At 42.5% G+C, this 72089-nt stretch overlaps 1 protein-coding gene across 1 annotated transcript; it reads left to right on the top strand.

The window, feature by feature from the left end:
* Window positions 1-44202: 44202 nt before the first annotated feature.
* On the top strand, window positions 44203-65230 carry slc7a11 (solute carrier family 7 member 11). Its single transcript, XM_069669553.1, has 12 exons — window positions 44203-44474; window positions 45680-45806; window positions 49310-49425; window positions 50381-50506; window positions 52713-52812; window positions 52954-52998; window positions 55483-55606; window positions 61538-61641; window positions 62112-62208; window positions 64294-64443; window positions 64607-64784; window positions 64914-65230. Exons 1-12 carry the CDS (start codon window positions 44237-44239, stop codon window positions 64967-64969), a joined length of 1461 nt encoding a protein of 486 aa, XP_069525654.1. The 5' UTR covers window positions 44203-44236; the 3' UTR covers window positions 64970-65230.
* The last annotated feature ends 6859 nt before the right edge of the window (window positions 65231-72089 follow it).

Genomic DNA, 72089 nt, shown 5'->3' with positions numbered 1-72089 from the left:
AAAGCAAAGGCTATACTGGTCCCATCGGCATACATCTGACGACGATTTGGCTTGTGCTTTATCTCTATAAAGTAAGTGCAGCTAAGACTCTTGTGCTTGACTCCATGTTGTGAAAGCCGTTCAGTGTTTAGATTTCCCGACTTCCCTGAATGCATCAGAGATGATGGCTCCGCCCTCTGTTCAACAAACTTGTCATGTTAAAGTAGTTTTTTTCTCCTCTTGAGGACAGACCTGACAAAGCTTCATGTTGACTTGTTACTAATCTGCATCATGATGTTATTTCAGTAAACTTAAGAGCCGTTAATTAAAGTCAGTCACATGAAAATCTGTTTCTGTTTGGGCTTCATCCCGCTGAAGTAAGCCAGAGTGCAGCCTCTGTGTAACTTACTGTTTACAGTGTAACTGAGACTCAGCACAGACAGATGAACGGGCGCTCCTCCGGGGGATGGGATGAACCAAGAGATGACAGCGTTTATTTAGCAGACATATCTGGAGGGAGAATTTCACTTCACTTTGATCTGAACACACGGTCGCTTCTCAAGCTGCTAACTGGACTGTAAACAATGCAGCGCACGGAGAAGGAAGATTTGCCTGGAAGTTGTTTATCACTAACCGCTGGCTACACTCGAATGCCCAAAATGTTCACCATAACTCCCAGAGGATATATTGTTGTCAGATGATGTTCCGAGGTTGTACAGACTGTAATGTGTTCATCACATCCCCCAAATCTGAACATTTGAAAAAAGACATACTTATAATGGAGAGAATTCTTAACTGCTTGTGGACTTCCAAGTTAAAAATGTTAAAATATAGCTACCTACCAAGTGACGAGAGTAAAGAGAGTTGACCACAGCCAGGAAAGATCCAGTGTTGACCGTCAAGATGATAGCAGGGGATCTAACGTTTAACATCTCTGTGACTGACAGTAGATGGAAACAGACCACACCTCCTGACCGCCACAGAAAAACAGAACAGTCCAACAGAAAGTCAGGACGGCAGAATAATTAGCTGGTCCGTGTTCTCTCCCAGTGTTCTCTCCACAGTACCCCCGAGGCGGGCGCTGCCATCTTTAGCTGGTGAAATTATTTGGAGCCAGAAACTGAGTAGAGATCGCCCGTTGGAGCCACGGTAACAAAGTCCCGGCCCTTCTGCTGACCAAAACACATACATAACCTAAAAAATGGCAGATTTTCACGGTTATGGAAAGTTCAATGGCTGTAGTGTTAGTGTTAGTTACGTCTCCCCTCGCCGTTCATCCTCTACTCTGCTACTCAGGAACAGAACGCTGCAGGAGCCCAATTTGTCCACAGAGCTGTCAATCATGAGGTCACACCCCCTTTTTACAGCATCAAATAACTAATTAAAAGTAAACTTGTCAGGAAAATGAACACTTGGACATAAATTAGCAGGATAAGAACTAACTATAATGACAGAGACCATGTTTGAGAAAAATGTATTTGACGTGTATTTCCAAGCATCAAATCAAGTACCTCCAAATGACAGACTTTGCTGAATGCATCATTGCACATGAAAACATCACAGTCCAGCTACACAACCGTGATCAAGTTTGACATTTGCATGTGAGCAGGTTTCCTCTGTGAAAGAAGTGATTTCCCACCCGGAGAGGAAATGCCAAGAAAACACACTTCTTTCTTTTGATAACCGTCTCGGAGCTGGAGCAGCGCACGCTGTGAAAATGTCAAAAAATAAATGGGTATCACCTGAGAGAAATCGATGGCTTTGTCTCTTTGGAGCTGCAGCCTCATCCTGTGTGGTGTCCTGTTTGCTACAGCGGCTTTTTAATGGATGACTATTAATTTGATTTGTAAATAAATGAGCTTGAAATACTATTGGATCCCTCGAATGATTGATCCTGTGAAATGCTCTCGCTCTCTGAAAGATTGATCTCGCCTGGCCGGCACAATGGAAGTAATTGAATTGAAACAGAAGCACACACACATACGTCTAATCTGACGTGCACACACACACACACACACAGACACACACACACACTGGGAGGTAGCAGGGTGAGATGCTGGTGATGTAAACAGCTCCCGTTGCTGGGGATATTTATTATCCTCCTGTGAAAAGATGCTGACATTCAGCTTACTGAAGGTTCCAGGTGTGTGTGTGTGTGTGTGTGTGTGTGTGTGTGTGTGTGTGAGAGAGTACAAGAGGTTGTTAAATAATGTGTATGTGTGGCTTTGTTGTGCGCCTCTGCAGCAATATGTGTGTTTGTGCTTTATTAGAAAGGTCCTGGTGTCACTTGGACTGCATCATGTCACATGCAGTTCTTATTTTGGCCACTTGGGGGCACTTAAACACCAGAAACAGGACGTCAAGCTAACGCACAGCATGTAACTGCTACTGTGTGGAGAATCAGTCCACATAGTCACACTAGTTGGCACGCCACACACATAGACACACAGTAGACACTGGGAAGGACACCTTTTTTATTGTGTGTGTAGTGTGTGCATGTGTGTGTGTGTGTTTGTTAATGTCCAATAAAGCAGCCAGGAACAAAGGAAGTGCAGCTGAATGAGCAAAAGGAAGAAAGATTAAGATCCTGGAGTGAAAGAAATCAGGTTGGCTTCCTGTGATGGAGATTATATTTGTATCTTTGTATGGGTGAATTCTGTACACACACACACCCACACACACACACACACACACACACACACACACACACACACACACACACACACACACACACTTCCTGCTGACTGATTTTCCAGGAGAATTCACATGACCTCTGCATGTCAGCTGTCACTCAATAATACAGCAGAAAACAGGCTGCAACATCTTTTATATATTCACACACACACACACACGCGCGCGCACACACACACACACACAGCAACACTAACTTCTTGGGATCCATTGAGAGGTGGTGACGTGTAAACTGCAGATGTTAATGGTCTCCACACGACCTCTGAGTTAATTTATTTCTGCTCTATTAAACTGAACTTCGGGATGAAGTGTGATTACAGTAGAAGCTGCAGGTCGTCAGTCCAGGTCAAAGTTCATGAAGTTCATGTCCAAAAATTCTACTTTGTAACTTCTTTCTTTCATAACTGTTGTGTGTTTCCTTCTGTTTTTTTTAGCTGGTTAGCTCAGTTAGCACCCGGACTGGAGGCTTGGAGCACTGTGGGAATGTTCACATTTACAATGGCAGCACAGAAGCTTTGGAACCTCCCAGAGACCAGGACCGAGGCTGGTTTGAAGACTGGGACCAGGCAGGTGTACAGATAGGACCCAAGGGGGACTTGAGCCCCTGCCCCTGTGCCCCCAGAGTTGATAACTGCCCTCAATTAAAAAAAAAAATCTAATATTCGATCAAATATAAAGACGGAAATGAGTTGTATCCACGAAAAATATGCCTTATCAATGAAGTAAGTACTCTGCATTCCTAACCCCTCCCCTCCCAAATGATTTTGTCTCAGTCAATTAGGGAGCTTTCACATTAGGGCCCGGGCCCAGATCTAAGTACACTTGACCCCAAAGTCCGATTCGTTTGATTAGTGTGAACACTGTGTACTGGTTCATGTGTACTCGGGTACGGTGCGCATCAGGTGTGAAAGCGTAACAAAATTACTAAAGTGAAAGCTGACCGGTGGGAGGGGGGGGCAGGCAACCGTACTCAGGCACGATAACGAAGCAATCGTACCTAATGTGAAAACGCCATAGAGCACATACACCTACAGGATCAAGGGCGTAGAATTGGGTAGGGATGGTAGGGACGTGTCTGAATTGTCCCTACCAATAAATCTGTCCAAAAGATATGATACGCGTAACTGTTGCACTTTCAACCTGTGGAGGAGTCGTGCATTTGAGACTCTGTCTGTCACTGTAAACAAGGACTCCAGTTCTTACACTTCACTAAAGTGAAATTTAAATAGCAGAACAACACGTCTCATGCTCAAATGAACACTTTTTGAGCCGTGTCCGTTCTGTCCATATGCATGCTCTCTCTCTCTCTCTCTCTCTGTGAGGTAGTGCAGTTTGTTTAAATGTTATACTAACATTAATTAATATTGCTGCTCGAATTTCTTTCTTGTATTACTGAGGTGATGATAAAGACATAGAAATAGGAGTTCATATACTAAATAATTACTAATTCCTTCATAAGGCAGGGAGAGAGCAGATGAAGCAGATAAATAATTCTGTCCTCACCCTCTAAGACTACTGGGAGATATAAAGACGAATAATCATGTGTTAAATAATGCTAGAAAAAATTTAAATAAAACAAGTTGTTGTCCCCACCAATGTTACAATGAAAACTACGCCCTCGTACAGGATATTTGCAGAGCTCAGATAGTACACGTCACCCAGCAGCAAACCAAACAGACTCACAACACTTTCGGAAAAGATCAAGAACTGCTCCATCCTTACATTTGTGTTTACATTTAAAAGTGAGTGGGTGTGTGTGTTGTAAGAGCAAACTCGAATCCAGGTTGACGTGCTCTCATTGATTTGTGTGGAAAAGGCAGCAGAGGGATAAGAGGCGCGATGCTGTTGGCATAAACAAATAAAAAGCCGCTGTCAGCCAGTGGTACGCACTGAGGATTGAGATGTAGAGTAAAGACCAGCGCTTTTAACCAGCCGGCACCTGCACACAAATCAATACACTCTCACTGTGACGGCCGAGTCCAAACACGACATGCACGCACACAAATATACATTTTACATGGGCAGCTCAACCCAGCTCCCCAGCTGTCAACAGTAATCCAGAGCGTCAGGGATGAATATCTGAGATGCTACCGATGTGACAGAGTCTCATCAGGGACCTGGGCCGAGGCACAACAACCAGTCGCACGAGAAGCAGACGTCCTCACAAAGATAGAAAAAAATAAGATTCACTGTAAAATTCACTTTATTTCTGATCTTGGTAAAAGTGCTTGTCAGGTTGGAAGAGTTCAAATATCAGCAACACCTCCTGCTGTATGACGACCGAATCTACACCGTGTTTACGAAGGTGTTGTTTAAGTGCAGTACAACACATGCTTCATTAAAGTGTCAGTGTTACTCATTCACACACATTGATGTTACACAGTCTCAAAGCAATACCTGAAATATTCCTGAAAATATAATAATATAAAATAATTAATAAAAGTAATTCTTGACTCCATCACAAAAAAAGATTTAGGAAGCCAGGTGACGAGTTTAGAGCCAGAGAGTCCACCGGGGTTTAAGGCAGGAGATATACTGCTTTTTATCCTTCACGTCCACAGCCGTCTGCGTCATGAACGTAATTGTTCACATTCTTGTCTGTGCACTACATGTGTTACTGGAGGATACCTCTAGAGAACTCAGGCTGTATGCAACCACTGTATGTGCGGGACGTAAACAACAGACACAGAGACACTCGAGGAGGTTACTGTTATGTGCGTTCTGAGATCACGGCAGAAAAACACACCGTCTGCACCGCCCCACTCCGTCTCTCCAACATGTTCCGGTCCCGGACGTAATGGTCCCGGACTTGTTTCCATTTAGTTTTGCAGGTTTCCACGTCGACTTCTAAAATGGAAATGATCTGTCTGCGGTTGTTTGACAGGCATGTTTTCCTCTGTGCAGTGGCAACGACACATCGTACAGATGTGGATCATTGTGGACTTTGACCTCAGCTTGTCTTCAGAACTTTCTGCCATTGTTGTCCCTGCTGCTGAGTTGACCCACAGACTGTATAAAAAGATGGATGGAAACCCCCTCTATCGCCCCCTGCTGACTGGCTGCAGTATAGGTCATAAAGCCCGCCTCCTCCATGTTAACAAATCCAATCAATCCAATCCACTTTATTTATATAGCACATTTTAAAAACAACAAGGTTACCAAAGTGCTGCCCAACAGATAAAAACAGTAAGTAAGTAAAATTCAAATGTTAAAATAAATATATAAAAAGTAAAAGATTAAAAAAAACTCAATAAAATAAAAGCATATAAAAACACTAAAATATACATAAAACACAAAACAACAACCAATGGGACATGAGTCAAACTATAAAATCAAATACATTTTTCTCAAACATGGTTTCTGTCATTATAGTTAGCTCTTATCATGCTGACTGACGTCCAAGTGTTCATTTTTCTGACAAGTTTATTTCTAATTAGTTATTTGATGCTGTCAAAATGATGATTGACAGCTCTGTTGACAAATATGGCTCCTGCAGCGTTCTGTTCCTGAGCAGCAGAGTAGAGGAGGAACGGCGAGAAGAGACCTAACTAAAACAATCACGACAGTCATTGAAGTTTCCATACCTGTGAACGTTAACCTCAGACCTACACAAGAATCTGTTCTGCTGTTAAACACGCCGGTGTGCGGGATCCTTGCTGTTTTCTCGGTAAGTTAAGTGTGTGTTTTGGTTAGCGGAAGTGGCTACGGTGGCGCCACCCACCGATCTCTACTGCATGGTCTCTGGCTCCATATGACGTCACCATCGCAAGATGACACAGGGGGTATTTTGGCATCATTTCTGTACAATGAGAGCAGATGGAGACGCGTCGTCCATCTATATATACAGTCATTGTGTTGACGCCGTTTCATCCCCTCTGCATCTACACTGCCCCTACCTACCTCATGTACGTATAGCTTAAACATTATCAGGACATGTACAGCCGACACTCCAAATGACAAAGAACGTGGGGCAGTAACATAACCAAGTAGTTTTGATTTCTGAACCAACCAAACTGTGTGTGTGTTTTTGAAAGGTTGAGGCACCAGAACTACTTGGTTAGGTTTATGAAAAGATCAAGGTTTCAGCTTCAATAAAACATCTCGTGACTTTTGGTTTCTCTTTGAACTAGGGCTGTCAATCGAATAAAATATTTAATCGCTTTTAATTGCATGGTTGTCCGTAGTTAACCCGTGATTAATCGCAAATTAAACGCACATTTTTTACCTGTTGTAAATGTATCTTAAAGAGATATTTTTTAAAAGTTTTTCATCCTCTTATCAACATAGTAATGGACAAATATGCTTCCTTTATGCAAATGTATGTTTATTATTACTGCAAAAAAAATATTCTACAGAATAATCTCAAAGGTACTGCACGCTCAAAAAATATGCTGAAAGCATAACATGGCAATCATCGCATATATCAATGATTCCTGTGAGCAGCACATCACATGTAGACCAACTATTTTAATCTGATCACTTTGCTTTGCTTCAGTCCCCCAACACACCTGCACCTCTGCTCTCTGCATAGCTTCTGGCATAGCTATTAATGATGTAGCGATCAAAACGAATGATCGTTACTGAATGACATCTGCACCTTTTATAAGCTTGATAAACAGCGACAATCAATGCATTTACAATAGGGACATACGGAGATACACAGTAGGAATGTTTACATTGCGTTACAGAACTGCATATGATTGTGTGTGGACAGAGAGCGTCCTGATGTCCTGTGACTCCTGTCACTGTTTCACCGTTTATTTGCACAGAAATCTGAAGCAGCGGCGGCGGCGCGGCCAAATGTATGTAACGGAAACAGTGCCGGTGGTAACTCCGTTCACATCGACAGTAAAAACAAATAACTTTTGTCTTGTCCAGAGAACCATCGAGCAGGGCTTTGAGGCTGAATTTGTCATTTAAAAGACCCTTTTCTTTATCCATTTCTGCTCACGGAGGTTTGTTTCTGCATGCTATCCACAACATTGTGGCTGCATAGCTTCCTGATTTCTCACGCACGTGCGTTAATCGCGCGTTAAGATAATTAGTGGCGTTATTAACGCGTTAACTTTGACAGCCCTACTTTGGACACAGGCAGTGTTTCCTGAATAAAAGGGAAAGAATGCTCCAGCAGAAAGACAAATGATGTGTTAGAACGAAGAAATGAAGGGAGTTTCCATGTACAAGATCCTATATGAACATATTCTTGACTATTTAAGTGTTATGAGACTTTGTCGGATGACAACTTGTAAAGAAAATAAGTGTTATCACGGTAATGTCTTTGGGTGTGTGTAGGTGACTACAGGCGGTCCAAATGTATTGTAAGCAGTGTTGTGACCAAGTCATCTTTGCTCAAGTCCAAAGTAAATCTCAAGTAACTTGGTCCAAGTCTCAAGCAAGTCTCGAGTCATTTTTTCTTGGGCAAGTCAAATTGAGTCACAGGTTATGTCACGTCAAGTCAAGTCGAGTCACTTTTTTCCACCCAAGCTCCAGCACTCTTACCTGTAGTATCCGGTCTTTATAAAGAGAAAAGACAAGGTGTTAGCAGCTCGTCTAATAATGATATTATTGGACAATTTATATAACCTGTTCAAAAAGTATGACAGTGAATTGTATCTGTATTATCTTGGCACAGACGCAGCCATGATGCTGGTCTGCTCTGAGACCGTATTGAGTGGTAACAAGTACGACTGATGAGGCTTCTCTTTGGGGGCTGATTCCCAGTTTGCAGCTGAGCTGCAGACATACTTGATAGTTAGACAGAAACTTGACAACATTGAATTTTATCATTTTATATGTAACAGCTAACATTCAAACTTATGAACACACTCAAGTCATCCTAGTCATCATGCCTCAATTCCAAAGTCAATAACTTACAAGTCCAAGTCGAGTCTCAAGTCATTAAAACAGTGAATCGAGTCGACTTGAGTCCACGTCTCTGATTGTAGGTAGTATTAATAACTAGTCATGAGCCTCCATAACACTTGAACTTAATTTACTATAAATCACATCTATAATGTTTTTGGCTGATGATACAGCGCACTATAAGCAGGGTTGTTACCAACTGTTCTGAAGAATAATATTGAAGATGACTGCGGTGGTGGCAGCATGCATCATATAAAGGAAGATCCAGTTGGTTCACTGTCTGAATGAGGGAAGGAAAAAGAAAAAAAAGCATATTTAAATTTTAATGGATTAAATCATACGATAACTTTTCACTTTAGATTCTAAAATATGTTTCTATCTAAGTTTATTTCATTAATAACAGCTGTACATAATGATGATAGTTATAATCAAATAACACCCAACACCGGTTGTAAATCTGCCTGAAGCAGACCATGCACTGGGTGTCATCCTGAGGAAGCTACAGCGGGGTGAATGATGTGTGGCAGAAACACTTAACCTGTGCAAACAAGATCTGCTATTTCTTTAAGCACATGCTAAGGTGCTTCAGAGTGCTGCAGAGCAAACAGTGTCTCTGAGCTCTGGCTGCTAGTGTGTATTTAAAGTAACAATCTTGAGGATTTTCATTTACATAAATGTCTGTTAGGTCACTATCTATCGCTGAATGAGGTAACACTATGGTGATTGAGCCTATGGCCCACTGATGAAAGCCTTTGCATTTGCAGTATTACAGACTGGGTGTCTGTGTCGACATTCGTGGAATAAATCACAAGCGGCGCCCAGTTAGTGACGCGTTTTCCATCAGCCAGCAGTGGTTGGTCTGCCAGAGAGGGTAGGCGGAGCTAAGCGGCTGCTTTTCCGGTCTCTGAACAAACGAAGAAAAGATGGATGACTACAGATACAACTTCAAAAATAAGTGAAAATCCAAAGAAAGAGAAACAAACTCGACGCTCAGATGAAGGCAAACAGTCTGAAAAGGAAAGCGACCGTCAGTGAGGAAAATCAAGAGTTACAACTGTGACAAAGGGAGCCAGCCGTAGACGTCTGGTTTAATTGGGAAGTGTCCTCGTGCAATTATTGTATATCACCATTAGGTGGCGTCCAAGAGTTTAAATGAGTCATTATGCAGACATTTGGGACAAATTTGGCCCCTTTCTATGCAAAACGTCCTCGTGGCAAAAAGGATCTAATTCACAAACAGCAGCACTAGGAATATTACCGTCTGCAGAGAGCTGGTGGTAACTACGGTGCATTATTACGAGGGCTGCTACGCTCTGAGTTTACAGTTTGCAACCCATTCTGAGTGAATCCCCCCCTCAGACTTTACTTGGCCGGGCCGCCCATGATATTCGTAATCACTTCCATTTTAGCCTGTTATATTTTATATCCAGGTGAAACATCCCCCATCAGTGATCCATTATTTAATATACGCCCACATACAAATAACCATTACAATTACTCAGGGCCCAAATACATTTTGAGCATCCTTTCATTCTCCTTAATTTACAAGGAGTTTATCAAAGAAAATGTAATTCGTCCGCTGCTGCAGCTTCACAGTCGCATACTGTTCCTCCATTTCATTAATGAGTCCTTCGCAATTCTGCAAACCTGGAGAAGAGTGAAGTAAACTCTACATCAAAAATGCAAAAACAGTCTCAATGTAACAGCATGAAACAATCAGAGTGATAGTTTAACAAGTATAAAGATATTGTAAATGCAGCAGACACAGAGAAAGAAACAAGACAAGTGTGTGCATGTGTGAAAAAGAAAGGAGTCCAATGAGCAGCAAAAGAAGTCAAATTTATGGAGACAGAGAAAAGTAGAGCTGAAGTTGGAGGTAGATGTACAACAGACGTCAGTGTGTGCAGAGACACTGAAAGAGAGTGAAAGACCAAGAGCTGTTAGAGGACACGAGGGATTTTTATTATCGCATCCTTTCACCTCCTCCCTCGTTTCCTTTGGCTTGACCTGTCACTGCACTGCACCTCCCGGGACCAGCCGAAATCAAACACACAGGAAGAGACAAAGATGGACACACAGAGATAGAATCCACGGAGCTACAGGGCAGAGAGTCTGATCTGTGAGGGACAAAATAGGACCTCAAATATCAAACTATATGTGAAAGTGGAAATGAAAATAGAACTCAATGAACTGAAACTCAAATTGACAAACCTTTTGGCCCAAAGCTCCAAACACCTGCCTGTGCAAATGCCAAGAGGACAAATCTCTGTCTGCGCTCACCTGTGATTCCACATCAGTGTGAGGATCGTCCACGGTTCCCTGCGTGGCCTTCGATGGACATGGATTAGTTGTCGCAGTTGCAGGAGCAGACAGGAAAACTCGCCTAGAGCACCAACAACACTGACCGTCATTTATTTGATCAATGTAATCAATGGAAAGCTGTTCTGAGGACAGTAAGCGGTGAGACACAATGGAACAGATTGCTGGGCTTCAAAAAGCGCTACATCTTCATTATCCAGATTGAATTTGGACTGTTAGAGGAGGTCGATAGCCGAGATGAAGGGAGAAGGCCTGAACGCTGGAGATGACAGGAAATCCACAGCGTGACTGATGGAGGAGGAGATCACCTTCTTCAAGGAGAAATCCATCCTCCGCTGGCGCCTCGATGCAGCGATGCTGGTCCTGCTTATCTGTTTTTTGGATATGGATCTCTGCAAACCTGTCATCACCCTGTGGGTTTACCTCAGCCTGTTGTGTAAAGTGGGATAATGGTTCAAACCCTGCCTATCTCTCCTCATAAAGCCTCTCCAGTCGCTGCAGGTGGGCATGATTGTTATATTGTTTGATTATAATAGAAGCAGACCCCCTGATTTCACCCTCAGATGAAATATAGATGCCCCCTCTCTAAGCTTTTCTCCCCACCTTTGGCTGTGACAGTCCAACTACTCATAAGACCTTCCTCATTTTGTGTACATTAAAACTCTTGACTGCCACTGAAGTGACCAAAAACACAGTGGATATAAGACTTTTGCTGTGTTCGGGCTAAAAGCGAAAGTAATTCTCACCTTGCATGTGTGACAGCGGGATCATTTGTGCTCGTGTCGGTTAAATCCCATGACTATTGTACGGTGGCTGACAAGGGAAATTCAATGCAACAGCCCCAACAGTTTCCAGTAGAAGGAACAGGCAGCAAATTCCGAAACAGTGTACATTCATGCAAAAGTAAAAAAAAAAAAATACAACGACAGAAACTCGCTGCAAAAAAAAGAACATGCTGCAAAAAGCTGAAACAAATACATTAACATCAAACACACAAATACAGAAAATACATGCATGAGAAAAACGCTTCAAATCCAGTCCATGCAACAGAGGTGCTCCAGGCCTGTAGGGGGAGTGTAACAGCTGATGCTGCTGACTCTGCATCATTTCAGTATTTGCAGCACATTTTTTTGTTAATGCCTTTGTTTTTTCGGGATTTTGCAGCATGTTTTTTTTATTTGTTTCCGTTGTTGGACTTGTGCATGTGTTTTCAAATCTGCAGTCTGTTTCTACAAAAGGAAACCATTTGGGCCGCTGCAGCGCGATATAGCCCTCGTCAGCCACCGTACTACTGGCCTACATGTGCGCAAGTCCAAACCCTGTCATGGCTGAGTTCCCAACGTAATTTGGAGTCTCATGGCTCGGTTAATCTGCCCTCCTCCTCCAGGAATTGTGTCTGGATGAACTCTCCTGCTGCTTCCAGCTCCTTGAGGCCGACCAGCGGCCAGTGTGATGAGCTTTTAGCTCGGATCAGGATTTCTCTGATGGACATCATCTACCAGCGTTCTGTTTCAGCTGTGGAGCGCCTGTCCATCTGTCTCCGCTGAGTGACAGTTTCACTGTATCCAACAAGTCACACGTGGGCTGAAATCCGTCCCACTACAGCGCTATGAAGCCAAAATAAACAGATGTTACTGAGATTTAATGACAATAAACTGCTCGTAAGGATGAAAAATGATCAACATCATGATGCAGATTTGTAAATGTGAAAATTCTTCCTCAACGCTGAAAGCCTATCACGACACAGCCTGACTTATTAGAAGACATATTAGTAGGAATCTTTGCTTCACTTTTGGTTTGAACACACACACGAGTTCCTGCTCACAAGTTGAATTAAAAAAAAAGTTAAATGTTTGAAGCGGGCACCCCCCTTCTTCTTTATTTAACCCTCCATCAAAACACACATGAATCATTGATTCACATTCAGTTTAAACACTTTCACTTTCAGCAGCGACGATGATTTCACTTGCGAACATTTTGCTCTTTCTCACTTTTGCACATGTCGCTCATGACTGACAGGAAGCTGGAAGTTAACAGTTTGGATATGTAGGCTGAGTAATTATTTATGTATACAAATGTGCCTGTCTGTTTGTGTGAGGCAGCCTGCGCTGACATGGGAGTAAATGGATGTGCTGTGAGCTATAATAGATGTCTATAAGAGGAGGAGGGCTGTGCATGTGAATCAACACTGGGCTCCCTGGCTCTCTGAGCCTCTGTAGGAGCCACTCTGCTGGGCTTGACACTCAATCTGCTGCAGATGTTTTATTCATGTCCTGTCCTTCTCTATATCTACCTCACTGGCAACACTCTTTCACTCCTACTTACTCTTTGCAGCTCAATCTTTAGCTATCTCATTTAAACATTTTTCTCTAGACACTGGGCTTCCGCTGATACGCAGCTCTGCAGAAAGTTTCAGGCTCCTGAAAGCTTCGATTTTTGGCAGTTTTCATGGAGAAACAAAAATAAATAAAAAACGTTACCATCTAAAACCTTCCTTCACGCCTTTTCTTGGCAATCCAGGAGCCACATCACCAATCGACTATAACGTCCTTATCATAAAAAACAAGAATAATGATCCTCAGGGTGTAACAGTAAAAGTCCTCCAACAATTAATTTTCATTATGACATTATCCAAGCTAGGAAGCGGTTGAATGCTAACTTTAGTGGTTGCCTAACAGAAGCTAATGGGTTGTTTTGTGTTGTTTAACTTGAAACATGGCCTGGCGTCCCTCTGGATGTTCGCAATCGATTGCCTGTTCAGTGGCTGATCAATCAGGAAACACTGTCCGTATAACAACAATATACCAGCATTTGAGCCTCATACCTCGGCGTGATGTCAGAGGAAAATGGCCGCCAATGTATTTAACTCTATGATGCTCTTTGCATGTGTTTATAACAGTAATAAGTGAGCTTGAACGCATCCTGACAGAACCTGTGTGAAGACAACAAGACTGAGGAACTACAAACACTTAGCAGATACAGACTGAAGAATTATCTGTAAATAAAACTTAAACTACCTCATAATTACAAACAGACATCGATCATTGTAAAGCAGTCATCTCCTCAGTGCAGTGACATGTGCTCTATAAACACATGCTGTCACATACATTCATGTGGTCCTTCTGCAGGGAAGGTGTCGATAGAGGATGTGATGTGGGGAGCGATGACAGCTCAGCTGCTCTGCTGATAACGACCCCACAGCCTCGGCTCCAGTGGAGCAGCTCAACACTGCATTTCTTTATCTGAAAGGACAAACGTGTGTCCGTGGACGCTTTAATGCCTCTCTTTAGGCGTCTGGATTCATTGAAAGCCGGCTGTCCATCGCCAAAGCCAGCGCTGCACACACTGAATGATGCATTATGAGCTTTATTCAGGGGAGATATTCAGATGAATGTGTCTACAGCAGCTCATTATGTTGTTCAGTTATTTGCAGTCCATGTCCTTTAGCTGCATTTCTACAACATCTAAATATTACTTAGTGGAAAACAAACTAAAATAAAGTTCAATCCGCTCTGAGTGACTTCCATTTCACGTTGATTTCAGCGCCTCCTGTGGACAAAAAATGGCACCTCTGGTCATAAAGTCAAATTTAATTTAAAAACAACTCAAGTTGACCAAAGTGCTGTACAACCAAGAGTACCCACATACTGTACATAGAACTGAAATAGTACATAAATAATATATAAGAATTAAACAGATAAGAGCTGAGATTAAACCATAAACAGAATAGTAATAAAGAAGTGCTGGATGGTATAAGATAAACAGGGAGAGTCCAGCTCAACTTGAATTGAAGGGCATCGAGAAGAGATGGCCTTTAGCAGTGACTTGAAATATACAAGCAACTAAGCAGTTTGTGTTTGGATAGATAAACTGTTCCATAGCTAAGGAGCAGCCACCGCGAAGGCACAACCCCCTCTATTTTTTAGACTTGATCTTGGGACTTCTTAGAGCAACTGGTTGGTCAAAGTGCTCTTACTGGAGTACGATACTGCAGGACATCAACGAAAGAAGACGGAGCCCTTACCTTTTAAAACAATTGACAACATTTTTAAACCCATCCTGAAACGGACAGGGAGCCAGTGAAGAGAGGCCAAAATTGGTGTCATGCTTTTTTCTCCCAGAGACGCCGCATACAGAGAATTACAGTAGTCAAACTGGGATGTGATGAAGGCATGGATTACTCTCTCAAAGACATTTGGACAGAGATAAGGCTTTACATGTCAGTGACAACAGGGGCCTATACTACGAAGCGAGTTCAACAGACCCAGGCTCTCTTTTCCTGATCTGGCTTCACTTAACCTGACACAGGAGATCACGCTGAGCGGTCACACAGCGCTGGTTATCAACTCGATAAGTCAACCCAGGGTTTCTATGAGCGCGCTCACATTAAAGGGGCGTGTTTGGAGCAAGTGACCGATCTAAACACGGACAAGTCTGCCGTCAGCTGATCGACATATTTTACTCAGAGCAAACTCTGATTTTAGAAAGAGATGAAGAGTTTACACATAATCCAGACTGAAGTCTGCTCAGCTGCAGCTGCTGAATGCAGGAAGGACAAACAGCAACAAAACACAGACTGTGTAAATGTGCAAATGTAATAATATCACTGCTCCATCATTAGAGCTCCATGTATTTATTATAACACCTGTGTGTTACATGAGATTAATACGCTGCACAGATGTATTTTTGTTGCATTAGTGACAGATTTAGTCTTATTCTCTCAGCCGTGTCAAACTATGGAGCAAATAAAAATACATATAAATCCACAGTTCAAAGCAGAGTGAGTACAAAAGTACTTCAGGCTTCATTGTTTTTATCAGTCTCTGTTGTAGATGTATATCAGTAAAGCTTGATGAATACTTTCATGAATATATTTCATATAAAAATGATACAGTAAAGCAGAAGTGTTTTACCGCTCTCTCTCTCTCCCTCCTCCCTCTCACCATCAGCTCACAGAGCTCCTGAATCAAGAGACCTGATTGGTCAGCAGGTGGTGATGAGTTCAGGTTTAATTTAAGAGAATTCAGATGACAGAATGTGGTCCGATTGACTGATGATGCTTTTGGCTTTTCTGGACTCCAGCAATCTTTGAGCACACTTCAACAATATGGTAAAACTGTCCATCACAGACACCCCACTAAACCAGCAGAGAAAAGAAAAGGTTAAAAGACTTAGAAAAGATAAAAGCGACATGAAATGACAATGACAATAAAGAGCTGCGGGGAGAGGTCTCAGCCCTGAGGGGACCCCGTATTTGAGGTGATGTCATTGGACATGTGACCATTCACAAGGACCTGCAGATTTCTGTCAGTTAAAAGGTTTAAAAGCAACAATAAGACATGACCGGGCAAAAATCTGCAAATTAAAGTCTTGCATGGGATTTGGGTTTTTCTAGGCGCTTGAATAAGCTGTCTGAAATAAAAAGCTTGGGGTCATCAACGCCCTCCCCAGCTTGATAGGCAACCTGCAATGGATCAAGTTTGCCATCAAATAAAGAGACAACTTTATCGTTTAAAATGTTCTCAAAGTTTTTCATTACAAGGGATGTAAGTGTGATTGGTGTAAATGAGTTCAGATCTCTTGCATTGTTAGATTTAGGCACAGGTTTTATAGCGGATGTTTTCCATACAGTAGGAATCTGCCCGCTGTCGCCACACATCTGGAAAAGAGTTGTGAACGCTTCACTGAGCTGGTCAGCAAAGTTACGCCGCGTGCGTCCACAGATGGAGTCAGGGCCAGCTGCTTTCCTAATGTTTACACTCTTAAATAGAGTTGTAACACTAACCTGAGAAATCACTACATCACTTTGAGGAGACTGTGTTAGCATGGAAACTTTAGTACAGAAATCAGAGAAAAATAGGTCAGCATCATCCACACTGTTTACACTAATGGGACGTTTGGTCTCACAGGTGGACTGATTAATTGCTGCCATGGATTTTATCCCTCGCCAGGCCGCTCTCGTTGCTATTAAGTGATTTGTTTATCAAATTTAAAAGAACGGGAGCTAAAGATTCAAGATCAGGCTAACATTCATCTTTTACATGACGATGGAGAAACTTTGTTTGACACCGTTCATACACCAGTGTACAGCTCAAATACTGGGTCGCTCTGTAAGAGTAAAAAAGACTGTATGGAAGTGCAGAAAGCGTGGTGTGGCACTGTGCCTGATTTTGGACAGGAACAGCTTTGCAGACTGGCATGACTCTCGACATGTAACATGTAAATAGTTCAGAAAATGTTTGTAGTGATTGAAAAATGTAAATAGTTAATAATGTGTAACATATGGGCACTTGTAAAAGTGTTGTATATATAGATTGCACCTTTTTTAATAATCAAAAAAAAATCTAAGAAATTAATTTTTGTTTTTTTTCCTATTATGACATGATAAATGTTTTATACTGCACACAAAACATTTCTCCGTACTTCTAGCCATTGTTGTGCTGTTTCCATAGAGGTGCAGGACTTATATATTGCAGTGAAAAATGAGCCCACAGTGACTACACATTTGAGCAAAAAACGCCCAGAAACTGCTGAGGTTCAGAGGGTTAATACTGCCTGTGTACCATGCCAATATCACTGCATAAAGCAGCACAGGAATGCAAACATAGAAAAGCATGAAGCATCATGAACACTAAGAGCAAACTTCACCACATATGCGACGAACAAACATAAAACACAACAAAGCAACGCCTCATCAAACATGTTTCAATTCACAATCAAAAGACTGCACAGCGCTCTATGCCCGATAGATGTTAACTTATCATTATGAGTGAAAATAACCAAAAACAATAAAACAAGGAAATCTATCACGTCTCTGTGGTCTTCTCTTGAACTGACTGTTAAAGAAGATTGTCTCTCACCTGGCTAAAGTCTGTAAATTAAGTGAATAATATGCAAACACAGCTCAGCCCCGCCCTCCTGCGCGTCAGACCGTAACTCACTCCACTATAGACCACCTACAAAGAGAGCAACAGGTAAGTAACCAAAGAGCAAATTCAAAATTGGAACAGAGAATAAATAAACTAACCTTTGAATTTGTCTTAACAGAGGGCGTTTTCCTTGAAAGTTATATCAGTGTTTAGCACACTTTCCTCACCATGGGCACCGTGTTAGCATCTTCAGAAACCGTGCTCAGAAAACAACAAATGTCTGAGCAGCAGGTTTTATCAAAAAGCCACAATGCGACGACGTCTCAGCGCTTTTTGATAGAGCTGTCATATCCAGCAAACATGTCCACATTTTATCACGGCTTTCAACATTAAATTTACCCCTGTTCCCTTTAGAGCCGGTTTTATCATCCAGCCTTACGGTGGATTTTAAAACAGAAAAGCTCCCTCACAGTTTCTCATCGTACCAACAGCAGCTCGCAGGCGGACTCGCTCTTTGTCTCCTGCTGAGCTGTGTGTGTGGCTGCAGTCTCCAGGTCGGCCTCTCTTATCACCAGCACCAGCAGGAGGACGCACACCCTATGGGGCCGTGGATGCTGGTGTGACACCCAGCCAACTTTAACAAACCTGTGGTTGTGCGTTTGTGAGGATACAGTGTTTGCTGATCCGTCTCACACACACACACACACACACACACACACACACACACACACAGAGCCATAACTTTACTCTCCAATCTTGGAAACACGCACACACCGCTGGCACATAAGCACTGTTGCACAAAGAACTAGTAAAACACAGGAACAGATGAATGAAAGTTATATTCAGTAATATAATGGAGAGGGACAGAAAGGAAAACAACTGTAGGAAGAGAGACGTGTGTGTGTGTGTGTGTGTGTGTGTGTGTGTGTGTGTGTGTGTGTGTGTGTGTGTGTGTGCAGGAGGTAAGCCAGGGGTCAGCTGAAAATGATGTGGCTTTGGACGTCACAATTTCAGCTCCATTCAGCTCTGATCACTGGCTCAATATTCTCTGTGTTGTAATCTGGGCAGGTTGAGTATTGGAGAATCCATCGCCACAGTATCTTGTCTGCACAGCATGGCTTCGCCTCTTACTCTCCACAGAGCTGAAATAAACTCCGTAAAAACAACTGTCCCAGGAGCAGGATGAATCAAACCGTGTGCAGGAGTTCGCTTTTATCACGTTCTCACTCCCACTTGGTCGGGAGCCTTATGCTTTAAAGACACTTTCTGTACCCGTCTGACTATAGATTTGAATGTGCAAAATAAGTCAGGTAAGCAACACCTGGTAAGACTTTCAAAATAAAGTTTAAATAGAGTTTTTGATGACAATAATTAGAAGCCTAATCCCCCCCGGAGCAGGCGCTGCCATCCTGCTCATTTGTATCCAGAGTGTGTGCAGGAGAGGTCGGCTGGTGGAGCCGCAGTATTGACGTCCCGCCCCTTCCTCTACATTGACCTTGTGGCCTTGCCGTGTTGGAGCCCTCAGGTGGGCTCAGTCTGCAGCAGCATGATAAGAACTAACTTTAATGACAGAAAACATGTCTGAGAAAAATAGAGGAGAGAGAAGTGAGAGAAGACGAAGAGGGAGAAGTGCCGTTTGTTGTGTTGGAGTAAAGAAAGCGTTGCTCAGTGCTATCTAAAGGATTGTCAGATTTTATCTGATTTTTATGATTCACTCCTCTCTCCTTCTTCCTGCAACAACTACAAGATTTGAGCAAGATTTCAGCGCGAGACTTCTCCGTGAGCGAGATTTGGTTACAGACAACAACATAGAGCATAAGGTAAATCAGCATGGCTGCCACAGTGTTGTCAGACACTTATTATAACGATCTGAGACCTGAGTCAGGTCGGGCAGAATTTTTGAAAAATTGTAGGGGGCGCCAAATGCAGTTTAATTTGTTTCAAACATGGCAACCCCCTCAAAAATGCAATTCAGAAGTGATGAAACAATTATAATAATAATGATCCTTTCAAGCACAATAGGGTCCACGCACCTGTCGGTGCTCGGGCCCTAATTAAAATGACAATAAGCATGACACTTCTAAAGTAGCTGGATGAAACAACATTTCAGGATAATTTGACAATTTGAATGTGTTGTGTATTTTTGATTGGGGAGTAACTGGCAGAGAATTTGCTGCTTAATTTAAAATGTGTACTTGTGCAGTTTTTCACTTTGTGCCTTTAAGAGAATAGAACGCTTTATTGCCAATATATTTATTACATTTTTTTTTGTGATTTGTTCACATTTTCTCTCTTTTTCTCTGTGATTTATTTTAGAAGAAGAAGTGGCCGTGTTTGTCAGTGTTTCCTGTGCTGCCGTGTGCTGTTTGATGTGACAGTGAATGCTGGTGAGAAGTTCTCCGTGGAAGATGACGAACAGCTTCAAACATTTTGATCTAAAACCTGAATAAAAACTGATCATCAAAAAGAACAAGGCAGGAAGCCAATGAGGAAAACAAACTCTATTATTTGTCTTTTTGTTATTAATGCAAAACGATATTGAGGAACTGGAATTAGTATTACTACATTTAGATATGGTATCAATAGAAACATGACAAGTACTTCCTTCTTGTTAGGAAGTACATTTGAAATAGCGGTGAATGTAAGGGAGCCATTACAGTATTTAAGCGCTCTTACAGCTCAGGCTGATACAACACCATTGTGTATAGATAATTGTTAAGTAGGAGGTTCAGAATTAAATGTTTACCATCATTTTGGGAATCCAACCAGACTGCATTAAATACAGCCAGGAAACTTCAATCCTCTGAGCGTAGGTTTATTCTCCGTTAATTAAAGGAAATGCATTCATACAACAAACACATTCAAGCTGATAACAAGTCAAACAGGAGTCCAGCTAATATAAATATGCTTAAAAGTATAACGGACGATAAACACCGGGTACCATAACTGAACTGTGAAGGTCAGAGGTCAATAAGGCCAATGAGGTTGACAAAGAATGGGAATAAGAGCCAACCAATGATGGGAAGGAGGTGATACTTAACTTCAGCTGCCCCTCACAAAAAAGACCATTTCCTGGACCTCGACAGAAAACGTCATGTGGTCAAGGAAAGTGTGAGGAGAATTCAGAAGGAGTAAAGAAAAGACAACCGCGGTGCTCAAAGGATCTGACTGCTCTTACACTGGGCAGATGTGACTGAAAAACTACAATCTATCCATGATGGACTACAAAGAGCGCATCTATCGCCCGGTGCTTTCTCACCGTGTTGGAGAACATGGAGAACTCGGTGATGTGACCTCATTAAGATGTTTACAGTGTGTGCAGCAGCACGACCGTCAGGACGAGGCAGCTTTTAGCAGCATCAGTCTGAGCACCTGAGATCACCTGAAGAGTTCATGTGTCTAAACGTGACTTCAAACTTCTGCAGCCTGTTTTTTCTGTTACGTGTACGATGATCTTATTCTATCTTCTATCTTTTACCTTGTTTGTATTAATATGTTTGTATTAATATCACTGCACACTTGTTCTGTCTCACTATGAGCTCGTAATGTGTGAAACACAAAGCTGCAGTCTAACACAGTCCACCGTCACAGATGATTATTTATTTATCATATTTATGACGAGCAAAACAACGGTCGTGTTTGAGATATAAGCTTCATCAACGTCATTAAACAGAAGAAATAACACTTCATAGAGGCACGCAGGTTTGAGCTTTAAAAAGCACTAATCTATATTAACTTAAAGTAGAGATACGTTAGATTGATTGATTGATTGATTGATTGATTGATTGGAGGTGGGGATTAAATAAAAAAGGAAAATAAGTTACCAAAGGTGAAGTGAAATGTTGTCATATTTAGAACATTTCTCACCTCCTCTTGTATTGATCCACATGAAGCATCAGTTTGAGTGTTTGAAAATAATTTGTTTATTTCATCAAGTTGGCATTTAAATCTAAATTCATCTTCTGTCATGTTGATGCGTGTTTCCATGACCGCCGAAAGGTGCATCACTTTAAATGTTGCTGCCGCAAGGAATTATGGGTCATTATTTTCTCCTCTCCTTTGGTAAAGGATGCTCCAGTGTTTCCTAAAGGAGACAATAAAGGAAGCAATGAAGCTCCTTTCCTTATCATTCACAGAATGAACCGCTCTGATCACACTTTAACACTATTCTACCGCAGCCCAGACCTTGATTAAAGGGTGTCTTCCAGTTCTGTTCTGTTTGTCTGTTTTTACGTCTTCTCCGACTCCACCAGTGTCCTTGTTGTGTCCAAAAGCGCATCTGCAGACTCGTCTTGTGTTTTTAGATTGGCTTTTGGTCCATAAATGAACATCATGGTATATTGAAGAGTACCTAAACTAAGAAGAAGAAGAAGAAGAAGAAGAAGGTATACTTTATTAATCCCCGAGAGGAAATTCAATGTTTTCACTCTGTTATTAGAAACATGCTACACAAACAGGCCCGAAATACACACATGCACAAACAGGACTCCATAGACATGCATCAATGGAGAGATGTCAGAGTGAGCGGGCTGCACATGGACATGCACCCCGAGCAGTGGGGGATTCAGTGCCTTGCTCAAGGGCACCTTGATAGCACCCAGGAAATGACACGGCACCTCTCCAGCTAACAGCCCCAACTCCAGACCTGGTCCGCATCGGTTCCTAAGCCAAGTCCCTGCAGACTGAACTACCGTCTCCCCCCATTGAGAGATGGAGACCATAAACTCATTAGGAAAATGTTTTCTGAGGGAAGAAATCAAGAGAGAAGAAGGACCATTTTCTCTTCTATACAATCACACTGTTTTTTTTACAACCAGTGGAATTTGTGCGCTTTTGTGGGCAATGTGTTACAAGGACTGTCCTTATGAGGCCGATGACAACAGGTGAGGACAGCGGACGAGCAGCCCCGCCTACTCCCCGAACAAAGTATCCAGAGCCATATAGACATAGAGTCGCGTCAGTGGAGGTCCAATATGCTCCATGATCCACCACTGCGATGTCGCAACTCTCTACGCCTGAGAAAGTAGTCACTCACTCAGTTAGTCAGTCAGTCAGTCACATACAGACCCATGTGTAGGGCTGACCCCAGCGGTCAGCCAAAAATACTGAGAAGATTATTGATCCAGTTTTTGATTTTGACTGTCGGAATTTAAAAGCTAATATTTACAATTTTCGATTTTGACACTCTTACCCGATCTTTCTGCTCATGAAAATATGTATTGACCTTATGAAAATAAGAAGTGAATTCCAGAACATAAAGGTTTTATGAAGGCAATCAGACCAATAACCAAGCCCACCACGTATAAGTATCCGTCAGCAGAACACACTTAAATGAAAGTGCTACAGCCGATGATGTCCTAATACACTCCACGCCAGAGGCCTCTGCAATTACTGAAACCAGCAGAGAAAGAATGGAAACAGTGGAAGAAAGCACAACAGAGAATGATAAGTGAGTGTGGTCGCTCTGCCACTAATGAGATGCTCACAAAATTAGATTTGCACTTTCCCTCCGAATGCAGCGGCGGTGGAGTCGGAGCCGTGGGCTTAATAAATGACCTTGGTGTTAATGCATCTGTGACTCTCCTCAGCTCCCGCACATCCTCTGAGAATTGACTTCTTCCTTCACTGTGTTTATTTGACTCTCATTATCTTGATATTTCACAGAGGCTCATCTTGGCTTATTGAAATCCTTTGCCGCTGTGACTCGTGGAGTCGAGCTCAGAGCGAGGAGGAATCTTCTGCGAAGGGAAGAAAACGCTGCGAGACGCCTCCGGACTTCAGCAGCCCTGATACTGAATTACAGTATTTAGCCTGAAAAAGCTGTCTGTAGCTTTGCAGTGTGATATGAACCACTCCATCATTGCAGGAAATGTCAGATAGCAATGATTTGTTAATAGTTTTTATTTCATATCCATGTTTCAGCACAGCAGCGGAGCGGAGCTGTCCTTAAAAGATGGTCCACTTACAACGAAATCACAGACTTGTTGTGTTGGTTTTTTATAGTGTCGAGGTTTTGCACAGTTGTCAGTGAGCGCCCTCAGAAACAATACAGCTGGGTCTCCATAGATGTAGGCTGTTTGAGGGTTTTATAACCAACACAGACTCCCTGCTTAGTGGTTTAGGATGACCTTAAAAGTAGCGTACCGTCCACATGAGCATGCTAACAGAGATGAAGTGTGCAGAAAGAAGCAGTAGTGGGTGTTTGAAATTGATCCACATATTTTGGAGCGTAACAAAATTTAGGTTTCATTTGAGATTCGTTTAGAGATGCATCAGAGTTCTGTGTTTAACGAGGGACAGAAGGACAGTACTGCCACTGAGGACAGAACATGTAAATGGACAGAATCAAATTTTAATTAAACACAAGATACTTGAGTCCTAATGATAAAGATAATCGCTCAGTGAAGAAACCCCTCCCCTTGTGTCCTCATCCCAATACTTATAATTAACCCACCACATGACCCTTAGTCGTCACCACGACCCAAGCAGCATTGCCACCTTCAACAGACCCAGGCTCCGTTCATGTGAGCTCCAGGTATTGACAACGCTGATACTACCTGCCCTAGCACATGGCTCCTAACAGCGCCCACAACTCAACTACAATGACCTGTTTTTACCTCCAACTGACAATATTTGTCCTCATCTTAATCCTCTGACTGTCTTGTATTGCTGGTGAAACTCAGGGCCGGCTCTGGCCATTTTGGCGGCCTAGGTGAGTTTAGATTTTTTCTCCACTGCAAATGGAAAAATATATATTTTTTTCTGCCACCAATATCATTTATTTTGCATTTTGCCAGTGTGCATGACAGTTGTCCAGAAGAGACCTGTTAGAGGTGATATTGCGATAAAGATCGATCATTCTTACTGCAAAGTGTTGGGATACGAGGACATTGTGGGGACTTAGAGCCCAGCAGCGGGGTCTAAGGGATTCTGCTCAGGAATTTATTTTAGAAAAAGCTCTATTTAGATGCAATTTTATGCACTCTTTATTTACATTCAAAGTAATCTCTGAAAGTGTAAAAATTTGCACCTGAACTGCTATCATTTAACATTTATTGAATAGAGTTGGAAAATTGTTACCATTAGTTTAAGATAAGAGATACGATTAGATAAGATAAGATAGACTTTATTGATCCTCCATTGGTGGAAGTTCACTTGTTACAACAGCTCAAAGTCAAGGACAGACAATAAAATACAGTTATAATATTAATAATAAATGACTTATTGTGGATGGTTAACAAAAAAAATGCACCAAGTCAAAAATACACACGGTGTGTATCATGGTGATATGGTTGATGATAAGTAAAGTCACATATTGCAGAATAAATAACGACTGCACTTGAGAAGTGAGTGCACAGACATAATTGCACGTATGATGAGGTAAAAAAAAAGCAGAAGTAAAGTTGACTGTTTCTTCATTCATTGGCACTCACAATAAACTTTTTAAGGTCGAGTTTCTTTGTCTCTTTTCATCACATGCTGCTGTCTCTCTTCCCCTCCCTTTCTATTATATGTTGTCTGTCTGTCTGTCTGTCTGTCCATCTGTCTCACATGTGGGATTAAACTAGTAGGGCGAGCTAATTAAACAACAGAACCAGAACGTATGTTATATGTACGAGTAAACCTCCTACCCTCCCCTCTATTATATATATATATATATATATATATATATATATATATATATATATACATATATATATATATATATATATATGTATATATATGTATATACAGTATATCTTTATTATATCAGACACATAGGTCCATGTCCGAACACAATACATACAATACAAGACAGAGATGACAACAACAAAAACAGGAATAAAATCATTACAGGTAATTTAAGTTTCTATGACATAAGTCCCCATCAGCATAAAAAAGCATAGTAAATAGACAAACATTAAAATATTGAGTATTTCCAACTGGACCTGAATGCATCTCTCCTCTCCTTTTGTTGTAACTGGTGTCAGGAAGGGCAAGCATGCTCAAGGAAGTTAGAGATAGAGAGCGGCAGAGTGACGGTTAATGCGAGCGGAGCAGAGAGAAAGGTTGGAGTGAAGGTGTCAGTCCTGCAGTAGACTTGAGTTTAACATCGGGGCTTCATTAAAATGTTTGAGACTCAAGTCAGCGCCCCCCAGAACGTGGCACCCTTGGCGACCGGCCTATATCGCCTGTGCCTTGAGCCGGCCCTGGGTGAACCTGCTGCACAGGAAAAGTGTGCTTGTTTTGTCTCTTTGTCTTGTCTCTATCTAAGATTGTGAGGGATTTTTGTCGAGGTTAGAAGTGTATGTTGTTTGGGTTGAAGATTAAAATTAAGTGTGACACTTTGGTGGTGTTCAGACAGCAGGACGACCACAAGCTTTTTCTAAACTTCACCAAGCCTTCACCAAAGAGGTCACAGATCTTCTCTGAACCTGATGGATGTGATGAGTCTGTCTCTCAGTGTTTCTCTTACAAAGTCGTCAGCAGTTTCCAATAAGAGATCAATTGTAAAAGGTGTTCACGGGTCAGGTTTTGATCTAATCCTGCTCATCCTCAGACTTCACTCTCCTCTCTGTCTCTCTGTCTGTCTCTGTCTGTTCTCTGACTTTAACTGCACCTCCCCCGTGGACGTATCTGTCTATCATATCTATCAGTTTAGTCGAGAGCACAATCCTGCACACGTTATGTTATTATAAGATGAGTGTTGGTGAGAGAGAGGCAGAGAGTCAGGGAGAGGCTCACAGGTGCGTCATGTTGTTGACTGTGGAGTTCTTAAAGGGGTCGTGAGGTTAAATTTGTGAAAAGTTGGACGTCGACGTAAAGTTGGTCCACATCCAGGTTGTTCCTGCTGTCCGTCAGAATCAGAAAACAGTACTGTCAGTTAGCCTCTCTGCTCTTGATCAGCTCTTTCTGAGTCCTCTGCTCGATGGTTTCCTGATCCGCAGACACGGTGAAGGGTTGTGTTGTTCACAGTGTCTGGTGAGAGTTTAAGACGAGTCTCCATTAAGTCTTTCATCTTTGTCTCATGGTTGTGGAGGTTTGGGAACGCAGAGAAGATGAGACGAATGTGCATGCTTCAGGACTGTAAGTCTATAACATTGCGTCTTTTCTCTCCTTGCTTTCTTTTGTGACAGCTTTCATCTGTTTAGTTAAAGTTAACCGATGACTGTAGTGTGTTTTTTGCTTTATCATTGCATGAGCTGTGGTTGTGTTTGTTCTTTTGCTTTCTCCTGAAGTGAAACAAGGTCACATTTATCAAAAGTAATTTAATTACCGCTATCAGATTAGAGCAAATCTTGGAAAATGGTTTGTTCACAAGGAAAAATCTGAAATCTGATTTGATCATGAACTCTATTTTTGACTTTGGTCTTGAACAAACTGTTGTGTCAAAAAGGTCCGGCCATAAGGGCCAGATTAAAGCCAGGACCCCCTGCCACAACGTGATTACGGCATTCTTAAAAACATAGTCAAAGACAAGCAGACAAGCAGGCAATGGAGACTGGCAGAATCTGATGCAAAGAGAGTTTATTCCTGTACAGGCATTTTATACAAGCAACAAACTCACTCTGGAAAATTACCAACTACACAGTTTAAAACTTGGGTCTTTACACCCTGTGAAGCTCCCCCTATCTTGACTCGGTCCTCCATCCCTTTTAGAACTCTAAACCTGGAATCATTGGTTTGGATTGTGTTTGTCTCAAATTTCAACTACTTCTTCATGTGCATAATGCTGACTCAGCAGTTCTTAGGAAGACATCAGTTCCTCGGGGCTTTCCAAGGCCACCTTATCGTCACATGGCCTTGTGAGGTGCTACACGTGATATCGGGCACAGTTACAAGGCTGCCCTCTCTTGCAGGTGCAACACTTGGCGTCAGGAAACATATCATCAGATTTCAGTGTTCTGTTTCCATTTTAGAATTAAAGCATTTGATCCTTAAACACATCACACATTTTTCACACAGAATATGATTTACTTCACTTGATTATGAAGTTTCAAAAATTTCCAACAAAACCTGCAGAAGGTGTTCAAAACGTCTGAGTCGGATCGGGAAAACTGATCCAAACAATCAGTGCTATCCCGATCTCAGCAGAAGGATGAACATGGTGGTGGATTTCAGAAACGGGGCATATGGAGAGCACTGAAATAGGCCCGCACAGGGAGAAACTTTAGTTTCATTCAAATGTTACACATTTTATTTGGCATTGACTACAATTGATGGCTTTATTGGAGCGCTCATAGCTCACAGTGGATGTGGCATGTGTTGCACATAAAAAAAATCCAGACAAAACAACTTGCATTGCAACCTTTTTTCTACTGTGAAATCAGGACAGGCTGCAACAATCATAGAAGAAGCAGTGAAACCCAGAAAGGACCGATTTATACAGGCAAAAGTATTCTTACAATCGCATGGTCTGACCTGAGACTCGACTTGGGACATGTGCAGGTGCATGTTTTGTTTTGGTCAGTTGGAGCTGCAGTTTTTTTTTTTGTTTTCACTGACTGAACATCTTCTTGTTCTGTCAAGAACTCAAACCAGAGAAAGGAGGACTCAACTGCACGGCTCGACTCAGGAGCAGGTTTAAACTAGGTTTAATAACAGGTCCAAATCCTGAGTCAAGAGGCAAGTCAGAAAACAAACGAGGTTGAGGCTTAGGTGAATCAGAATGCTGTGAGAATGCTGGAACGTGACAAGAAGGTACAGCAAACTGGCGACAAGACACAGGGATACATGAGGTTTAAATGCAAGAGGTAATGAGGAGTGATTAGACACAGCTGAGGGAGAGACAAGCAGGAACAGGTGAGCACACGACGGGGGAAGGGACAGGAAACAGACCTGAAACTGAGACAAGGGTGCAGACATGACATGTCTCGCCAGGCAGCTGAACAGCTTAAAGCAACCCAGCACACAGATAACATCTAAGAAAGATGTTCTAAAAGTTGTATCAAATGTCAAGCGGCTCATTTACAAGGTTTATGACATTATACTACTGGAAGCATTGGATGAAAGTAAATGCACAGATTTATTTAAAGATTAGTTGCAGTCACCTCTTCATTATCACCACCTCTTCTTTAATCATCATTTCATCTGTAATAAGACTATCGGACGCAGTGATAAGGCAACACCTGCACCCACTGGTCCTGTTAGGAGACAAAGGATGAGCGAGTGAGACACAGAGAAATGAAATAAAGTGGCTGCTTTAATTAAAGTGGGATCAGGACCGCCGTGTCAGTCAGCCTTCCACAGGATTAGTGCTTCACTCCTCTGTCACCAGGCTGTCTGTCTGTGTATCTCCTGCATGCATTCACTGTTTCTTTCCTCAGTCAGGTTTCACAGAATCACTTCAGGTGACAAAACTGTGTGAGAACAGCTGATTTCCATCATCATTCTTCTGTTTAAAGAGAAACCAGGACAACTGTGTGTTTGAGTTCTGCATGTAAGCATCAGTGATGAAGTGGTGTCTGCTCCTTCCTCTATTTGCTGCTGGCTTTAAGCCATTTAATACTCCATGTAACGTGATGTAAGAATGTCAGCAGGAAATGTGTGACCTGGTGACAGTAGAGACGCAAGTCTTAGCTCTCAGATGCAAAACAGGACTAGGTCAAATTCTAGTATGTGGCTGACTGCATCAGGTCAGTGTGCGCTTTTGTGGGCAATGTGTCACAAGGTCTGTCCTTATGAGGCCGATGGCAACGTGTTTGAATGCAGGTGCGCGCTGCGGGCGTAGGTGAGGACAGCGGATGAGCAGTGGAGGAGCAGCCCCGCCTACTCCCCGAATAAAGTATCCAGAGCCGTATAGACAGAGAGTCGCGTCAGTGGAGGTCCAATATGCTCCATGATCCACCATTGCAATGCCACAACTCTCTCTCTCTACGGCTCTGGAAGTACCGTCACTCACTCAGTGACTCAGTCAGTCACATACAGACCCATGTGTAGGGCTGCCCCATGTAACATAGATCAGCAGCCGCCTCCTCTTATTTTCTCTTATTTCATCCACGAGGAGACAAAAATCCAAAATCGTGGCTTTGAGCTGCAAAGAATAAATTCTCTCACTATTTTGTTAACTTCGATTAAAACAGAGTCACGTAAAACGGAGCCTCTCCTCGTGTTTTCAAAGGGTTAACTGTCAGAGTATGTCAGTTGTCTCTCACTTCGTTCGTTCCGTGGGAACGTAATGTTGGGTTTTTTGTCTAAGCCTGTTTCTCTCTGTTGGCTGAACACCGTGTTGCTTCAGTCCTAACCACAGCCATCGTCCTCCCTTCTTGGCCGTGCAGCCGCTGTGTGACGCCTGCGACAGTGATCTATATTTCATAGGCCTCTGCATGAATAGGTGAAAGTTTGGTGTTGCCAGCAGGTCTTGCCTCAGGACTAACCACACTCTTGATAGAGAAAGCTAGATGAAAGACAAATAATAAAGCAAGAGCCTGATGCTGGAAGCCAACAAGCCGAGACTCGCTTCTTTTTCTCTTCTGCGGTTTGCTGAAGCAGCAGGTTAATAAATGGAGGTCAAATGCTGCGAGCAGCGCTGAGCGGCTGTACGTACGCGCGCTGCCACCTGTACCACCATGTGCTGTGTTCTTTGTGAAAGACTGTGAACTATGGACCAGTACATATGGTTCTGTACTGGCTTCACATAACAATCAGGCAGTGCTTCGAGGTATACAGAGAACCCTCACGTCAGTAGTTCTCAAAGTGGGGTCCTTGGACCCCTGGGGGTCAAGGACAGAATAAACTAGGGCTGAAGTGGTCTGCCTGCTTCCTTAGAAATTCCATTGAATAAGTGTTTGGGAGAATGTTTGGGCTTAAATCTGGGCTGGTTTTACGTTGATTGTGTGCGTATGTGTGTGTCTGTGTGTGTGTGTGTGTGTGTGCCTGGGGGGGGCTGGAGTCTATCCCAGCATGCATTAGCCGAGAGAAAAAGTCCTTGTTTTATTTCTTTTGGCTGCTTTTCTGCTGACCTCAGCTGCTGGATACATTTATACGAACCAGCCCCGAGTGCTACATTTAATTAAGAAAAGAGAAGATGACGGCCCAAACTGTGTGCAACAAGCAATTAAACACAGCATTACATCATTATTGATTTAAAAGGGCATCGTGCGCAATAAATGCTGCTCCACACGCACTGTGATGTCTGCAGCCTGGACCCGCATGTTTTCATCCTGCATGAGGAGGTTTTGATTCCTTTATCTAACAATTATGAGGCCTAAAAACCTCTACACAGAACCCCTATGGGTCATAAAATGTAAGAAAATATTCACAGATAAAACACAACATGTTTTACATAACAACATAAAAATGTCTCACGTTATAACAATAAGCTTTTCTTGTTACCACAATTTATCCTCTACTGATAACATGTTTGAATGAGGAGACATAATGCGGAGAACATGAAAGGAAATGTCTCAATAACACTTTGATGAAGTTATTAAACCCTGTGGATGATACTATGATAACTATGTCAACGCAAACAGGGACATAAAATTACACGGGGCTTTACAGAAGCAGAATGAGTCCAATCACCTGGAGGTAGTGTGCGGTCTCATTGGTCAGCTGCCTGACCTGTACTGAGCATGTGCAACAAAGCGAGAGGTCTTACTCTTTTTCTCTCTGAGAGTCGCTTTGTTGATCGACGTGAAAGCTTTATGTGATAACAGTCTAAGTTTTCACTTTATGACAATAAACTTTTCACATTGATAATAATCGGTTATTTTCTTACTTTCACTGGGTGGACGTATACGACGATCAGCCATAACTTTATGACCACCTGCCCAATATTATGTAGATGCTCTGACTCAGTCATCTAGCCATCACAGTTGTCAAAGTCGCTCACATTCTTACATTTTTCCTGCTTCCAACACGTCATCTTCAAGGACAAAATGTTCACTTGCTGCCTCACATATCCCATCTACTGACAGAGGCCATTGTAACGAGATAATCAATGTTATTCACTTCATCTGTCAGTGCTCATAATGTTACAGCTGATCGGCAGTGTTGTGACCAAGCCATCTTTGCGCAAGTCCCAAGTAAGTCAAGTCATTTGGTCCAAGTCTCAAGCAAGTCTCGAGTCATTTTTTCTTTGACAAGTCAAGTCAAGTCAAGTCGAGTCCTTAGTTGAGGCAATTTAAGTCCCGAGTCAAGTCACTTTTTTTCCACCAAAGATCCAGCACTCTTACCTGTAGTATCTGGTCTTTATAAAGAGAAAACACAAGGTGTTAGGAGCTCGTCTAATAATGATATTATTGGCCAATTTATATAACCTGTTCAAAAAGTGTGACAGTGTGTGACAATTGTATCTGTGTTATCTTGGCACAGACGCAGCCAGGATGACGGTCTGCTCTGAGACCGTATTGAGTAGTAACAAGTACGACTGATGAGGCTTCTCTTTGGGGGCTTTGACGTTGCGTGATGCAATAGCGAGGAGTTTGACTGACAGCCAGTCATCCAATCATGACAATCACATACGGGGGAGCTTTTTGAGTCGTCCAATCATGATTACCAGTTTGCGCTGCGTACAGACTTGATAGTTAGAAACTTGACAACATTGAAGTTAATCATTTTATATTTAACAGCTAACATTCAAACTTATGAACACACGCAAGTCATCCGAGTCATCATGCCTCAAGTCAAGTCTCAAGTCATTTATTTTTTGTCAAGTCAAGTCGCAAGTCATCAAAATATGACTCGAGTCAACTCGAGTCAAGTCACCAAGTCTCAAGTGCACATCTCCGCTGATCGGTATAGTACAAGTACTTGATGAGTACGCCAGTTCAGTAGGATCGGGTCAGGGGTCACTTTCACCAAATATTTTCCATCCATTTAAAGAAAACCTGAAGGCCGTCACAATTGTGACGAATTAAACTTAAATTAATTTGCTACTTTCCTCCTCCTGCCTTTGAGCTCTTAAAGGCTCACATGTGTGAGCTCATTGTCTAGCAGGCTTTAGCATGGAGAGCTAACATAAAATGTAACAGCAGCTGAGGTTCAGATGTTTATTTAAAAAGCCCAGTAATTGTGACGTGTGATTGGATTGTGATGACGTTATATTGATGTTTATCGTCCAGCAGTAGCTCATGATACAGAGCTAGCAAGTGGAGGTAAGGAGGTCAGTGAGAGATCTGTGTTTCTGTCCGACAGTTCTCCCTGATAAACGCATGAGCCAAGTCTGTAAATTAAATCTTATTGTTGTTGTAAAGTAAAGAGTAAAACTTCATTACTCTATTGACCCTTACACACACACAGAGAGAGAGACTGTAGGAGTAAAACCTGTGTTCATACATGTACTCTGACGACAGCTAACTGGTAATGACGTTGTTTTCATTGCGTTCATTCATACAGATATCTGCAGTCACAACACGTGCTGAGCTCTTCAAACACTGGCTGGTGTGTGTAGTCTTTTGTCTGTGACCCCTCCCAGGCTTTCACATGACAGCTTTTCACTTTGAACATCTCCTGTGATGCGATCCTCACTCGCTCTGACCCACGTGACCCGGCAGAATAAACACCAAAAGAATGTGCAGTGTTGCATAGTTAAAATTATTTATATCTAAAGCTGTGGGTAATTATAAAATGATAAAGAGAAGCAGGTGATACTTTATCATCATGTCCACTACATCCGTAAACGCGGATCCTGTTTCTCTTAAAGCACCAACAGGTGTTTATACAACAGTAACATCTTATTCTGTAGAGGTTGTCCAGTCTTGACTTTGATACACAAGTCCAAGATTGTACAGCTTTGTACTTCTATGTATGGTGGCCTTGAAGGTCAAAACACAACATTTGAGATTGGCAGGTTATGTTTTCTGAAATTTCGTCGTGTTTTCTGTTACTTTGTGCTCTAGTGTTGCGGAAGCAAAACGTGCGTGAGGTGTAAACAAACAACGCCTCTGTTACTACCACTGATGCTGGTTCAGAGGCGGAACAACTTCGCCCCACCATTCAGCCTCCGTGCGTTCTACATAGAAATCGGAACGTAGCAGAGGCGTAATGATCCCGCCTTAAACTGGCAGTGTAAAAAGGGGCAAGAGTTATCGTCTTTTTATTCTATTATTCCTTTCTCCTTCTCCTTCCCACCCACATCCCAGCTCCACTGTCAGGTTTTCACTCAGAGTCCAAATTTAAACTGGGCTGATAACAAAGAAGAGAAAGGACAGGATCAAGGAGAAAAAACCCAGAGGTCACTTTGTCAAAATAACAGAGGTGGAGATCTGGGTGGAATTTAAATGACAGGAGGAGCAGCCGGTTCACAGGAAAGCAGGAGTTCATCGGGCTGTGATTATCCCTAAATCACTGACTGGCGCAGGTCATGTTAATATCACCTCCACTACAGACGATAATCAGGTCTGTTCTTTAGATAGAAAGCATCACATACATGTGGCATATTAAACATCTTTATTCATCACTGTGTTTGACTCTCTTACTTCCCCTCTGTGCTGCACCAGAACATTCTCTGGTATTCAGGACACGCTTTCTTTCAACAGTCCGTGAAAAAAAACAATGAAGCAACACCTGTGATATCAGAATCAGAATCGGTGTTTATTGCCAAGTAGGTTTACACATACAAGGAATTTGTTTTGGTGATTTTGGTGCAGAACAATTAAAATGAACAATTAAGTAAAAGACTTAAATAGGATAAGATAAAAAATAGGATTAAGAATAAAAATATAAAAAGCAATACGTATAATACAAATAGTACAAAATGTGTACAACAGGTGTGATTACAAACAGGTGTGCAGGATATTGAACAGTGCAAAGAGCTTACAGTATTAATTTAAAAATAGTGCAGTGTATAGACAATTTAAGTCCAGTGTGCATTAATGTAACGCATAATCTGAATTACAGATTTAACACTCGTTAAGTGTTAAGTGACTGAGGGGCTGGCTGAGAGTCCATGTCACGTGGGGTGGAGGGGGGTCGGGGCCTTGTTGACGAGGCTGGCAGCAGAGGGGAAGAAACTGTTCTTGTGTCGGGAGGTTTTGGACCTGATGGAATCACTGTCATATAATAACATATCAACAACGTCCTCTGGTCCACACTGTGAACGGCACTTTGTCGTTTCCATAATATTGTATTTTCTTTAGTTTGTTGTCTCTTCTACAAAACGCTGACACAAACAGCTGGTCCGACACCGTACGCTGCAGGCGTAGTAACACGTATGTGTTGCGGTCCACACAAAGTAGTGCCAAATAAAGAGGCGTTCTTACTAAGAAGTGAAATGCTGTGAAATATTCAAATATAGCGTACAATTGATACCACTTGATTTATAGGTAGGACGTCCTTATAAGTGGATATATTACGTGTGACATTGACCCCATCTGCAGCAGCATATAGCCTAGCATCCGTGCCGGCCCTCTGGCCGGTTTAAACTAGCTCATTCACCGGTTAATAGACCAGACACTTTAGCTCTGATAACTTGATGTTTGCCACCGGCTCACTCCTCTCAAGCTCCACCATATTATCCAACTATGGTCACTTCTGGCTCCAGTAAACCAACATGGATGGTGGTGGCCAAACTCGAGGCTTCATTTACACAGTCGAGAAACCATTAGATGACATCACAGTGGCTATGTCCATTATTTATACAGTCTATGGATTTACCATTTGGGCCCACACAGGCTTGAGCTCAGGTCTCCTGGATGAACATGACATGTACATGATTATATGTCATAGACTGTATATAAAACATGGACGGAGCCTCTTGGTTTTAAAAGGGAAGCCACTGCAGAAGTGCTTTAAACATGCATTCTTTCAAACGGCCAGCAGATGGCGACTCCAATGATCGTCTAATTGTGTGAAACCAGACGGGGAAATGAGCCCACTTCTTCGATGATTTACTCCCTTATTTAAAACCAAGATGCCCAAACTCAAAGGAGCGGTTCACATGTATGACTTCACTTCCAGTGTGTGGCTGTACACGTTTAATGCTACACGTTTTATATTTAACTTCACAAACCGCCGTGCACATCCAGTGAGTCAATGCTTTCCAGGTCCAGCTGCGTTTCCCAAGAGAGACGTCTTCATGGATTCACGGGTGGAGGGCTGAGATGGGTGATGCATGTTCGAGTCTGTGGAGGAAGGGGCCTGCGTACGAGACATGAAAGACTCTGTGAGAGGTGACTTTGTGTCCTTGGCTCGGCCCTCCTCCTCTTTCAGAACGAGTCGTGGGGAGGCTGTCAAGCTCAAAAGGGATCCAAGTCTTTCTGCGCTCCTGCCTCTCCTTCTTCTCTCTTTTGTTTCTCTCTGCTGCCTTTAAACACTTGTCCTGACAAGAGTATTTAGCCGGAGGGGAAGCGTATCAAATCTGCAAAGAGATTTTTCATCCCACACAATTTGTACAAAAGACAGAAAATCCCCTTTATCTCTGCCTTTTTTCCTCTATCCTTCTCTTTCTGCTGTTTGTCACCGGCGGCGGTTGTACTTTGACGGCTACTGTGAGCAGCTCGCCCGGTGACATTCACACACACTCACATCAGCGCACACACAATTAGTGAAGCACTTGTGCTTTGCTGCGAACATAGAGAGCCTGGTAGAGAATAAGGCAATGTTGATCTATTATATATAAAGATATCGTCCTTGAATTTATTTGGGGTTAGAGAAAATTGAATATCAAGCTGCAGATGTGCTCTCACAAAGTCACCGCGGCAGATTTAGTGATGTGGGGTGCGAGCATGGGGCCTCACCTGGGCCTCTCTCCTTAACTGACAATAGGAATTCCTTTCTGTCCAAAGCTTTGAAAGATCCCTTTCTAACCAGAAACACATCCAGCAGACTTTATTAACAACAAGAAAAGCATGGAAGCTGCTTTTTTTCCACTGTCAAAGTAAGACAACAATCCGGACAATGAAAGCGGTGTTCTTTATTTGGATCCCCATTAGCTTGCACAGAGTGCTCGCTCTTCCTGGGGTCCACACAAAAACATTCATATAAAACACTTTAAAATCAAACAGTGCTGATGAAACATGAATGGACACAACAAACCAAATCAAACCTGAGATCAGAAAATAAGTGAAAATGGCTCCACACACAAACAATAAACATCAGCGGCCTGCAATCAACACAAAACAAAATTGTCGCGACCCATCTACAAAACATTAAGAGCTCTCAAAATCACAACAGTAACAATAACAATAAAAGTAAGAGTAATAATCATTAAAGCAACAAAAATAATCAAACAACAGTAACCAAATAAATCTACATCACTCATCAATTTTAGTTTCAGTGACTTTTTGAAAGAGAATCTACATTTGATCCGTCTCATGTCGGTGGGGAGCGTATTCCGAGCAGACAGCACCATCAGATGACCAGTGCAAAAACCAGTGTATGCTGAGTAGCAACTCCTGTGTGCTGCCACGTAAAATTACTGATTTTTTGAATGGAGTCTGGTGTGTTTGCAGAGAGCGATGTAATGTCTGTTTAAAAAAATAATCTTCCTCTGTAACAAAAAGGTCTCTCTCTGTAGGGATCCTTTCTGTAACGCTGTCAGACACTTAGAACAACAATCTGTGGATATGTGGACCTCTCCTGTTTTTGATTTACATAAATGACCGACCTAAAGTCTGTAAAAATGTACTGCCAGTTTTATTTGCTGACGACACGTCTTGACATGAAAACTTTTGCGCACTGATTCGAGAAGCAAATGAAGAGCTTTTGTGTATTTCTAAATGGTTTCACATGAACAAACTCTCTCTATAAACAAATATAAACAAATCTAATTTTATGATTTTTTGTAACAGAAAATACACAAGAGAAGCTAAAATAGTCATAGATAACATTGACATGACTCAGTTCCTTACAGTCACAGTAGAGGAAAAACTAACCACATTGAACTGGTCTGCAAAAAGTCCATTGGTATCCTGAGTAGAGTTTGTTCACTGATGAATCATTCCTGTCTGTTAACCCTTCATTACAGCTTAACTTACCCTCATGTTATGTCCTGTAACACTGCATGGGCTGCCTCGTGTCCAACTCATCTTAGTAAGATCTTTCTAATCCAAAAGACATTTCTGAGAGTGATCAGCTTTTCTAAAAGATGTGACTCATCTGCTCCTCTCTTCAGCAAATACAAACTTCTATCAATGTTTGATGTGAACAAATACCAGACTCGAGTATTTATGTATAAATATAAGGGCTGTCAAAGTTACCGCGATAATAACGCACATTCCCTTTAACGCCACTGTTTATTTCGATGCGCGATTAACGCACATGCGTTCTATATTATGACCCTCCACCCGCAATGTTGTGGATAGGAAGCAGGAACAAACCTCCGTGAGCAGAAATGGAAAGACAACTTTTAAATGTCAAGTTCAGCCTCAAAGCCCTGCTCGACGTTCTCTGGACAAGACAAAGTTATTTGTATTTACTGCCGATGTGAACGGAGTTACCACCGGAGCACGTCGAGTCTTAAATCCCACTTTCTGGCCAAGCACACAGCTGATGCAGAGAGCCCCACGTTATAGTGATTAAACTTTGACTGAAATTATGTTGATGTTATTTCATACTGCAGACTCAATGACTTATTACTGTGTTACATTAATGTTACATTCAGGTAAACATGCCGTCTGGTGTTGCTTGTTGGGCTTCAGTTTGCCATGTTATGCTTTCAGCATATTTTCTGAGCGTGCAGTCCCTTTGAGGTTATTCTGTAGAATATTCTGACAGTATTTGTCATTGTTTTGGAATGTTGCAGTAATAATAAACGTGCATTTGCATAAAGGAAGCATATTTGTCCATTACCATGTTGATAAGAGGATTAAAAACTTAAGAAATATCTCTTTAAGGTACATTTACAACAGGTAAAAAATGTTAACAACGGACTCTTTTTGTATGTGTGTATATGTGCAAATAAAATACAATACAATCTGAGCAGTTTGCAATCTGTCAGTGGAAACAACAAAAACTTTTAGTGGACGCACTTTGATCGGACACATTTGCCCTCAAGGATGATGTTCCTTCTGCAACAGCCTGCTTCACTGCTGAAGGATGGTTTTATCTTTGCATGATGTCCATCCCTGCAATTTAAACCATAATCATAAAAATAAACTTCATTCAAAAAGCCTCTTTCAGAGACTAACTGAACAGGTCCTTTATGTAACCAGTAAGGTGTAGGCATGGGAATTAAACCAATTGGCAGCCAGAAACATGCACGGCCGAGGTGCCAACATCCACTGAAACAAGCAGAAACACAACTTTGGTATCTGTTTCAAGTGATATCAATCACGGATGTTTCTCAGTTTCCAGTACTGGTGATGTTGGCACGGGCTGAAGATGCTAACCCTCGCCATAACAAATGAAGAAACGTTAACAGGAAGGTCCCAGTCTGTCAGGAACAAATAACACATGACTCACTTTTTAATGGTCTGTTTGTGCATGTGAGTGTAGTGATATTACACACGGTTGAGTCTTTTGTATAGCAATCCAAAATAGTAATGGATAAAGCAGCTTATCTGATTGTGCCGCTGTGTTTAAATGTCAGAGATATGAAAGACACCACACATCAAAGAGAACCTCCAAATATAATCTATGTGAACCAAGCAAACATTTAACACCTGCATGTAGCACATTCTGGCAGGAGGCAAACAAAATGTCTGACTAACAGTCACACCGACCACAATTTATGTTTACTGCAAAACTCTCCAATGTTTCACCATGTTCCTGAAGATTGCTGAGCTCTGGCGTTGTGTAATGAACTCAGTATTTATCACAGTAAGGGCGTCCGGGGATCTCCAGTGTGTCATTACACAGACGTATTATTCCCTTCCTTTATCTCTAACTCTTTGGGCTGTTTCCACCTGAGCGGCTCACTGCTGTGTCTGTGTAACGCCGCCGCCACAACTGTCTGGTGGGAGGGGAGGAACGTGTTGAAGCCGATCCCGTGTGTGCTTAACCCCCAGCAGAATGCACTGTGATCTTCAAATTATGTAACTATGACAAAAGATTACGAGAGCTCTCAAGTTGCCTAGAAAACCTGTAACAGTTTTCCATTTTCAAAAACACCTTGGCACTTCACCTCATGAAATCTCCTGGGAAAATATGTTCAGGTTTGTTGCCAGCAGATTAAAAATCTGTTTTAAAGCGCAACCTGGTAAAGACAGGCAGCAGCACAACTACACGACCAGAAACATACAAGACTAAGTATAAATTACCCAATCACTTCAAACCAGGCTTTAAAATGGACTACAGGAGAGATTGTACGAACAATTCCTGGGAAAAGAGACGGTAACCTTCAATACTTTTTTGGAGAATGTAGATCATTGAGTGAGATGAAAGCAGAGGAAGAAATGCCCGAGTAAATATAGCCGTTACAATGCGGCTCTATGGGTTGTGCTAACTTTGCACTTGCCACCTCTGTTGAGCCCCGGGGAAACAAGGACTGAATTCACTAAGAACGAATTGTGTCCGCTGATAGCTCCATAAATTGCATATCATTTGCAGCTGCTGTCTGCTCCGTCACAAAGGTTCACACTGATGATATTCAAGCGCAAACACGGCCATAAAGTTTCACAGATCCGAGTTGTTTTTGCATCTGATGTGAAGAGGAGCTGTCTGCACCTCCACTCTCTGCTGCATGGAGCCGCGGACTGATGAGGAGCAGGGAGAAGACGGGGGCAGCTCTTCAACAGTTTACTGTTAAGTCCAGATTCGACAGGTGTTTACTAGTTTCACTGTCTGTAACGCAGCTTCATTCCTACAGCGAGCCCGCAACCGCAGCTCGTCCTTATAAAAATCCCAGTCATGTGTAACAGCTCCACACCGTCTCCACCCATGTGGACAAAGTGTGCCTGATTGGTCTCCCGATTATAATAACAATGACAAAATATTACAAGAGATTGTATTTGCACATTTTATTTTTGTGGTCAAACAAGGTGGAATTATCACTGGAAACTCAGAGCGTAACAGGTGCTGTTAGCGCTGCCGTTTGTGAATTAGGTGCTTTTTGCCACGAGGCTCATTCACATAGAAAGGAGCCAAATTTGCTCAGAATGTCTGCACAATGACTCATTTAAATACGCGCTAACAGCACCGGAGCACAGAGACGCTGTTTGCTCTGCAGCGCACTGTGGGGTGCATTCAACCCTCTGCGTGTCCTTGGAGAATGAGCTGGAGTCTTTTTGCATCATTTGCACAGGTTTAGCGGGTGCTAAAGCCGCGCAATCCTTTAGTGAAATAGACCCTCAAAGTCGAGGATTACTACATGAATCAAGTAACACTTCAGCTGGGTTACTAATGAGATAAAACACTTATGACAAAATCACTACATCATGATGCAGACTTGTTAAAGGTAAGACGACATGCAAACAATTGTTCAATGCTTGATTATATTGAGGTCAAACTCACTTGGTCCGACTACATGCTGATTATAAGATCATAGTGTAAGTCTTTCAACTAGCTAACGCTAATGTGCGTTTTAAAAGGAGCGTAAGCTCACCGGCTTCAAAGTTAAACAATAAAAGTTAGCCAAACTCCTACTGAAAACCCATAACCCCTTTCCCCTCCATATCATTACCCTACACCCAAAAACACAACAAGAGCATTTTGTCTGTTACCCCTTTGCCCAAATGCCATTCAATCTCAGGTTATTCCAAAGGTCTTATTAACAAACATCATGATTTGTTCTGTTGTTCCTGTGTTTTTAACAACGGCACTAAATAAGCTCCATTTTAATTCTAAAGTTACTGCCCACATTTGAATGCATTACAACAAGTGTATGTTCTGAAAAGAGCTCTGGTAATATAAAAGAGAGGAGTGACGTACAGATTAATTGCATCATTATCTGAAGTATGTTTTGGATGGAGCCATTATTTGATTGGCGTGATATATAGGCTGTATAAAAAGATGGCCGACATGACTGCTCCCTAATAGTGAAGCCAAACCCTCTCTATCGCCCCCTGCTGACTGGCTGCAGTATAGGTCATAAAGCCCGCCTCCTCCATGTGTCTTATCATGCTGATTTATGTCCAAGTGTTCATTTTTCTGACGATCTTACTTTTTAATTAGTTATTTGATGCTGTCAAAATGATGATGAGCAGAGTGGAGGACGATCCGCGAGTGGAGGCGTAACTAAAACAATCACTACAGTCATTGAAGTTTACATATCTATGAACGTTAACCTCAGACCAACACAGAGAAGCTGTTCTGCTGTTAAACACGCCGGCGTGCGGGATCCTTGCTGTTTTTTTGGTAAATTAAGTGTGTGTGTGTTTTGGTTAGCGGTAGGGGCTACGGTGGCGCCACCTGCCGATCTCTACTACACGGTCTCTGGCTCCAAATTACGTCACCATCGCAAGATGGCAGCGCCTATCACAGGGCTATTTTGTACAATGAGAGCAGATGGAGACGCATCGTCCATCTATATATACAGTCGTTGGTTCAATAACGACTGTACAGGCAGCTGAACTTATTTTGCAATCGTGAGAATGAATAAAAAAAGGCAGACTTTCGAAACTCTACACAACTTCCTCTTAGTCATCCTCGTCCTGCGTCCTCGTTGCGACATTAATGCCCTCAGCAGACTGACACTGATTCATGATGAGTCGTTATCAGACAGATTACTGTAAGCAGCAGCATGCAGACACACATACTGTGTCTCATGTTTTAGATATATTACACAAGATGTTATCAGCCGTCAGAAGGAGCCCGTAGAGCTACAAATCATTCAATCTGGAACATGATATCCAGATACGAGCAGGAAGTGCTGATTGTTAACTAGCAGCCTTATCTCTGTTCTCACCCCTGTGTTTGGTCACAAGGCAAGATTCACCTGACAGAGGCCCCAGGGCAGCGGTACCGCAACAGTAACAATTTATCCCCTGTTGCCATAAAATACAACTTCTTTATGGCTTCATTTATCCGTCATAACCCAGAAACAAACTGATTGTTATGTAATGGAAAAGTACCGTGCTCCTTGCGCGTCAGTTATGATGTAGTCATTCCATAAAAAAAATGCATGCTCATGATGATGTTGCAACATGAGCTGAAAAATACCACTAACTGTTGGTGGCAGAATCTATTAGCATTAATGTTAGCTAGTCTGCTAATGAAGCTAACGTTAGCTACAGGAGTTTGATGAAAAATCCGGCTGGATTTTTTTGTTTGTTTGTTTTTAACTGACTTGTTTCAAAAAGGAGAATCCTGTTCAATGGATTTGCTTGTTTTAGAAGAGAGGCAGAACTCCATAGGTAAATAGATGGCCTGAAACGTGGAGGGAAACCAGGAAACCAAACAAAGGATGAGACAGCAAAGCAGACACAAAAGAGGAACAAGAGACTAAAGTTTGGTGAAGTTGGAGAGATGAAGAGTTTTTCACAAACGACTCGTCTCAAAGAAGAATCCTGTTGACTACATACATGACATGCTAAAAGACTGAAGCTAAAGCTACATGTCCCTGGCTAACAACAAGCATTGTCACCAGCTGACTTAAAAATAAGGAAGCATCTCTTGCTGATGTCAGCAAAAATGTCAGATCAGGGTCTCCATCTACTCTCATTGTACAAAAGTGAAGCCAAAACAGCCCCTGAGGTGGACACTGCCATCTTGCACTGGGGACGTTTTTTTGGACCCAGAGACTGTGTAGTATCGGCTGCTGGTCCCGCGGCTGCTGGTCCCCCGGTAGCCAGTCAGCAGGGGGCGATAGAGAGGGTTTGGCTTCACTTCTGGCTTCATTTCAGATGTATTGCTGATGAAAAATATTTCTCATAGTATTTGGTGTCCTAGTCAGTTTTTTCTTCTGTCTTCAATAATTCAATATTTCATCACCTTGAGAGGACTTTAAATCGTTGTAAATGTTGCTACACAAAAAGCTTGACTTGTGCTTGTGTGTCTGGCATTGGTGTTGGTGGCTGGATCTATTTCACGTAAACCAACTGAGGACAGTAATTTAATTAATCGTGCCACACCCCGACACAAAGCAAAGCTCCCTGTGAATACACTTGTTAAAGAGGCTGCTGGTCGCTGTGGCTGAAACTACCTGGGACAGTTTCCACAGCTTTTGTTGTTATGTTAAAGCAGCCCATCTGTGCAGGCACTGACAGATCCTGAAGTTAAACAGGAAAAGAGAGGGAGCGCCTACTCTGCCTGGAAGAAGGCAAGGTGAGAACAGGTATCAGCCCTTCTTTGCTGTGTCATGATTAGCTTGCCTCCAGTGAGTCACAGCTGGTTTGAGAAGAGAGGCAGAACTCCATAGGTAAATAAAAGGCTTGAAATGTGGAGGGAGGGACAACAGAAAACCAAACAGAGGATGAGACAGCAAAACATACACGAAAGAGGAACAAGAGGCTCAAGTTTGGTGAGGCTGGAGAAGTGAAGAGCAGGCCTCCAGGGCTGTGTAGATTAGTGAGCTGGGCATGAATGAAACAGAGGGGGGGTGGGGGGGGGAGGTCTTCGTCTCTGGAATTTACTTTGACTCCCAGTTTTGTAACTTTGGCTGCACCGGTCACACAGGCTGAGTGAGTCCAGGAGAGAAAGGAGGGACACATCCCGGAGGAGACACTCTGACAAGAGACTGTGAGTGTGTGTGAGTGTGTAAGGTAGTGTTTACAAAAATGACCAAAAGGTCGGCAGCAAACGGACACAAAGTGTCCCAGAATGGGTCTCTGCAGGACGAGGAGAAGAAGGTGGGACTGGGGAAGAAGGTGACCCTGCTCCGAGGGATCTCCATCATCGTCGGCATTATCATCGGAGCGGGGATCTTCATCTCTCCAAAGGGCATCCTGAAGCACTCGGGCAGCATAGGAATGTCCCTGATCGTGTGGATCGCCTGCGGGGTGCTGTCACTCTTTGGTGAGTTTGTTCTCTGATGTCAGCAGATTGAAAAAGAAGTCTCTCCTACTCTGGGAAATGTTGCACTGAATCTACAAGGTGCTGGTAGTAAACAGCAGTCCATTAGAAAAGGCAACCTGGCGACATATTACTGAGAACACACTTCTAAAAAACAGGGCTGAACATGATATATACTGTTTAAACATAAGAAACATGGTGGATCTTCTTTTTTGCATTAAAACACAGGTCCAACCTTTGGTTACAATATGTTCAAAAGCTTGTTAGTTTTAATGTTTGTGTGACGCCAAACATCTGGGACATGGGACTACAGGACACTTACATCTTTTGGGAAAAGAATAAAGTGCTTTAATATTATTTAAGAAAAATCTGAAAGAAAATAAATATAAGTAAAAACGTTGCCAGTTCATCCTCTGACCTAATAAAAAAGCTCTTTGGGCCATAATGTGGTATACTCTACTTAACAATGACTTGGTTTTAGGTGCATTGTATCTGCAAACACCATTAATATATATTGAAAACCTCAGGTTAACCTCTATAAATGAAACACTCCTTTTAAAAAAACAAACCTCATGCTGTGTTTGTATGTAGACCTTCTGTTTTTTCAGTTTAACACTGTAGCTTTATTTTGGGTCTGTTTTGTGTTGTGAAGCATTTCTGTGCATGAAAAAGCCTCACTAATAAAGTCTGATTGATTCGCCGTCATCCCTTCAAGCGTTGCCTGTGAACACGATCCAGGCTGCAATCATGTTTGTCAGCACAATATAATTGGAGAACATTACAGAAATATTAAAACACCACTTCTGGGATTCAAGGTTGACATACTGGTTCTACAGAAGGCAGAGCTGAGGTCTTTGTGAACATCTGTATATTGTTGCATATATTGTAGCAGAATCCTTAAATCCCTCAGTTTTTGCACTGTAATGAAAAGCGAGAGCACATTATCCCCCAGTACCCTTCCTTAACCCCTTTCCTGCGCCTTTAAGTCTTATTCCCTAAACTTGTAATTAAAATCCGTCCACCTAAATCTTTCTTTCTTAAGTTATGGGCTGAGACCCTGAAAGGCTCCCACAGTAATATACTTGGGCGATGATGGGGCCCAGCGAGGGACAGTGCACTTTTATAGATGAGGGTGAGACAGTTTTACAGCCCTGTGCCTACCGTCTTGTTTCCGAGCCCGAGCTAATCTGTCACCGCTGTCCCTGCAGGAGCGCTGTCCTACGCCGAGCTGGGGACCTGTATCAAGAAGTCAGGCGGACACTACACGTACATATTGGAAGCCTTCGGACCTCAGATGGCTTTCATACGGCTGTGGGTTGATCTCATCGCCATAAGGTAAAGCCTGCATCCTTCACACATGTTCACTGAAGCTTACTTCGACCTTATAATGCTTTATAGATCTCATGAGGCAGGACATGACGTATAAAGTACGCTGCATCAGCCCTCACAGACAGGAGCTCCTGAATGTCTTCATCTTTCCAAACTTAGACACCTTTGCTGTTGTCATCTTGTTAATGATTTTTCTTCCTCAACCTCAGCTGTTTGACGCAGCGGTGTAAAAAGCTGCAGTTCCTCTCTTGTCCACTAGAGGCTGTCTCCAGCAGTGAGTCAGTCCCCATAGAGCTCCATGTTAAACTTTACAGCAGAAATAAACATGTTTACAGCCTGGTACAAAAAAACAGTTTGGGTCTCTATAGCTCATTTCTCTCTTCATGCTAACTGTACGGGAGAATCTTTATAAAACTCACCTGTTTACATTATATTAAGGCTTAAAGTGATCATTATAGGCGTGGTGGGAGCTGCTAGCTGACACTAAATACAACTCAACTGTGTTTGTAGTGACTTAACAGTGACCTGCAAAATGTCTCATTCAGTGTTTGATTTCACTAAGAGGCATTATTAGGAGTTGGCTGTTTCTTTAGTAAGCACATGTTTAGATCCTTTTTCTACTAGCTAAAATTATCCTCCTAAATAATATCACTGCGCCAGCCAAGCTAGCACGAGCCTAAATTGACCCTTCGCTAAGCCCCTCCCTCGAACGGCCACTGTGCAATCCTACTAACCGTAACTAGGCGCGGGAGGCCTGTCAAGCTTTCAGAAGGAGTGATGCCGAAACAGTGTGCATATGGAATCTGCAAGTCCGACAGCAGATATCCTCAAAGTTTCGAGGGGGGGTCATATTTTTCGCTTTTCCAAAGCCAAAATCTCAAGAAGAGAGGTGTCGGACACGATTTTAAATTGTGTTAGACAGTCAACTGGTCTCCGCTTGCGATCCTGTCTGGCCTTTGCTACCACCACCGATGACATCGGCACAGCCTTTATTTTACCACCCCTTGGTTTGTGCCGTTGTTGTGGCAAAGGATTTTGGGCTTTGTTGTGCCTTTAGGAGAACCAGCGTATGGATCAAGCCCACGATATATATATCAATATCCTGACTCGCTTTAAACTAAATGAAAAAGTGGGTTAATTTAGTTTTGCTAGCAATTAAAGTAATAAGGAGTCATAACTAAACATTATCTTAAAATAAAACAATATATTGACTTACCCTGCTGTGCAGGAACTTTGTTGTTCCTGTGTGATTTTCCCTTAACATGAATTGTCAGGATGTGGGGCGCCTGACGCTTGCTTTGGGCACGGTGAGCTTTTGCCTTGATTTTTATGTCCTCTTCATTCTCAACACTCCGCTGACAGATTATATTCTGGACGTTGCTTTCAGATGCGTGCTGTCGTCTTTCTGTCGACTTCTCTCTGATATTTGGGAACTATTTTTCCAGAAATTTGCTGTTATTTCCCTCGGAACATCTCTCACTATCATAGTTGAAAACGGCATAATATTTACATGCCGTTGCGAAAGCCTGACAGACGTAGCAACAGTAACCGAGGTGGGCGGGACTTAGCGAAGGATCAGTTGGTAACTTAGCATTTGGTAACTTCGCTCTTTCCTCTCTTTCTACCAAATGTGCTCCCTTCCGGCTCAAAAAAAAAAGATGGCGACAGCCAAATTGTCAAACTGGAGGCATCAAAAGGGGAGTGTACAAACCAGTGGGTGACTTTTTAATAGCTACGTCCACTTATTACATTCAGTCTACGTTTGCCGCCGGTGGAGTCTCCCCACTTCCGCACTGACTTCCCTTTAGAAACAATGAGGACACGTCCACTTCTCATTTACAGTTCATGGTTGTAGAAAGCTCAGTAAGACAGTTGATTGATGAAGAACAACAGCTGTGCTCAGTTTGGATTCAGTTAAATTGGTTATTATGGATCATTTTGTTTACATTTCGGGCGGGTGTTTGTTCAATATTCCTGGGTCTCTTTTCAAATTTGCTGCAAGACCTTTGAATCCTAAAGGAGACACATGTTTTTTATAATCAAAATGTAGATTTATTTTCTTTCTTATAAACACAAATAACAACCAAACCCAATCCAAACTGTTAACCCATAGTGCATTTAAAGATTGAATGATTTCAGAAGATTTCTTAGAGAGGGTTTGGTGACAGAACTACCGCTCAGGGCTTGTAAACCTGGCTGTGACCTTGTGAGGGCGGGGGCACTGAGTTTAGTTTAGACCAGCGAGGTGAGAAAACGCTCCGTGTGCAGCTGTGCGTGTACACAGCCAAGGCAAAGCAGTAAAAACAGTCTAGTGGCCATCCTGAGCCGCACAATTTGATGCAGGCCTCGGGCTAGTGGGACTCACTGGAGAACCATGGGAAATGAAAGGAGACAGAGGCACAGAATGAAAACAAGAGGAGAGATTTCCCCGGCTGCAGCGGCTCTCTGGCTGCTGTGAGAAATAAGGAGAGAAATACTGAAGAGCCCCGAGATGAGCCGGTAGGAGCGGCCAAACTTATTTGATTCTTATTGAAGCCAAGTTGATCAGCGTCCACAACAGGAGGGCGGGATTATAGGAACCATTTGTCCAGGACGCTGCCCAACAGATATTACACATACACACAGGTCTGCTGAATAAGTACATTATACCCACACACATGGACAATCAGAGTGAGGTTAAGTTTGGCTGAAGTCTAAAGTTATCAAATGTTAGCCCTCAGTTACTCTCACGTGATTGACCGCTGATTTGCATTGGTTAAACACGACCTGCGAATATTTGCCCTTCAAGATCAGAGAACCAAACGCTGTTGTTTCTGGGTTCACCAACACAGCTCAGTTAATCTGCCCTCCTCCTCCATGAACTGTGTCTGGATGAACTCTCCTGCTGCTTCCAGCTCCTTGAGGCTGACCAGTTGAGCTGTTAGCTCGGATCAGCACCAGGATTTCTCTGACGGACATCAACTACCGGCGTTCTGTTTCAGCTGTGGAGTGCCTGTCCATCTGTCTCCGCTGAGTGACAGTTTCACTGTATCTAGCAAGTCACACGTGGGCTGAAATCTGTCTCACTACAGCGCTATGAAGCCAAAATAAACAGATGTTACTGAGATTTAATGACAATAAACAGGCTGAAAGGATGCCGAAATATCATGATCTGCAGCCATGCTCTGTCAGGTTTGTCTGCAAGACGGAACAAACAACTTTTATACGCCTGAGTTTTAAATGGAGTTTGGATCGACCATCTCTGATGCACCGTCAGAATCTCAACGGGGAAAGACTTTTGCAACACAGCATGAACTTTTTTGTGGAGTTTAAAAAAGTTCATCATTTAAGTCGCCTGGCGCAGATTTGTTACTTTGCGTCTCTGCATTGAAAATGTTGCTTTGTGGTACTGAGCTTATTTAAGATCCTTTGAGTATCATTGATAAGAGTCTTTAACATGACATTTAATGCAGAATGGTGCACAAAAGTCGTAGTATACCAGCACGGATGTATTTGTGTGTTTCTTTCAGGCCTGCAGGGATGGCCGTCATCTCTCTGGCGTTCGGTCAGTACATCCTGGAGCCTCTGTTCATGCCCTGTGGGATCCCGCCAATGGCTGTCAAACTGGCCACCGCCATCGGCATCAGTACGTATCCATGGATCGTTTGATGATGACATCAGTGTGAAAATATGTTACCTGTTGTTACCTGGTCTGTAAATGACAGGAGATGAACACTTGCATGATAACAGGCATTAAGTCATTACAGACAGAGGAGGAGGAGGGAGTGATGTCAGCAGTCCACAGGACAAAACACCATCTGTTAAATAAAAACACAGACTTCAAACTGGCCCGGTCATACAGAGACTGCAAACATGAGGTGTGCAGCCTGTAGTGAAACTTTCAGGGACATACTGTAGTAGCCGACATTTCTGCAGCTAAGCACAGTCACAGTCTCTGACGTAATAAAGCCAAATTCACGAGTCGCTTTGAGGTTTTTAATCGGCTGAAGACTGATGCAGTTTGCGTCAGTGTCAGGTGCAGGCATGTACACACATCCTGTCCTGGTCTTTCAGGTCAGGTCTCCAGGTTTTCAAACATTATGTTTACTCAAAGATCTCACCAGATCATCAACACCCGTATTCAGTGACAACCTTTTGTTAATACTTAGCGTCAATAATTCTTGTTTCTTTTTACAATATCTGTACGAGCAGCTACATGGTGCAGGCTATAGAAAGGTCATATTCATGGCAGACTGATCAGGTATTCGACAGATTAGGCACTTTAAACATTCATCTATGGAAATGTAATTAAACAGTGTTTTTTGTTTTTTTTTACAATCACTGTTATGCAATCTGTGATTCTGTTTTCTAACAATCTAACCTCTATTGGCACATCTGTCTGTTAAGGACCATAATATCGACAATCGCAGCCTGTCTCCGGCACGCCCCAGAAACGTCTCTCCGCTCTGCTCCGCTAAAGATACCCACCGGGTCTATTTTTGACGGAGGTCGCTTCAAGCATTTTAGCATGTGGACACACAATAAGCCAGGAAACATAGATATAAGATGTCTCCCCTCTCCCTCCCTCTCTCTCTCTGCAGCATCTGTGATGTACCTGAACAGCATGAGTGTGACGTGGAGCGCCAGGATTCAAATCTTCCTCACCTGCTGCAAGCTGCTGGCCATCAGCATCATCATCGTGCCTGGAATGTACCAGCTGTTCAAAGGTGAGTCATCTTCATCTTCAACATCGTCATGGTAACCTCTAATAGCCTCTTTTAGCACCGTACTACAGCCCCAACCACCCCCCAGAGTGTGTTCTGTTGTTCAGGAACATTCTGTGACTTCACACAGAGCGCTCAGCTGCAACAATTAACACTGCGCCCTGTGTCTCACACAACAACGTGCACTGTAAATATAACCTTGAAGCCTGGCAGCCTGTGACACACAGCTGCTCACAGCAACAGCTCAGACATTTCACAACGTCCTCCCTGCAGGTGTTACAAAGACCCTGAATCCCAGCGTCTTCCCCTCAGCTGTGGGACTCACTGTGTGTTACTGCTCATCCCAAAGTTGTCTGGGATTGTTGTTGCATATCAGATATAATGTTTCTCACAATTACCCCTCCATTATCATTAAAGTGGAAAACAAAAATGCTACTAGATCGTTCCATTCCTTTAGCCCAACACTCTGGGAAGGATATTAAATTCAAATATTCAAATATTTATTAAATATTAACTTTTACGAGCACAACAGAATACAAAGGCAACAGAACAAAACTGAACATTCAAATGTTCGGACTTAAAACTATTGATAATAAGTGGACCCAGCCCAGTGATTTCCAAACTTGGGGGTGCCGGAGTAATGACAGGGGGGGCGCAGCAAGGCTCAATAAAAGCAATGAACTCAGTCCTGCACTGTTAGCAAAGCATGAGACTCAGAGCCACCAATCACAAGTGTGATATCATGCACAGATCGCTGTCATAGTTACTGTCATAGTTACTGACAGGCTCACAGCCTCTAAGCTACTCACATAAAACTGCCGTCATCATCTAACATATTCACTGACTTTCATGATAACTCACTTACTAACTCAAACAGTCCTTTTCTTTAACTGAACATATCCTGGCAGTGCCAAGTTGGCACTGTGAATTACTGCAGAAGAGTAGACATCAATCATCCTCTGATCTCACTTTGTGAGTACATCCATCTGGCCTCAAGCCCTCAGTTCTGACAACGCGGTTTGTTTAGATGGTGTAACGGATGTGTATGACGGAGCTGTAGTGTGCTGCTCTTTCGTGAAGCAGCTCTGTGAGCTCCTTTATAAGAGGTGAGCTGAGCATTTGATGGCACTGATGCAGCTTCATTAAAGACACTCTGTTTGGTCCGACAGTTGAGAATAGGGCTGAACCTTAAATTGTTTAACAATCGCAGTCGCGACGTGCGCATGGGCAACAGTCACAGTGCAGGACGTGCGATAGTAAGACAAACTGAAAAAGGAAAACTCGCCATTTTCTGTTTTTTCACGACTTATCTACAGGAAAAATCTGATATCATGTTAGTGCAGCTCTTCAGCAGAGCACACAGAGACCTGAGCGCTGTGCAGCAGTCTGTGTCACCTGCCTGTAAACTGTAAACAAACACCTGATGCTGCTGCTACTGTCACGTGCAATGTGGGCTGGATGATCGAGGCTTTCAGTTACACCAGGCAGCTTGGTGTGTCAGCAGCACCTCACCGCGGTGCTCCTTAACACTGTGGCCACAGAAATGGAGCGTTCACAGAGCGGACGTGTCGTGGGTTGTTTACTTTTAGCGCACACTGCGCAACAGGGGGGCTATAAAAAGCTACTTTGAGGCACATATGACTGTGGTCTCTTGATTACTCACCGTTGTACAGGTGAAGCAGAGGTAGAGATCTAGTAGCTGTGACGTATAGATTCATCGTCAGCCTTACGTTTCACTAACAGCTACGTTTTGCTCACAGTGCAGGACTGCGTGCATTGTTTTTATTGAGCCTGATTAAAACTTTAATGTAGATGTATTTAAACAGGATTCTGCACACAGCACCCTCCTGCAGCCACGTGCAGGTCTGTTTAAACAGGATTCATTCAACTGCTTTAATGTGTCTCCTTCTAACGAGGCCAAACGCTGCTCCTTTGATCTGTTTTATTAACACTAATAATTATTAGGCAAGGCAAGGCGAGTTTATTTATCAAGCACCATTCATACATAATCATTATTATTATTGTCAATATTGTTAGATCTTTATTATAATCATCATTATGATGCTTATGATCACTCCTGGGACTATTTGCATGGATCATTATTGTTGCAGCACTCCCTCTTCATTTAGGGTTATGGTGCTTCAGACAGTAATGTGTGTCCTCTCGTGTGTGTGTGTGTGTGTGTGTATGTGTGTGCGTGTGTGTGTAGGGGAGACCAGGAACTTTGAGAACGCCTTCGAGCTGAACAACGTGCAGCTCTCTGGGATGCCTCTGGCCTTCTACTCAGGGATGTATGCATACGCTGGGTGGTAGGTATGGTCCTCACACACACACACACACACACACACACACACACACACGCACACATTCATGCATCGTCTCTGAATGTGAGCTAACTGCACATGATTAACATTTCATCAGATTTGAACAGTACCTGTTTCCTTCTGCAGGTTCTACTTAAACTTTGTGACAGAGGAGGTGGATAGGCCGGAGCGGTGAGTATAATCCAGGTGTTTGCTGAGTTCATGTAGATTATTTGTATTTCCTGTAAACCCAAAGACAAATACCTTGTTCAGTAACAGCACAAAGGCAGGTGAAGTCTCATCACACGTTCTCACTCGGCAGCTTCTTCACTGACCCTACACTTTAAAACAATTCGATCTCGACACCCCTCCAGCATCAGTATCGCACGTAGAGACTGGTTATGGATGAGGTTCACATTTCTTTTGGACGTGCAGCAATTAACGCGTGATAAATGTGGGGAAGGAGATTGGTTATCCTCCAGCAAAAAGTTTAGAATAAAGATAATGTTTTGTTATTTAAATAAGTCCTAACAAATCAATAAATAAGAAATAAATAACACTCACCAAACTTCAATCATTCCACATTGTTGTGATTGTATTAGCCACCAAATCTACCTGTTAAGAACTAACCTACGTCGTTTTTACCTAACTGACAAAAAGAAGTTAACATTAACAATTTCTCTCACATGGGAATCGAACCCTGGCTCCTGGATGAAAGTGGCCCAGCAAATTCACACAATTTCGGCCAATCTTTGCAACTTTTCTGCATATTTGACCAATTAATCTATTTCCCCACAGGCGTCAACATGTTCATCACCAAATATTGATCTTCATAGGTCTGCATGTTGTCTAAACATTGGAGAGTATAGTTTACTGTACCTTTAATATCTCCAGAACGCTGCATGCTAGAGACAGACAGCTGACTCCGGTGTGATCGTCTCTCTCTCTCATGAGGCTCCTGAAACTATTGTCTTTAAGGAGACGTTGATAATAAGAAATCCATCACTCGATGTCTTCTTGTGATTATTTATTCATGTTAAAAACTGTTGGCCTTCACTTTGTCACTTCCTGGTGCCTTTACCTTTCCAGAGCAGTGAAATCAGGACGCAGGCCTTTTAGTCGGCAACTATGCGAGAAAAAGCTGTGTAATCCTGATTAACAGCTGACCAACATTAACCACATTTTAATTATTGTTTCACGTCCAAACATGATAAGAAAGTGAAATGTTTCTCAGCCAGCTTTATTTTGAAAGTCTAACCAGCAGTTGCTTTTTTATAATTGCTAACTTTACTGCTTTATTTTGAAGGTCTAACTGGATGGTTCTTACTTTAATTGATGAGTTTACCAAAACTTACTTCATATTATGAAGCATATAGCAACAGACCAAACAGCGGCATTTTTTTTTTTTATTAATGTAAAGCCAGTGACATCAAACAAAGCAATACAAATCACTAACAAAAGGTGTGATACAAAAACAACATGTAGAGAGACAAAAAGGACATGACATAGCACAAGACAAGTGGGAGAGCTAATAAAACAACTAAGACAAAACAATGAAACAAAAACAAACAAATAAACAAAGACAAGACAAGACAATAAGAGACATTATTATCTCCCACAGACCCCCAACTTATATTCTGATCACTTGTATCAATTTCCCAAACACACATTTCACCTGTAATAAATGTGACCTTTTTGTAAAGAAGAACATAACTTGTTGGAGAACTTGTTTCAAAGTTGCAAAAGCGCAACAGTTGGCTTCACAGGGCATCACTTGTTCACACAAGAGGCCACGTCGCTGACTCACTCATGTATTAGTAATACAGTAGATATTGTGTTCTGTATTTAAAGGGTTCAGGCGAAGGCTGATTTTGCAAATTTCCCATGGATTAGATAAACATGGTGGCAATTTAAACTCCTCTGACTGATTAGATTTTTATACTATTTTAAATGTACACTTAAAAATCTATGGAATAATCCTTCAAAAAGCTCGTTTGAAATGAACACATTATTTTCTGAATCAGAGGCTTTTTTTTAAGATTCTATTTTTGGCTTTTCATGCCTTTATTTTAGAGAGAGGACAGTGGACAGTGGCAGAAACGGGGGAAGAGAGAGTGGGGATGACGGGCGGCAAAGGGCCGAGGGTGGGAGCCGAAGCCAGGGCCGCCGCATCGAGGACTACAGCCTCTGTACATAGTCGCCGATTCAACCGCTGAGCTAAACCAGCGCCCGATCAGAGGCTTTCTAAAGAGAAAAAATACATCTATAAAATCAACACTTGGTTTTCTTAAGCGGCTACAATCTACATTTTTTATAGTTTGTCCCATTTGTGTGTCACAGACTTGTGCACAGTATTAATGTTCAGAAGAGAAGTGAGGGCAGCAGGTTGACACGGCTCTGGTTGTAATGATCAACTCATTCAGTAAATGAGCTTTAAACTGAATTCACAATGTAAGGCTTTACAGTGCAGCCCTTTCCTTGTCCGTGCTGCACACTGATATTTGAACAGCAGCTTGTATGTGAGATTGTACCTCCTGTGGTCTGTTCGGTCGGAGCCTTGAGCCCGCAGCAGCACAGCGGCGTACCCACCGTTTGATTTCTGTGAAGGAAAAGATGAGGTCATGGTGGAGGTGAGTGACACACGGGTGAATGACAGTGTTCTGCTTCTGCCAACAGGACTGTGCCATTAGCTATCTGCATCTCCATGGCGATAGTGACTGCCTGCTATGTGCTGGCCAACTTGGCGTACTACACTGTGATGTCTGCGGAGGAGCTCCTGGCCTCAGAGGCCGTCGCTGTGGTAAGAAACACTTTTTTGTTTTACCTCCAGTAGTTGTGTGTAAATAACTAAACATGATTCCTCGCTTTGAAATCAGAAGAAATGCACCATTTCTTACACATTTTAAATACTTGATGAGTGTCTTTTTTGTTGCATGTGATTTCACATATGTGAGATGTAGGAATAGAACCAGGGTAAGCATATGTGTGTGTGTGTGTGTGTCTGTTCACTGCCACACAGAGCAGGTTCGGACGCCTTCCTTGGGAAAGGCTGAAGCTACCTGATGCTCACTCTCTCAGTCGTGTTTGCTCCATACCTGCAAAGTTTCGCACACGTGCATTTCACCCTCAACAAAAACTCATCCCCTCGCTCATAGTCAGGCAGAGGTGTTAGACAATAGATTGTAACTCCCGCAGGTAACACAAGGTGAATATGAGCTTACCTTTTGGGGACACAGCAGCTTTACATTTTAAAACAAACCAGCAACAAGCTGCCAACACATTCATGATTCCTCATATCTTCACATCCATCCTGCGGTGGAAAGGTGCGTGTTATCTGAAGTCATGTATCCAAGGTCTTCCTGTCTGCTGTTAGCGATGTTGACTGCTAGCATTAGCATCACGCTCGGCTTCCTGCACTTAACACGTCATCATTAGCGAAGCGTCTCTGACAGCTCGGCTTCCCAGCAGCTGTTAATGTGATTGTTTCAGCCCAGCCCTGTTAATGCTAATCACATCACACACACCCACTAATAACACGCACTGTTGCTTATTAGACCGAGGATGCTATCAGTGCTGCTGTAAGCTGGAGGAGACTCATTCACTAAGAGATGTGTGATCTTTTCTAATGCAGTTAGTCTTATTGCCCTGTGTACTATGAGTGATAGCAGCGCCTTAAGAAAGGTGTTAAGAGCATTTATCTGTTCTTAGAAGGCTGTGAAGGATAAAAGAATTACACTCTGTTCTTCCTCTCTCTCAGACAGCTGGCAAAAGTTTACATCTCAAACTTAATTACAGAGTTTAGCTGGTGTCTGGGGCTTGTCTGGAGGAGGCCGGCCTCAAGGCACAATCAGTAATTTGAGACCGCATAAATTACAGGTGTGTTCACGTAATGTTAGAGTGCGAGGAGTGATGGATGGATGAGTTTAAATTCAGTTAAAATGATGTATTTATGATTGACATTTAGTGCACCAAGGCATCATAAGGTAATGTTTGAGGTCTGGTGAAGTATTTGAGTTATGACTGCAAAAGGACAAGCAGGCTACACAAACAGCTTCTCATTGAGTTAGAATTAAAGAATAGGTTTCGTACTGATATGTTGAGAAATTTAAACCCATTCTTACATATTTTGGGTTTTAATGACTAACATGTACTTTCCCACATGGAAAAGTTTTGTTCTGAGAGTGTTATGTGCAATGTTCTGGTAATGTTTTGAGCAGGAAGTTTTTATTTGGTTCCCAGAATGTACCTTTTAATAGCAGGAGAACGTTCTCTGAAAACATTTTCAGAAAGTTGCAGTCAAATCACGTTTCAGGAATGTTTTATAAATCATGTTCTGATAGTTCAGGCCATACTAACATCCTGAAAAGATTGTTTTCAATGAGAGGGACGCTTTTAGCACACTGCTTTTACATTGTGTTCCGCTCTGTGCGCCTCGCATTATTGAGGAAACGCTCCGAGCGCCTCGAGTTGAAAAAACTTCAACTCAAAGCAGAAAAGCACCCGACGTCATGGGTGTTTTTTCTCATTGTCCCATCGGAGGAATGTAGAGGCGGGCCTTCTGTCAGTTTACAATATAACGGTTAGGTTAGTGACAGCTAATGATTCGGTGGTTGCCTTAACAACAGTAGAAAATAAAAGTGCAGCGAGCTGCTCTTTTTTTAACCGTAGGCTTCAATAATAAAGGCCGTGCGTTGCGCCTCACGCTTTACAGCCTGCAAAACACGTCCTGTCTGATCGGGCCCTTAAAATGTTCTTTGAATATTAGATTAAAACGTTTTCTACTAGAACTTGTAGGTAATGTTAGCCAATGTCATGGGAGCGTTCCCTGCTAGCTGGGTAAAGTTTGGAATCACTCCTGTATACTTCTTCAGTCTGCAGTTGTAAAACAGGCTGTGATGGCTGCATCGTATCCATGGGGGCAAATGCACCCGATCAAAGTGCTTGTTGTTGAGCTTTTTTGCTTGACATGAAAGGATCCCTACAGGGATACACCTTTCTGTTACTAATTAACATTGTATTTTAACCAGAAACCGCTGTTACATCGCTCTCTTCAGAGCCACCAGACTCCACTGACAAAAGCTGTCATTTCACCTCGCAGAGCACTAAGCGACTTCTGTTTTCTTCGAGGTAAAATTACTGCTTTTGTCAATGGAGTCTGGTGTGTTTGAAGAGAGCGATGTAACATCTGTCTGTGGTTTAAAAAATCCTCTTCCTCTGTAACAAAAAGGTCTCTCTCTGTAGGGATCCTTTCTGTAATGTTGTCAGACACTTAGAATAACAATCTGAGCCTGTCAGTGGAAACAACAAGAACTTTTAGTGGACGCAGTTTAATTGGAAGCATTTGCAACACAGGCTCAGGTTGCAGCTGTTACGGTTGTTGTTAGCTGCCCTAAAGAGAGAGCACAGGTTTATAAAATATCATCGTACAAACTGTCTGCATTCATACTTTTGAGGCTACAAAGACGCTGGTAAAATGTGGGGACCCTACTCGTCGCTCCACATTGCGTCCAACTGGCTTTTTTCATTGTGAGATAATTAAACCCACTGAAAGAGCAACACAGAAAGAACAACACTCCCTCTGTCTCCTGGTGGAGGCCTTATCATCTCTGCACACATTGTGATCTTTGTTTTCCCTTCACAGTCAAACACACATTTTTCAGATGTAATCCTGTTTCAGTCGCTGTAATGCATGAAACTTGGGTTTATGTCTAATATGACAAATGTTCTGATCGTGTCCTCGCTGCTCTGAAGAATATTAAACACTTTTCAATAGAAGTCAAGCACAGCACGCGTTATTGCATCATAATTGAGTGGTTTTCTAGATAGTGTTAAATAACATCATTCCAGCGTCCATTTGTATAAAAGTACAAATACACATGTAGCAGATAAATCCTCTTCCTCCCTCACAGTGCGCTCTTGTCCATACAAGCGTGGACTGTGACTAATCAGCACTGAATGGCTTCATGAATAATAAGCAGCTTCTCTCCCACTTCTGGATGACCCATTTATGACTACTCCTGCCAGCAGCCCAGTCAGCCGCTCTAATTCCATCTAACTAGCTTCACTTAATGAAAAAAGACAAAACGCAATTGAATAAACTGATAGTTGGAAACTCGCTGCTCTTTGTGAAGCAGAATCTGACATTCAGGGCAGAGCACTTGTTTGCTTTCTGTGTGTCTGTGTGCAGCCTGCTCTCCCAACTCCACAAATACAGCAGCAGCAGTGTCCCGAGACTCTCACATTAGACGCTGTAGGCTCCCTCTGGCTTCATTTATGGACGCTGGGCTGCAGCTCAATATTTTCATGTCCTGAAAGAACCTGAGAGACTGGGGTTCGATTCCTGTGTGACGTCAAAAGTTGACTTCTTAAGTCAGCTTGAGATGTAACACAGATACTACACGTTAGGTATCTTTTGTGCCTTAACAACGGTTTCACAACATTAACCACGTGTGAGCCGCTCAGCTTTAATTTGATAGTATAACCAGACATTGTGTAACAGAATTGGGCATAGAAATATACGACTCAATAAGGCTGCACGATGTATCGTTTAACAATTACAATGTGCGCATGTGCAATAGTCACATTGCAGGATGTGCGATAGATTCGTGTCACCTGCCTATAAACAAGCACACGACGCTGCAGCTGCCATCACAGATCATGTCGGTGGGATGATCGAGGCAGACCAGAGATACCCGAAGCGGCTTTTTAAGTGCGTGAACTCCGGCTATCTTCAGCTCCTCGGCCTGGTGCTGGTTAAACGCTGTGGCCACATAACCCATTCACGGAGCGGGCGCATCGCAGAGTGTTTACTTTTAGCGGCTTTACCCTCAGCGCACACACAGCGTGAGGTTGTCAGTCACTGAGGCAGTTGTGGTAAAAGTAGGGGGGGTGTTTGTTCGAAGAAAATAGAATTAAAAGTCCCACATAATAAACAGTATGATTGTTAATTGTATGAACATGAAATCACACTGCGTTTATCTGGTATAATTCCTTATGTTTATTAAAATCACAATAAATATCACAACAAAAAGTGATTCTTTTTTCCTGTATCGTGCAGCCTTAGTTTATAGTGCTCCAGAGTTTATTTGCAATAGAAAATATAAACCATTACTAGTCATTTTTTCTGCACTCCGGCTTCTTAACCTGCAAAAAATTTACGATGAAAAATTGATGTCAAAGTGTCTGCTCATCTGCTCAACTCAACTTTTATAATTTGGCCCCTTTTATAAAACCCTTAAAGATTAAAACAGCTGGCTGCCATGATATATACAGTATGGTGCCAAGCAAGCAAGATGAAAACATCTGCAACACTTATATTAACTTTGAAACATTTAAGTATTAACAGTAAACTAAAAGCATTAAAGGTTACAAGATAAACAGTTAAAAAAATGAGAAACATCGCAGCACAGAACTTCCCCTCAGCAACGCAGACGTCACTGTGAGGGGCCTCGGTGTGGAGTTCACTTTGTGTCTTTATTATCAATCAAACCGAAAAGGTCTGAGAGCTAAACTGTCAACACTGTAACAAAACAAGACTAGGTTTCACCTAGTATGTGGCTGACCGCATCAGGTCAGTGTGCGCTTTTGTGGGCTATGTGTTACAAGGACTGTCCTCATGAGGCTGATGACAACGTGGTTGAAAGCAGTTGCGCACTGCGGACGTAGGTGAGGACAGCGGAGGAGCAGCCCCGCCTACTCCCCGAACAAAGTATCCAGAGCCGTATAGACAGAGAGTCGCGTCAGTCAGTCAGTCACATACAGACCCACATAGGGCTGACCCCGGCGGTCAGCCAAAAATGTTTTATTATATTTATGAAAAATATATTTATTTTTGTGATTAAAAAAGTTTAAATGCAAATCCAAAAGTTTTGCTTGTGGTTCGGCTGAATCTTGTGGGCGGGACCTAGGCTGAAAGACGTAAGACACGTCTCTATTGGCCAGTCTCAATCGGAGTGACAGCTTGGAAACATCCTCTGTCCCGGTTGTTTAGTGGTGATGTCACACCTCCGCATTAAATTGTTTCTGGGTCCAAGTTGCTAAAGTATCTCCACATATTTACAATATGCCGCAGAGCTGTTTTCCTCGCTGTTTTAATCGTTCTGAGTCTAAAAATGATCCTTACGGCAACTTAGAAGGTACAAAAAGGCAACTCACAGCTAGGTCATTTCTGCAGGGAAGATTTGCAAAAATATGTAATGGAATAAAATTCAGGAATTCTCAGTTTAACTTGTTAACACCACAGGTTGATTATTGCTAACTTGACTATGGATCCGTGCAAACTAAAGTTAAAAGGGAAAGCGGATCGTCATATTGTGAAGACTGAGCTGCTGAGTGTGACGAGTCAGGAGGGAGAACGTGTTGCTGTGTTAGTTTTACAGCTTAGTCTGGCTCTGTCAGGAGTTCATTCAGAGACCAACACCTCTAAAGCTCCCTCTTAAACATGTCTTTCTTTGCTCGTTGGATCCGTACACAAACAGAATGTTTGGTTTTAGTGTAGCATGAGCAGTTTCTTGATGAATTAGCTAAAGAGTTCAATTTGTTTTATTTCTCTCTTAGAAAGAAAGAACTGCTTCTACACCTTTGATATAAAAATCAGTCTGTGACTGTGTTACGGTACCAAAAGAAAGATCATCATTCGTGTTTTATATCCTAAAACTCTGGCCACTGTCTGCATCACATGCCCTGACTCACTTTGCTCTCTCTGTGTCTCTCTCTTATTCCTCCGTCACAGACGTTTGCAGAGAAGCTGATGGGGAAGTTCTCCATCGCCGTGCCGGTGTTTGTGGCCTTGTCCTGCTACGGCTCCATGAACGGCAGCGTCTTCGCCTTGTCAAGGTACGCATACGTGCTCTTTCTTCGCCTCAACTTTGTACAGGATATTCAAATACTAGTGACAAAGTTTCAAACTTTAAATATTTAGTATAAATAAAACTTCAGTGTCATACAGCACTAATGGTTTGTTATGCTGTAGAGAGCTATGGAAAGACTGAAGACAGTTTAGTCTCATGTAAAATCTCAAATATAACTAGGAGCATAAAAAAGACTTAGAAATGAAGACTATTAAAACACTGTAGGGGGGAAATTACAAAGTCAGTTAGTTCAAATTCAGCACAAGATATATCTCCTGTGTTCTGGTAAATGCACAGAGCGCAGACATTATGACATCTAAATTTAGATCACACGCTGTTTGACTTGCATGACATTAAACAAAGTTCAATCTCTGATAAATAATTGATATTAAGTTGATGTTTCTGTGTGTGTGTGTGTGTGTGTGTGTGTGTGTGTGTGTGTGTGTGTGTTCACAGAATGTTCTACGTGGCATCACGTGAAGGACAGCTCCCTGAGGTTTTGTCGATGGTCCACATCCGCAGACACACCCCGCTGGCTGCTGTCCTCATCATGGTCAGTTCATTTTCAACAACAACAATAATGATGTCACATTATTTTAATTAATTACCACGTTGGTGTTGGGTAACGTTGCTTTTATAAGTAACTTGTTATGTTACTGCGTTACCTTCTGAGAAGAGTAACCGTTAGATTACTTTTGCGTTACCAAAACTTCAACGTCCTTTGTGACTCATTTCACATGTGTGTTATATTGTCAGGACGGCGTGTAGCCTGCTGTACGTCTACCTTTGAATGTATTGACTCTACGTCATTGCAGAGCCTCGTTTACAGCCCATAATCTGTAACTCTGCAGCCTAATAACAGGAATGACAGACGCAGTATAACCTTTACAGCTCTTTATTATGCTAACAATGTGACAGTGAACTGGGCAGAGGCCTACAGTATTAGGCACAGCTGTTTCCATGACAACAATACAGGCTCTTAGTCCCACCAGTGTTGTGGAGCTGTGTTTAGCTGCAGATGCTTCTTCACATTTGAAGTCGAGCTATTCACATTCTGTCCTCTCTGACATCTGACAGCTGAGTTAGCTAGCTACACATGAGCACTGACACAGCTGTGTTTACCTTCTGCTGGTACACAGCTACCTGCCAAGAAGGAGGAGAGAAACAGAAACAGAGCAACAATTTATTTTTAGTAACAGATTACTGTTTATGAAAAAGTAACTAAATAACAGATTTCTTGAATTACAGAACGCGTTATGTTACTCGTTAAATTAAATCAATAATAATAGATTACTTTGTAACATGTTACCCCAACACTGATGCCGTTAGCATTAAACATTCTGTATACATAATAACATTTGTAAAGACAACATAAACAATAAAAGTGAAACTGTTACAACGCAGTTCTTCGGGGGAAGCAACATACATTGTTTTTGGTTAAAGAAAAGTTGTTAACAATAACAAACAGTGAGGCAACAAGTAACTGAAAGGGCCTGTGGGTGCTGCCCAAATCAATAAATAAGTAGAACAAAGTGAGGACTCTAAACTAACTAACCAAACCAAACACAGGTGAAACAGCACCCCTGAACCTAGTGCGTGTGACAAATGTGTGACCCTAAAATAAAGTACCTGGCCCAGGTGCCTCAGAAAGCTTACAACCATTTACAAATGTACTAACAACAGAAAGACTACTAGCACACTAGGCACCGAGGCGAGATGGTCAAAGCTGCCTTCACATTCGAGCTGCACAGGCCCTTGGCTGGGGTGAGTAGGTGCTCTCTCCTGATTGGTGCTTCATCTTGGCTGCGAACCAATCAAGCTGTTACAGCTGGCAGCACAGGTGGATGAATTATCTGGACTAGAGGACACATCATGCACCCCCCACCCCCTATTGTAGTTTCATTTCTTGTTTACATCCCAAAAACTTGCACACGCTAAGCTAAAAGGTTCATATAGTTTAACATATTGAAATTGTGGGTAATTGAAAGATATATCGATAAAAGAAAGAAAGTTATACTTCAGAGGTTATTTGGACTGAAATATTCTGACTGGAGCAGATTGCTCAAAGCGTTTTGATAGTTTCATTAAATTAATTATTAAATCAGTACAAGGTTTAGTTTGTGTAAGTTAAGTCTTAGCCATTATAGTGTTTATTTTTAAATGCACCCCAAAGTGCTGCAGAGCAGTTAGAAGAGCTGCCCCCTCCTCTCCCCGCTCATCATCAACCTGTGGATGGAGTGTTGAGCTCCGTCAGTGTGCAGCTCAGTTAATGCATGAGAGCAGAGAGTGGAGGCGCAGAGAGCTTCTCTCCACAATCAGACACAAAACAAGAGCAGAGTGCACAGAGCTGATAAACTTTATGGGGTTGGATATCAAATGATGTGCAATTTATGGCGCTGTCAGCGGCCACATTCATTCTTAGTGAATCCCCCCCCCAAAGTCTTTAGCTGCAAAGAAATGACGCATCTATCTACTCTGGTTTCTCTCTTGGATTGATTCAACAGGATAAAGCTAACAACTGAGCCTTCAGCAAGAGGTTGTCTGCAGATTTGAACACCTTGTGCAGGTTTGACTTCCTGGTGGTTTACATAATATATTCATTGGCATTTTGTTTGTGTCTGACTTTGTGTGTTCGCAGTACCCTATGACCATGATCCAGCTGTTTGTGGGAGACATGTACAGCCTGTTGAACTTCATGAGCTTCCTGCGCTGGCTCTTCATCGGCGTGGTGGTGCTGGGATTACTCTATCTCAGATATACTAAACCGGACCTGCCCCGCCCCTTTAAGGTCCGCCTGTTCACACCTGTACACAGCTCACCTTGTTTTCACAGCTTTGTTTACACTTCTCAGAGAAAACCTTGAGTTATGTTTCAAAGGAACTGATGCTACCTGTAAAACCTGCATGCATCTCACAGTGTATTGACATGAATGACTGCTGATTGGTCCACAGGTCCCACTCTTCATCCCTGTGGTGTTCTGCGTCACATGCTTCTTCATGGTCTTCCTGTCTCTCTACTCGGACCCCGTCAACACCGGGATTGGCTTTGCCATTTCCCTCACTGGGATCCCCGCCTACTACGTCTTCATCTACTTCAACAACCGACCAAAGTGGCTCCAGAGGGCGTTAAGTGAGTCCTGATAACTGATCTTTACTAATATGATGTCAGATCACCACCTGTTCTCATCAGCTTTTTATGTGTCAAACATTTCATTTAATACATGAGCGATAACATCTTTGGTTTCCTGTGTGTCCTCAGATTCCTTCAACAGAACCTTACAGATCATCCTGGAGGTCGTCCCTGCTGAGCAATAACAGCACGCCAACACCACCTCAGCACACACAAACACACTGAACTGAACTCTAACTCAGAGAGAAACACAATGCAAAGATTTAATGTTACAAATGACTCTGCTGAGTCTTAGTTTGTATCATATGTGTTATAAAAAGATAAAGATGTGTGTAAAAACAGGTGGATGTCATACATTTCTCTACATGTGTAGAACAGCTCATCTCATCACCATTTTCTTCTTAATAACCCACACTGACTGTTGCCCCTTTTACACTCCTGTAAATGCCCCCACATTGTCCGGGTGAGCTGCATGTATGAACGCAAACGGACAAATAATTCATCCTGACTTCATGCAGACTTTTTCCTGCCAGCCTCCTGGTAAAATGTCCGCAGGAAGTGTGAAACCGGAAGAGCAACACCCAACAGGATGATTAAAAACATCCGAGGTTGAAGAAGATATCTCCTGCTGTGATGGACGTGTGTGAAAAGGCAACTCTGGAAATTTTCTGGAATTGTCATGAGTGCATGTTTGAAAAGGGTTTGTGTCAGTTTGTTCGAACTCCCTCCCCTTACAAATACAGCAGCTCAGTCTGTGACCCAATGCTTCAAAATATGACGCCAAAGGTTCCCGTCTAGTGCCATTTCTGGACATAGCTTTTTGTTCTGATGTGACGCCAAGTGATGTCTTATGAGGAGCACTGTCATGCACGTTTGTTGCGTTACCAAAGTTAAAGTGATCATCTCAAAGAAGCTCGCTTTCCTTTTTAGATTGTTTGCTTCATCTGAGCGTCGAGTTTGTTTCTTTTTCTTTGGATTTTCACTTATTTTTTAAGTTGTATCTGTAGTCATCCATCTTTTCTTTGTTTGTTCAGCCATAGTAGATTACTGTTTACTCGCAACACTTGCAGAGAGCGGAAAGCAGCCGCTTAGCTCCACCTACCCTCTCTGGCAGACCAACCACTGCTGGCTAATGGAAAACGCATCACTAACTGGGCGCTGCTTGTGATTTTTTCCACAAATGTCACCACAGACAGCCAGTCCATGATGATACTACTGCAAATGCAAAGGCAGTCACCATTGTGGTACCTCATGCGGCGATAGATAGTGACTTAAAAGACATTTATTTCGATGAAAAAGATTATTTGAGATTATATGTATTATAAGTATCTCACATAAGTACAAAAATTCACACCCAGAGTATGAGCTTTTTCCTAACCTTACCTCGGTGTTTTTCCACCTGAACAAACTCAAATGTGACTATTTGAAAATGAAAGTCTGACAAGAAGTTGCTTATTTTCTACGGCTTACTTTAACACTTTATGTTGAAAATCTAGACAGACGTTGCACGTTTATTATTGCTTGCTTGGCCACAGAGCCCTGCATGTGACCAGCAGGGCCTTCAGAGTCACATTTTGAATCTTAGCGCTGCAGACCGAGCTGCTGTTGACATGTTGGGAGTCAGAACGTGACTGTGAATGTACAGAAGCCACTGAATACGACACAAACATCATCTGGACTTATTAAGTATCTGATTCTTTGTAGAAAAGTTTGTCCCATGTGTTTTATTTTTAATGAAAGACTAACTAACTACAGACTCACTGGCAGTGGGATTCCCTTCCTGCTCGTCGCTCCTCCAGCAGCACCATGCTGTCAGCTGCAGAGGACCAGTGCTCATCCATTTCTTTAATTCATTCCTTTTTTTACTGGTTTAATAATCAAACCTTGTGAAACAAGCAACACGTCTTAAAAATCAGCTAACATAAGTTGTGGTCAAAGGGATTCTCTAAGATGAAAGGCTCATCCATCAGACGTGTCCTGTCTGCTGACTGGGACGAGCTTTCTGATAAATGTATTTAAGATGCACATTTAAAAACAAAAATAGTTTTGTCATAGGAAAAGGTTTTGTACTTTCTAATCCACATGTTTTACTGTCCTGTATGATTGTGTTAAAGATAAGAAAATAAAAACACTTTTTCCAAAAACCTGTCTGTGTGATGTCAGGCACAAACCAAAGCGATGGCAGTGATGGAGCAAAAGGTGGGTGAAACACGATGATGTGTGTGCTTCTATCGAGCAGGAAAAGTTGTAACGCCTGTTGTTATATTTTAGTGCATATTTGGTAAAATGGCAAAGCAAGTTAAAGAGAAACCTGAGCCCTTTTATGTACAATATGAATCATAGGTACACAAAATTAAATACTCCTGTAGATTACTTTTGCCCGGAGCTGTAAACAGGCTGTAACGGCTGCAACATAATCCTTGATGGATCAAACTGCGTCCACTAAAAGTTCTTGTTGTTTCCACTGACAGGCTCAGATTGTTATTCTAAGTGTGTGACAGCATTACAGAAAGGATCCCTACAGAGAGAGACCTTTTTGCTACTGAGGAAGATGATTTTTTTAAAGCCATGAACAGATGTTAAATCGCTCTCTTCAAACACACCAGACTCCATTGACAAAAACATTTTTGTGATTTTACCTCACAGAACACAGAAGTTGCTTATGCAACATGCCTCTATCGGTTAGTAAGTTTGTGTTTATGTGTGCAGCACAAATACTGTAAGGGATCTGAACTTCCCATTTAAAACACCAAAAACTTTTTAAAGCACAATCATCTGTGACATCGCTATCTTCAAAGACACCAGACTCTATTGAAAAAACAATCATTTTACCTTTATCGTTTGTTCAAAGCTTAACCCAAAAGGCAACTGGACTCGGCTGAAGATGTTCCACCTCTCATTTGTAAGGCTTTTTGTGTGTTTTGTGCGACTTCTGTGATTTAAATGTTATTTGTGTAACACAATGGAATAGCCCAAATGATTCAGGTTTTAGAAGCTCTGGACACGTACACAGCACATTCAGAAAATGAGCCTCAGTTGGGTTTCTACGGACGCTTACAACACACGCCCTCCTGCCTGTCTGCTCTCTCTGTTCTACTCATTCCCACCTATTGACAGCAAGTGCAGCTGCATGTGTGCAAGAATAGAACTGGAATATTCCTTTTTAAGAGCCATGTAAATAGTTTAATAGGAATATCTGTTACATTCTGTCTTCTATGGATAACGCACAGAGGCGTAATCTGAGCGCCTCTGAGCCGGCACTGGAGGCGAAATGGCGTCTGTGGGGCCGAACAGCGCAGTGTGTGTATTTGAAGCATGCGCAGTTTGTTTACACCTCTCGCATGTTTTGCTACCGCAACTCCGGAACATTATTTAAAACTCCAGCGATGTATGGTCCAATGTAGAATGACATGGCATGTAGAATGACATTGTGAAGCTTTGTCACGGCGCTGAGGCGGAACCGCAGTGTATAAAGGCTATAGTCATTATAGGGTTAGACTATCGAGTATTAGAGATGAGAGGTTCGACTCTTTACTAACTCAAGTTTGTATGAGTCAGTCCCTAAAGAGTTTTCAAGTCACTCAAGTCACTTTAGTCGGTTACCCAGAGCATGAATCCCCCACCAGCCCAAGCCCCCAAAGAGCATGCGCACTAGAGAGGTTTTTGACACTCGTTTTCCCATTGTGTCCGCAAAAAGTGCTTTGAGTGAGTGAGTGATTCGTGTAACTTGAGTCAGACCTTCAGCTCAGGGCAGGGCGCGAGCTCCAGGCACTGGACTGTGGGAGCGAGTATTGAGCTGAAACAAGCACCAAAGCTGTTTTTCTCAGAGGGCTCGGCTTATACAGTGATCTCGCCTCAAATTCAGTGGCTTGTAGTTAGTTAGTGGAGATGAGGACTCGTGACTCCAGATGGATGTACATATTTCTTTCTATCTATCTATCTATCTATCTGTCTGTCTATCTACATACTTACCTACCTACCTACTACCTATCTATCTATCCATCCATCCATTTCAGAAAGGTGACTTTAGGGAGGATTTTCCAGTTCTGTTCAACTTGTGTCTGCTGTTTTCCTGCCATCTCTCAGGCAGTGACCATGTTGTCACCAAAAGAGCAGCTGCAGGCGACACTAAGCTACGCTGTGTCGTTTATTGAATTCAGATTTGTGCAAATAGGTTGGGGAGAAAAAACACTGAGGAAATGATCAACATGTAAAGCTCTTTCTGACCAATTTTCACTTTAGAGTCGGAAAGCATGACACCATTATATTAATCAATAAAACAACAACATATTGTTTATTGCAACTCTTACATGCTTTCCGATGGCGCTCTGACACTTGAGGGCCGTATCGGTACTTAAAATAAGGACAGTCATTTCAGTTTTTGTTTCAGCTTAAAAACTTTCCGATTTCTATCAGCCAGTAAAGTTTCATCATGCAGATGCTGCAGCTCTGACATGAGGACCTTTGCCATGTGATTCAGTCTTTATTATGACTTTCCATCACCTCGCTGACCTGATGTGGACTCTCTGCTCCCCTGGTAGTCCACTCACATTTCACATTAGCCAGTCCGACCGCATCAGCACCACCCTCTCCCTCCTGCATCAGGAATGAAGTGGCTCGCTGCTGTGTGCCCTAGTGTGGTTACAGTCCTACTGTGTGTGTGTGTGTGTGTGTGTGTGCAGTGTGCAGTCTGCTGATGTGGCTGCTCTCCATTCCCCCTGGGTGGGATTTGCAGGTAATCTGTCTGTGTAACCACTGCCCTGTGGCTCACTGCAGTCCCTCTCAGCTCTGTGTCCTGTAAATGGGGGGCTTTTACTGCTGATGAGAGGACGGCAGGATGGAGACAAAATGCCCGGGAGCTTCCACTTTAGCGCTGAGCCATAAAAAAGCTGGCTTAAAGTCAGCTAGCAGGAGCCTTTGTGGGAGCAAAGTTAGCCGTGCCCACACTGCAGGCTTTCAGCACTGTGCTCATGGTTCACTGACTGCCGCTGTGACTTTAACACCTATTTAAATGACTTCACATGAGCTTTAATTAACACAGGAAGGGACGCCCCCTTTAATAATGCTTTACATGGTCAGGTTTCTGTTGCTCTGTGGCATACATCCCTAATGTCTTTGAAAACATCTGCAGCAGCAAGGACGGTCTCCTTCATGATTTGACAAAGAACTCAGTACTCCTAGATGCTTACTCGATCAAAAAGACCCACACATGGAAATAAAAAAAGCTGCAGTGTTGGGGTGCATGTAGCATCAGCATCCAGATGGAGCCACGTTTTACACGTCTACCACGTGGCCTTTTTGAGTGACAGGTGGGAGCTGCTAGCTGTCTGCTAGGTGTCCCCTCAGCTAATTCAGTCACTGAACGTAACCTCTGGGCCGTGTTGTGGTGTTGGAGCCTTTTGGAGATTTGTTCATGTAAATATCAGACAAATAATCTGTCTCGCTGTGTGCTTCATTGGACTAACAGACCATCCAACAAGTCTGACACACAGTTTTTACACTCATTATTTTATTTATATGTTAGCACTGATTACTACTGACTTGCTGTCGACTCTGGAAACAGCGCTATCCTGGTCTTACTGGACCTCAGTGCTGTCTTTGACACAGTGGATCACGCCATTTTAACCGTCCGCCAGGAGCATGGGATTGGGGATTGTGACACTGCCTTGAGCTGGTTCACTTCCTACCTCTGTGATAGAACTTTCTCGGTAAATTCCTCCTGCGGAGTCCCACAAGGCTCCATCCTAGGCCCCATTCTCTTTTCCATTTATATGCTGCTATTAGGTAAAATCATTCAGAGGCACAACATCTCCCACCACTGCTACACTGACGACACCCAGCTCCATCTCCCCCTGACACATAACAATAACATTAGTCTAAATTGCCTCAGAGAATGCCTTGAAGAGAACAAAAGCTGGATAGCTTAAAATTTCCTCCAAGTGAACAACAACACATCCAAAGTCATCCTTTTTGCCCCCCATGATTCTGTCAAACTGATCACCAACAGCTTAGGTCAGGAAGAGGGCCCATCTATTCTGGCCTCTCTTCACTGGCTTCCAGTACGCTTCAGGATTGATTTTAAGGTTTGTTTTTAAAGCACTGAATGGACGGGCCCCCTCCTATATCACAGACCTCTTAAGCCCTTACACTACCTCCAGGCCCCTCGGGTCATCCGACATGGGCCTCCTGGCCGTCCCTCGCTCTGGACTTAAACTCAGAGGTGACCGCACTTTTGCAGTCACGGCCCCCGGACTGTGGAACAGCTGGCGCTTTTCAATCAGATCGGCCCCCTCTGTCGACTCCTTCAAGTCTCGGCTGAAAACATTTTTTTTTACAGACTAGTCCGAGCCTTCCTGTTCCAAACAGGTTGCTTTATTATTGTGTTAATGTCTTTCCATGTTTTTTGATATTTTATTTATACCACATGTTATTTATACCTTATTTGTGTTTTCTATGTTTTGTTTAATCCTTGTGTTGATGTTTTTGACTCTTCTGTCATTGATCAGGTTTTTGGCTTCGTACGGCACTACGTTTTTAAATGTGCCTTGGAAAAAAAACCCAAAAAACAAATGTAAATAATTATCTGTGTCTAAGCTCACTGTACCTGGCTTGTTAGCTCGCTCTGTTTGCCATGCATTGATTTACCTGTGGAGGTGTGCAGGGAGTCAGGATTGTTGTTGGCTTGTTCCTGAGTAGACGGCGGGCCGAAGTGATGATGCTTCTTTAGTCTGAGAAAATAAAGATCTATGGTCAGCTACCACCACAAACAGTGTTGTTCACGATGTCATTCACCACAGCTAGTGAATTCGGTCTGTGTGTTTGTGTTTCCTTGTTTCTGTTTCTCTCTTTTCTGTGTTGCAGGTTCCTGGTAGGCGTGGCTTCGGTGCACCTGGGAGTACCTGGCCAGTCACCCTGTAGGTGCACTAAAGCTCTGGCCTTCCCCACGTGTGGTTCTCTCTCATCATTGCTCTCCATGCACCGAGCACCATGTTATTGTGTGGTTGGCTTCGGCCATATTTGTAGTTTTGTTTCATACCATACAACACTTTACACACATGAATCATGAACCCATCAGCAGGTTAAAATTCCTTTTTTTGTACTAAACATTTACATCATTAAGTTAAAACCATCTGGGTATTATAAGCTGGGTCATGACAGTCCCTTTATAAATATAATCTTCATATCTTAATATTAACCCCTGTAATAACCCCCCACTTCTCTCCAGCTCCACACTCTTGTCAAAATATGGCCACTTTTGGCTCCAAAAACCAAGATGGCGACGGGCAAAATGCTGAATTTGAGGCT

Source organism: Semicossyphus pulcher, unplaced genomic scaffold (genome assembly GCF_022749685.1).
Source record: "Semicossyphus pulcher isolate SPU_LCO1_2020_fin unplaced genomic scaffold, fSemPul1.0.p SCAF_2, whole genome shotgun sequence".
Classification (NCBI taxonomy): Eukaryota; Metazoa; Chordata; class Actinopteri; order Labriformes; family Labridae; genus Semicossyphus; species Semicossyphus pulcher.
Note: the sequence above shows the minus strand (reverse complement) of the source record. Positions and strands in the feature narration are given on the sequence as shown.

Excerpts from the sequence above, each read along its gene's own strand:
- slc7a11 (XM_069669553.1), top strand. The coding sequence starts at position 44,237 with ATGACCAAAAGGTCGGCAGCAAACGGACACAAAGTGTCCCAGAATGGG. Across the intron at positions 45,807-49,309 it reads GTTGATCTCATCGCCATAAG|GCCTGCAGGGATGGCCGTCA; the intron begins GTAAAGCCTGCA and ends TGTTTCTTTCAG. Across the intron at positions 52,999-55,482 it reads GAGGTGGATAGGCCGGAGCG|GACTGTGCCATTAGCTATCT; the intron begins GTGAGTATAATC and ends TTCTGCCAACAG.